This window comes from Dreissena polymorpha, chromosome 6 (genome assembly GCF_020536995.1).
Source record: "Dreissena polymorpha isolate Duluth1 chromosome 6, UMN_Dpol_1.0, whole genome shotgun sequence".
Classification (NCBI taxonomy): Eukaryota; Metazoa; Mollusca; class Bivalvia; order Myida; family Dreissenidae; genus Dreissena; species Dreissena polymorpha.
The window spans coordinates 11,055,664-11,127,752 of NC_068360.1; the positions used below are offsets into that span (position 1 = coordinate 11,055,664).

Here is a 72,089-nt window from a genome sequence, read left to right on the forward strand (position 1 = left end):
ATAATACAATCATCACTCATCATAAATCAATTGATATGAACATCATAATAATATGTCAAGATAATGCAATTACATATTCTAAAAATGCAATGCATATGACCATTATAGTAAGTCTGCTAAAGCCATAACAATCAACATTCGAAAATTACAAGATAGTTGTTAATCATTTTTCCCAGGTCACAGAGAGAGCCTTGCTTGACAAGGAAGCTGTGATGCAGAGACGGGCCGCAAGCCGAGCTGCGAATGCCAGTCCAAAGATAGATGAGGACGGTAAATTTTAGTGATCTGGTTGCCTTAGTAATATCATATGAAATGTGATTCCTGTTCTAGCGAGCCTGTTGTCATAGTGATATCATTTTAAATGTGAGTCTTCTAGTGACATTCTCGCATATTGATTTCATTAGAAAAATGATCAGGCTTAAGTGACCTTGTTGTCATAGTGATGTCATTAAGACTGGGTCTGGCTTTAATCACATCGTTACCATAGTGATATTTTAGGAACATTATTTCCACGTCAATGTCATCGAGATGGTGATTTAGGTATTGGACATTGTTTGCATTGCGATTTAATTTTGACTATGATTTCGGATTAAGGAACCTTGTTTCCACTTAAAAGATATTGCGACTTTCGTTTAGTTTTAAAGGACCTTGTTTCAATAGTGATTACATCGAGTCTGTGATTCAGTTTTTATGACATTGTCTGCATGGCAATTACATGGAGACCTTGTTTCAGAGTTTTACGGTCTGTATTGCGAGCGTCGATTGTAATGGGCCTGTTATAAAGTGCAAAGACAATTGAGGAGAGATGATTCTTTGTATTGTGCTGTGTTAAAGGACAAAAAAACAATATTTTGTAAAATCTGGTGCGTCTATGTCGTATTAAGCAAAACAGCTTAATCTGTTTATGATCTTTTGTTGTATTGATTTTATATTGTCATGGGTACTACGAAACAAAAGTATACTGTTCTTTTATTTGAGTTGATTGATTTAATTGCTTTCAATAATGTGGAAATGCTTAACAATAAATGAACAATGTTCATTAACGTGATACCAACGTTTGTTGTGCTTTGTTAAATAATATTATTTCGTCGTTCTTTCATAAAAAACAAAATGTAAAACCAACGGTTGCACATAGATCTATTACAGTCTATGATAACAGAACCCGCCAATCATAATATTGTGTAATAATACATTATTATATATCTGAGCGGTGTTCTGTGAAAATGCATATGCATTTTTGCACAGCCTTATCAGGGACGACACTTTCCGCCTAAACTTGAATTTTGCTAAGAAGAGATTGTATTTTAACGAACAATATCATAAAAGCGGAAAGGGTCGTCCCTGATTAGCCTGTGCGGACTGCACCAGCTTATTTGGGACGACACTTTACGCACATGCAACAAACCCTTTTCACAGAGCACGAACTATTTGCTTTAAAGCATGGTGGAATATAATTTCTTGAAACGACATGTAAACAAAGGAGCAATGCCCATTGATATAATTTGAACTATTTATTACTTTCTGATAGCCCTGATTTAGACGAATCTCAAAAATAATATTCATAATTTTGTAATAAGATCACATCACATGAATTTGTTATGTTTGAAAATGAACTAAATTTAACAAGGAAGAACAAACATGAAATATAAAATGGACAAACATCGTTTTGTAGTTTCGATTTTGATATATAAGAGTAATACCATAAGCTCAAATATTACGCAACTGTCATGCAAGACGACACTGTAAAATATTAGATAATACTGTACAATATTTATTAGACATTTCAAATGATTTCCCTATTGTTTGAAGTGGTGCATGGAATATGAATAAGTTTTCATATTGGACACCCAAACATAGCACATAAAATGCATAGTGTGTTGAGTAATACTTGAAAAAGTACGGTATTCATTTAATTTATCAAGCTAAGTACAATGAAAAGTTGATATCTAATGAAATGGGTTTTTTACTATGACCGTGATTTATGATCAGTTAATCTAAACGAGCTCTGTTTTCAAAGGGTAACGCCGTTTAAGTGAATTATTGTAGCTTGGTCAATACGTATGTTAGTTATTGAAATTTGGTTTGCAATACACATACCTAGTATCCCGTTTAGTGTCAAAACCGTTCGTGTCCGCTATGTATAAAGCAAAGTAGCACATATAGAATGACGTATTTGAAAGAACCCAGATTAGACATGCACACAAATATTTGTGTTAATAGAACATATACGCGTACATGCAGTACCACGGTGTTACTACGTTATGGGGCAAAACACCGATTTAATTAAACATTTGAGTTATATCCATGACTTAATACTATGCATATGATTTAAATAAATAAATAAATAAATAAAGTGGAAATATTTTTATATTTAAGTAAGTAAAATATCGGAATTCAGTTGTAGTTGCGATAAAGATATACCTTTGGTACCTAATAAATAATAGATAATCATTATCTATAGAATCATTTAATATTATACCTTAATTTTGCCTGACGTCTAGCTGATGATTGTAAAATTGTTGAAATGTTAAAAAAATGTGCGAGCAAACAGCATCATTCAAATCAGCAATTCAGCACAATGTGTGCATTTATACATGATATTTAAATATTATATTGTATAACTGGCACATAATTCTAAAAAACAATTATATGTGCACATTCATATTGTTCACGGCACTATTATGCATTATACTATCAGTATTACTATAACCGGTATTAGTACAACCTTATTAAAATCATTTACATCAATTTATTTGTATACGTCCTTTGATCAAACACATACTTCAGCAAAACCGCCAATTGCTGATCAATGATGCAGTTCGATGACCACATAGATAGCAGCTGAACTGTAATAACATTCTAGTTATTGAGGGTGAGTAATATTTTATATAGCTGAAGTTAAGTGGCACCTTTCGCGCAGTTTGTCACCGCCAGCCTGGTCCCATCCTTAGACACACATAACTGCATATCCACGAAGTATGTACCCAGGAAGTCACCATCTACAGTCAGGTGCACAACGGAGTTCATATTTTCACTGCCCACCATGACCGTATCACCTGGTCCGACACAGACGCCTCGTGGTGCCTGTATGTACTCATTAGTGACTGCGGTAGAAGTGAGCTTCACGGTGTCGTACATGTACACTGTGTGAGCGAACTTGTCAGTCATTACTAACGTGTCCTTAGATTGGACATATGTGCACATAACTCTCACCTAGTTTATACGCCTTCTTTGGAAACTCCACGTGCTGAAAGTCGGTCTCAACTCCGTCCACAGATATCATTCTAACAATACGGGGATCATCGATCGTACTCACGACCATTTGTGTTGGCGTCATGCAGCATATAGAGAAGAAATTCGACAATGTTTCAAATTGCTTAGTCAGACTGATGACATTGTCTGAACTCACTGATAGAAAAAATAAAAAACTGACACCTGTCAATACTATTTCACTATAAGACAAAACTGCTACGTTTTTGGGAGATGATGACTTTACCGTGTATGGTGTTCCGAGTCTCCACAGCCCTTCATTCAGTAGCATACATTTATTGTTCAAGTTATCCACAGCTACCAGTCTTACGTCCGGCAGGAAGTCTAGTCCAGTGATCAAAGGTTCACGCTCATTCTCTTCAGACTTTGGTAGATTCAAGGACACGATCAGCTTCAGGGTGACTGCTCTGGGCTGGGCTAGTGAACTGATGGAACTGGGATTTCCTGAATACAAAGAACAATATTGAATCACTTTCTATTTCAATTTCAATTATATAATTAATACGTGGGGTAAATCTACGCTTTACTTTGATTAGCTAAAACAATATTTGTATAAATAATGAATGTGGATTTGAAGGGATGTAGCTAAAATTTCAATTGATTAGTTGTCGCATGTTAATCAACCGGTATTGTGATGATGTATGTGAAGTTATATTCGATACTTAGTGCATAGGTTGAAATTTCAAATGCAACTCACACAATACCATTATGATCAGTGCAATTCTTAGTTTTTAAAAAAGTACATTCTTATTATACTCGTAAATCGAAGCACTATTTTAAAGCTTTACTATATGATGTACATGTTGCTTCGTTAATAAGATATTATACATATAAATCGTGTATCACTAAATTTTCACGTTGTATATACAAACAGTTCGCTTGCTCGTCTCAGGGAACTGTATGGTTAAAGTATTTAATAATGCCATTCAATAATTCATTTATATGCAAGATGTAGTTTGTGTTCATACTTAGAAGACAATGTACTCCAAAGACTAATGCGGCAGGTGCTGAAATCCGATAATTTAGCGTTTGCATCAAGACTATCAGCTAAGTGTTGAATGTATAGGAGGTTATTCTGCGAGCAATCGGCCAATGGAAACGGGATTCTTGGCATATATGTACATTAAGATAACTTTTAATGCTTTATGAACTGGATCTAGTTAACCTAAAAATCTGAGAAATGTGCCTGGAAAAAAAGTTAGTTGGCAATTTTTAGGCATAGCTTTTTTATGTTTTTAGTATCTACATACACTCTGCTGAAAATCTCGAGGGGATGTCACCTTCTCAGGTGCTTGACATTCTTTTAATTAGGTCAAAGGTCAATGGGTACAGTTTTCAGTTATTTAGGAGATGAAATACATGTCATGGTGATTTATAACCAAAATTGAAAAGTTTAAGGTAGTAATATTGTCTGCAAATGAACCTGCTTGGATCTTTTTAAAATTATATATCTTATACTGCTGATCTACTCCCTGTTGACTTCATGCTCGTACCGAAAACCCAATACAGAAAATAGCCAAGCTTTGTAACTGAAAGTTAATGAAGAGTAAGTGCCCCTGAAAAGGAAAACGCCATTTGTATCAAGCAAAAAGTAAGACTCATTTGGAGCAATTGAAAGTGATTTATGCAGCATTAAAGGTATATATTATTCAGGATTTGTTATCCCTTCCAGTCAAGTAGATGCTAATGAGTTGTCACATATTGCACTTTGCCCGTTTATTTGAGTGTTTTGTTTTTAAATATATGCCACTGTGTGATCTCATATTGTATTATGTACTGGGAATGTCTCATTTTGATCATGACTTTCCTGGCATAGTCATACAAGATCCATAAGGAATAACACTTTTACACTGATTGGACTATTGAAATGACAACCTGGTTTTTGGTACAAAACCTGTGATGTGCATGAGACCAATTTACCATTTATATTCGTTAGAAAAAAAGCGCGGAAGAGTACAACACAATCTTAACTATCATAAATAGATGTGAAGGAATAAGTAGGCATGTTGGACAGAAAACACTGTTATAACTGCTGCCGAGCCATTATACAGCAAAGGCAAAGAAATATTATGGGCAACTAAAGAACATTACAGGAATGTTATTTTCATGATGGGAGAACTTCATGTATGCTTCAAATGCTGTAACTAAGGTTATGGATGGAAAGGCATATTATTATGCGGTTGGGGGCTCTATGCTTGTATATGGGGCGATTTGGAGGTTAAAGTTGAGATATTTTTGTCAGTGGTTAGACTCTTAGGAAGAAGAAATCCCAGAATTTGAACATGACGTAAGAGAGTAAGAGGTTGCTTTTGAAATGAAAAGTCTTTTGAACCAAGATGAAATACGTGAAGCAAATGATAATCTTCTTGAAGCAGTCAAGGATAAAAAGATAGGCGAATAACTAGATAAATTCGACAAAGATAAATTGAAGTGAAGATTTTTTCTATCTGGAATTCCTACCTACATTTGGATGACATCCTTATGAAGTTCATCAAAGCCCAAAGAATAGGCGATTGGCTGTTGCATATTGAAGCCTTTTCCGAGATGCTACCGTGGCTAATGCTGTACGACCACACAAACCATGCCCGTTGGGGTCCTGTTTATCTAGCAGACATAAAAGCATTAGAATATGCAGCACCTGAAGTGTTCAAAAAGTTTAGTGAAGGTTACTTTGTAGTCAGGCTGAAGGAAAAAGCATTCAACAGAGTACCTGTCGACCAAGCTACTGAGTGGATAAACAGAATGTGTAAAACGACAGGGGTATTATTGAAATAACACAACAGGACCAGGCAAGAGATAGGTTTTGTATTACGTAGTCAGTAAGATCTGAGATTTCCAATAATTCCATGAAATTGTTCAATCAACATGACGATGAAGAAGATATTGTAATATTCAAGAATAGAGCAGATGGGACTCGTTCGGGAGTTTCTTCAGAGGAAGAGTGCATAAAGAAAATGATGCAGCTCTTTGGTTCATATGATATATTCGGAGTGCATGAAGTGGTAAACAGACTGTTATCAACAGCATCTAAGAACGTTGCAACTAATGATATCAGAGATGATTTATTAACCTGTGAAAGTCGACCAAAAACATTACTCAAGAAATTTGCAGAGAAGAATGTTTAATTTTTGTGCTCCTATTCAAAAGGTTCAGTCTAAAACATTTGTATATCTCTACAAGGAGACAGTCAGTGAAAAGCAGAAAGTGACAAAGATTTTAAAGGCTGACAGAAAGCTAATGCAGACACTTTTCAACTCAGCTAATTCAGGGAGAGCTGTAGAAACATCATCGGTACTAGAACATGAACTTTCTGGTGTGCCATTGTCATTTGCAAAGGCTAGTGGGAAAATGCATGAAACCCAGAAATTAAACATACTCCAAGTGCTTACAAAGGACAATGATATAGTGACGCCTCAAGTTGTTCCGACAGCGACTGAGGCAACATGTGCAATAAGTGATGGGCTCGAGCTAATACAGAGTTTAGGTAAACCTAAGGACTGTCAAACATTTGGCCAATATGCAGCTGTTTTTGTAACATCTGTTTTAACTTTTAAGGCATTTCAGCGCAAACACTACCCGAGTTAATGTGAATTTCGATCGATACTTTTGAAGTAAATCTATCAAAGAAGAAACGAGGAAAAGAAAGAGTCCACCTATTAGGAATCTCATAACAAGTCCAAAGGTTCCTCTTCCGCAAATATAGGAACAGTATATCACACACGATGACAATAAAGCAGAGTTGGCTGAATTTCTCTCAAACGAATTGCTAAAACAATCAGAAAATCTTCCAACAGGATAAACTATAGTTGTAGGAGGTGGATTTCCAGTCGATGTTGATTCAAAGTCGAGTACTTTTGATGCAAAATCATATGTGTAAATCATGAGGAGGCAGATACACGGATGATATTGCACTCAAGGGCCGCTATTGATAGAGGCTACAAGCGTTTATAAGTATATTGTAGAGACACTGACGTTCTGCTCTTGTTAATATACCACATTGGAGCTGACGCCGAGGTATATATGATATCTGGTACAGGAAAACAAAGAAAATGTTATCCTGTGCACACAATATCTGAAAAACTAGGTAACAATGTCAGATGGAACATTTTCGGGTTTCACGCATTGACAGGATGCGATACACGTCTGTTCTAAATGTAATAAGTAAGAAAACCGCATAGGTAAATTATATTGCACAACCTGATACATTGGCGGGTGTTGGTAGAAATGGTGATGCTCTAGCAGTTTCTAAATTTCTGTGTGTGCTGTATGGCTGCTGTCAGGACCACCCACCAAACATTGACACATGTAGGTATCGGATATTTTTGAAAGCCAGGAAGAGTTGGATTTGTTAGCCCCTACAAATGATGCGCTTGAACTATACATTAAAAGGGAAAAATACCAGGCAAAGATATGGCTAAATGCCGCAAATAAGGATTTCAGCCTGATGATCTCTTGATACTGGCACATGAAAACTTGAAGAAAATTCATCAATGAAACCGTTATGGATGAGGAAACCAACGTTCCCTGCAGCATGTGTCCAGTTAGTATCATGTGGCTGTCAAACCATGTGTAGTACAGCACGATGCAAGTGCTATCGATCTGACCAAGGATGCTTGTTTGAAAGCGCATGTGAGGCAAAAGGCTGTTTTAACCCTAGATAAGTATTGTCAACGATAAAAGATAAGGAGATACATATACTACCATAGTAATTCGTGTTTTGGAACAAAACTGTGAACTTCTGTAACGTATGTTAAATACATTATCACACAAGACCGACATTATCTTCAGCATGATGATACAGTAGGTCAAAAAAGTACATTGAAGTCAGATGAACATTTGTTTTATTTTATAAACGGTAATTCAAGATTTTTAAATATATTACTAAATAGATCACTGTTTTTGGTAAAATATTTTCTGTTTTACATTATTCATATCTATTACAATTAATACTAATTTGGTGAAGTAAAAATAACTTACCTTGCATGAATATGACATTCTAGAACGTACAGTATAAAGAACTTCATTAGAGTATACTATTTGAGCTAAAATCTTTTATTTAAAATAGTATTTAGCATAATATGCATATAAAACAACTTGTATATTTAGACTGTAACGTAGATCACACATGTTTACTTGTAACTATACTTTCATAGTTTAAAGTCTCGTAATTGTAGTGATAGGATAATGCATAAATGTGGTTCTTTTTATAAAAAGTTGTTATATTATTAAACGCAAGAAGTATTAAAAGTCTAAAAATGAACATTGTTTTCTTTTAATTTAGGTAACGTAATTTACAAAGTTAGGAACATTCACTTAAGATACAACAGGGAAATACTCTTTTCATCATCAAAGTATCCATCTCTCATTGAAAAGTTACTTACAAATGTATAATACATGGATCTTCGGTTGGTTTCAACATACACTGCAATTTACGTTATATACGGGTTATAAAAGTGCACTTTATGACCATTGACATACTTATGAAACGCCGAAATCAGCTTTAAAATGGGATAAGCCTTCAAGTATCAAATGTAAGTCAGTTCAGAAGTAAAATCAGTAATAGTATATGATATTTCACAATTTTACCTCAATGTTTAAAGCAAAATGCACTCATTGACCTTTTGACCTAATTACGGGGTCGTCAAGCATCCAAGAGGGTGACATCCCCTCCAGATTGTTTTAATGTATTTGCAATCATTATAACATAAAAGGAGGCCATGCCTAAGAAATGCAATCAGATGTCAGATTTCAGGACATTTTAGACCAACTAATCAGTTCTTAACAAATTAACAGTTTACGCTTGATGAAATGTATACTTGAGTTAATGGTGTTTATACTTTATAATTAATATGCATGCGCTCAAATAGGAGTTTTACTATTCATTTATTTATATTAATTCGTTAATGGTCTACCATAATGCCTACCATCTGCACTGAACACGTCGTAAAAGACGACAGATTCTCGGCGAAGGTTCCGATGCTCATCCAAGATGACGAGTGTAATAAGCTTGTTATAATTAAATAATACATTTATTTGCAAGAAAATACGTTTTTATATAACAATGCAATCTTCAAGAAATATTCGAAGCTACATGACATTATACTTTCCCAGAGAATGCGAATAAAACTCGAAACGTGTATGTGTGAGGTAGTTTTTGAAAGTTTAGGTTGCATTCTCAAAACAATAAAACCATTTCTATAGAATCAACCATTTTTAAGAAGTTTGTAATTGTTTTATTACAGCGCAATACACTGATGTGATTGGGGGTAGATATATTGCATGCATCGTTCCACGCGATTTCAGTTGTTTACCGACGCCGCCGTATTACCATAATTTGTAAAAGTTGCAAAATAATAAGATCATACTGATTCACTCACGGCACACATATATTGCTAGTCAGATTCAAATACATAGCAAAATGCATTCATCCACAAAAACACACGAAATTTACGTGCATATTGTTTGCATACATTACTTTCCGTGTCCTGTTTAAACGGGTTTTAGAAATTACCGGATGAGACATGGAAATAAAAACATAAACAGTTTGTTAAGAGTCAATGCATGTTGAGCTTAATGTACTTACGCGTTTACTTGCAAATCAGTGGTCAGCCGCGCAGATTTTATTAAATATAATACACAGTATATTGTAATACTCGACGGAGGGATCATGCAACATCAAAATGGTCCTTATAAAAACTAAAAAAACTACTATTTAATGTTAATATGTTAAGATTTTAACTTCGTCGTCACTATGCCTTACAAAAACCAGCCTGTGTATTACATAGTTTTACATAATTAAAATTACGTATACTAAGTATTAATTTTAAAATAAATACCTCTTCGTTCCGTTCCAAATTCACTTTCATGAAGTTGTTTCCCATTTCAAGAATCGACGACAGCTTTCCCGTATACGCCAATGTCACTTTTGATGAAATTTGCGTCATTCGTTGTTCGTTTAGTTTAGATTCGATATTTTTTTTCTCCTCAACCTGTTTGGATAATATAAACATTTGCTGAGGTGTTCCGTGGTCTGCAATAGAAGAGCAGATTGATTGATTTCTTCAATAACTGTTGTAGAGACAGATTGCATTATACTAAGTCTCTTCACCTCTTCACTCTTTAAAGCGTTTGCTTCGGTAAGCAAGTCTTGTTTCGCGGCGTCAAAGAGTTTTATCATACGCTCTTTCATTTCATCGACATCTTTCGATACGTCCGCAACTGATGCATTCAAATCTTTTTCTGACTGCTTTCATTCGGCAACAGTAGCGTCAGCATCGGATTTCAATTTTAAGAAAGACTGTTTCAATCTATGGAGCTGTGCTCCTTTCTGTCCGGAAATGCTGGCTATTTCATCCAATGTTTCACACTTTCGGTGTTCGATAACACATGTAGTGCAGCAGAGCTTACAATGATCTTCACAGAAAAACTAGAATCCCTTATCATGTTCCGAACACTTGTCCATTATTTTCATGTATATAACCGCTGTGTCCTGCATACTGACCATATCATGATTTCCTGGTTTATAAAAGATGTGTGGATTTCTGCACGTTTCACACAAAAACTCGTTACAGTCCTTGCAGAAAACATAAGCTGCTTTTGCAATGTTGGTTTTCACACATGGTTCGCAAGACCGCGTTACAAACCACTCTCCAATAAAGTCGCTTGCGTTGCCCCTGTTTGAATTCTCCAGACCGCCTGTCGCCATGGTGAATTGTTTGTTTTAAGCTATGTCTACTTTGGATTTTAAAATACAAGATTTATCAATACTTCAGATACTTATACTGTATGCAAAGTCACAAATTTACGCAGATATTGTTCCCACCGATTGACAATACATAATACTAGATCTTAACTTGTGTTAATAACCAAACACTTTGCGAGTCAAATGTTCGTTTTAACCACTCCGTGCGCACTCTGAAGTCGATATCAACATATCTTCAATCCCGAATGTATCATCATAAACACATTTGTAGTTTGTCGAGTAATTTCAAAATACACGTTATGGTACATTAACCGTTTGAAGGAGCACTCGTCTTCTCGTTTTACATGTAATTTTTTAAAGGGTTAAACTTCATGAATATGGTCCGTGTTTTGGCTGTCATATTGGTTCACTGAATTCATTGCACAACGAACTTTCTATATAAGATAATACATATATTTTAACGATAAATTAAAATGAACTTCGTTATGTCGATATTGCTAAATTCGAAGTTGACATTTGTTACCTAATTTGTCCCATATTCTCTTATAAGAAATAAATACAGTAATCACGAGGTTTTAACTCGTTTTGATTACGGAAGTTTTGCTGATCATAAAGGAGCTACTAAGTATCTGCCCCATCACGTGTTTTTAAAATGTAGCTATCTCACGGTGTAAACTCATATCGGCTGAACATTTTGCCGATCACTTACTGAATAAAATTAACAAAATTCGATATGCCTTTGCAAGCTTCGAAAAATTCACACCCGATCACGAGGAAGTACCGTGTTTCGGTTTGTTCGAGGAGCTCACCCAAGATGATGTCACGTAATCGTTCATAGTTCATGGACGACACACAGTTTCTCGTAATGTTCATTACTCTTAAATTACTGGTGTGTAGCCTATTCTTTGATATCTCGTCATGCGCGTATTGCCGTGATGACGAGATTTGCATTAACTTCCATTTTCTCGTGTCACGCATGGGACAAGTCCGTCCCTCTCTATTAATATTAATTTCTCTGCATAATGTAGGATAAAATATTCAACAACACCATATATCAGTTTCTAGTCCAATTTAATGTCTGACTTAACTAATATTTCAGTTATACAAATACGTTGTGATTGCTACATGATTGTGTCTTTTTCCATCTGTACACCTCTAGGTATAAACGCTAACTGTCTTATTTCCCTCTAACATTTGCCCCGTGAAACTCAGTTATGAATCCCATTGGTCAGTCTTCTAAATAAGCTGATTGACTAAATTACTAAGAATCCCATTGGTCAGTCTATGCGTTGCTTGACCAATACAAACATACCCGGCCTTGTGTCAACTATACTATTCTTTAATCTCTCCCTCATCGATAAGCTTATTTGATCATATGTGCACTTTGTGACTGTCATGTTTACTGGCCCTTTTGATAAAATTTTCAATATTTCTTACATGAGGTAAACCCACATATTCCACCTACAATTTCTAACCATAATGTGACACAACCGCACCATTTAACGTCCTGTGTCACGTAATCGTTCATAGTTCATGGACGACACACAGTTTCTCGTTATGTTCATTACTCTTAAATTACTGGTGTGTAGCCTATTATTCGATATCTTGTCGTGCGCGTATTGCCATGATGACGAGATTTGCATTAACTACCATTTTCTCGTGTCACGCATGGGACAAGTCCGTTCCTCTCTATTAATATTTATTTCTCTGCATAATGTAGGATAAAATATTCAACAACACCATATATCAGTTTCTAGTCAAATTTAATGTCTGACTTAACTAATATTTCAGTTATACAAATACGTTGTGATTGCTACATGATTGTGTCTTTTTCCATCTGCACACCTCTAGGTCTAAACGCTAACTGTCTTATTTCTCTCTAACATTTGCACTGTGAAACTCAGTTATGAATCCCATTGGTCAGTCTTCTAAATAAGCTGATTTTTACAATTTCTAACCATAATGTGACAATGAAGTGAAAAAGATTATCAATAATCTGCAAACAAAATCATGCGATCTATAGATGCATTGCCAACAAAAGTACTAAACTCATTTATTAACGAGTTACTACCGTCGTGACAAAATTGGTTAATCTCTCTCTGAGTGGAGTTTTTCCATCAAAATTTAAGCAGGCAATAGTTAGACCACTTCTGAAGAAAATTGGACTAGATCTGATTTGTGATAACTATAGACCAGTGAGCAACATATCATTTCTATCGAAAGTGATCGAAAATGCTGCTCTGTTTAGACTCAACATATATATAAATGAAAACAATCTCCTTCCAAAAAATCTGTCAGCCTACAGACAAGTCCATTCTTGTGAATCTGCTTTACTTAGACTGGCCAATGATAGACGCGAAGGTAAGGAGGAACAAGAGGTTACAGTACTTATCGCCATTGATCTGAGTACTGCCTTCGATACAGTCGATCATGACATTCTACTAGACGTTTTTCAAAAACATACGGTGTATGTGGTACGGCACTTAACTGGATAGACTCTTATCTTCGTCCACGACGCTGTCGTATAAGAGTTAATTCAGCTTTATCGTCAGCACATTCTTTGGAGTGTAGTGTTCCCAAGTATAGTTGTCTTGGTCCATGGCTCTACCTGACGTACGCTGAAACACTGTTTGATGTCGTTCCTACGTCCATCACAGTCTACGGTTTTGCAAAAGACCACATCGCAAACAAGCGATTCAAACCTACATCTTTTTCTGTTGAAAGATCTGCCATTCATGAATTTGAACGTTGCGCACTCGTTTTTAACAACTGGATGAACGAGAATAAACTGAAAATGAACGCATCAAAAACTGAATTCATCATGTTCGGTAGTAGACCCCAATTAAATAAATGTCAATCTAAAGAAATAGATATTGCTGGTAAAACTGTTAAAGCAGCAAAATGCATTCGGTATTTGGGTACATATTTAGACGAAACACTGAATTTTAAAGAACACATCAATATTAAGTGCCTTACAGCCATGTACAACTGCCTTAGAATAAAACACATAAGGAAACACTTAACAAAAGAAGCAATACTCGTTTTGTTTTGGGTAATATAACATCTGGATTTTTGTAATCTCATCTTGTATGGAACAGCTCAAGGGGAAATAAAAAAAATGCAACGTACCCAAAACATGTGTGCCAAATAAGTACTCGGTCGACAGAAATATGACAGTTCAAAAGGTGCTTTGTATGAACTACAATGGCTACCAATACAGGCAAGGATAACATTCAAATTACTGACCTTCATGTATAATTGTTCTGTGTGTCACGCGCCAAAATACCTTACAGAACTTTTAACAGAAAAACTACCAGCATGTAACCTACGATCTACAGTCTCGTATGACGGAATGTGTGATGGTAAACGCACAAAGAGAAAAACTTTCATGGACAGGAGTTTCGGAGTTGTTGGTCCTAAAGTGTGGAATGACCTACCATGAAGCATCCGGACTTGTGTCTTAATAGACAATTTCAAAAGGAATTTGAAAACATTTTACTTAAGAGACTTTTACAACCTATTTTAATTTGAATACAGTACCTGTGATTTTAAAAATAATCGAGACTCAACGTTATTTATTTATTATAATTTATGATAATTTACGAGTGCGACGGTTGTCCTGACGGGGTTTGATTTTTCCAGTCTTTTCCACTCACATGATTGTAGTATAAGCAATGTGTTTTAGTCAGCTTATCCCCTCATGATGTGTCTTATAGTCACAATGTGATTTTAACCTTCAAGTTGTGTCTTGTAGTCACACTTGGGCAGTCTATTTGTGACGTGTAGTCACAATAGTTCAAATAAGGTTAAAACCCAAAAGAAGCGTCCGTGAGGGTGACAGGTGACCGGTAGCTGCGGAATCCGACAGCCAGAGTGCTGACACATCCTTACACGTATCCTTTCAGTTAATGAAAAATCAATTTATTACATAATATTTTACTTGTACTGTGTTTCGATATTGTAGCCGGCATTGTTGTTTTACTTAAGTTTCTTACAGCATTTTTATTTATATCACACAATTTTTTATTATTAATCCTTTATTTTATGCATCTTAATAGTATCAATCACTATTATTTTTTATCAATTTTTTGAAAATATATAAATAGGCGTTACATCAAATTAGCAAGTTTCAAGTTTCAGTTTCATCGGCCCCCCTCTCGGATGAAACGCTATATCGGTATCCCTCTCGGAAGCGGTACCGGTCATTCTTGGATAAAAACATGATTCTGTGATGAAGAGAGGTCACCAAAAGAGTGCTTTTGACCTTGAAGGAAACGAAGTACGTCAAAAGTAAGTATTGCACGGAACATTACAATAAATTAACTTATGTTTGTATGCACTTCGTTTTTAATTTTCCGTTAACTGGAGTTTAGATATAAGTCACACAGTTTTACGTTGCACTGTTGACTATCGCATTGTAGTGTTGTTAATGTGACTTTCTATTCGCAACAATACACTTGGGCCTAAAATGTATATCAGAGGCTAATCGGTGATAACTAAAGAATATTTATCCCCCATAATTATAAATAGAACGTATGTAAAATATTCTGAAAATTGTCACTTTTTGGTTTGCATGAAGCACAGGTATCCCTCTCTTTGATGGAATTTCAGCGCACAGGCAACCTCTCGGATTCGATTCACTAACAGCAGTTCTTTTATTCACATGAACTGGAATATTTATCAGCTAAATTACACAATGTGGAAATTATTTTATAGTTTTTAATAGGGATGGGACCGAATATCCAAATATTCGAATATTCAAAAATCTGTCGAATATTTGATTCCAAAATTCATATTCGAATATTCTATTTTTATGCAAAGATACTACCAAAAATGTTATAAGTACATGAACAAAGTCGCAGTTTTGGTTTCCATTATAAGTCATTGCTTTGAAAACAGCTTCCATCAATGAACGAGATGATAATAGGCCGACGGGATGGTACAAAGAGAGGGACCAATCGTCGATTCACTATCAATTCATAGTCATGCAATATGTTCAAACTATTTTCTGAAAATCAGTCGAAAATGACAGTAAATTTATGTAAATCATTTACGTATTATGATAAACATTAAAAAATGTGTTTTGACAGGTTTTTAAACCTCAGCGGTCAATTGTATAAACAGTGGTTAATATTAACTTCAGTAACTTTATTAACGCAGTTATTTACATGGGTATGCTACCGCGAGATAATTGTATTTGTATAAACGATGGTTTCTTCGTTGAAACCTTACCATTGAAATTTGTTAACTTACCACAGTAAAATTACCAACAATGCATCCCTGAAAATGACGTCGTTTTCGCGAACTTTGTCAGACGAATATTGCTTTGAAAAAGAAAAAGATTTAACAAGAAATATTATTACCAGACCACATCAGGCGTTGAAATTATGTCTATAATATACGGATCACTAATTTTGTATGGGTTAACTTTATTTTACGAAATAATTAACGAAATATTCGTTAATTTTGAGCGTTAATGGGGCTTTAAAAGGATCTGTCTGTTTATGATGTCCACGCATTGAATCGCAAAACTCATTAATTTTTCGGGATGATATAACTATTGTGGTTAGTCTACATTAGCGACACGGTAATCACATGGACCAAAGTAGGATGCAACGAAGCAATACAACGAAACGAACACATAATTTTTATATTTTGTCACAAGATTATTTATCGAATCCCGGGTGAATACAGTTTCATTCTTGTGTACATAATTTCACGAAATTTATGATCGAATCCCGGCTGTATAAAGTTTGAAGCAATAAAAGTGTGCGTTTTGCAACACTGCGTTTTGCAAGATAGATGGACAAATTGTCTCATATCTGGACGCCGGAACAATCACCAAACTGGCGGGACTGTCCCGTCGAGATCTGGCATGTATGTTTAATTACGTTATTCATATATCAAATATATGATTATCTAATCAGAATTTAGTTTCTCAAATCTAAACCAATTAAATCGTTCTTAAATTGTTTTTTATTCCAGAAAAATAGCGGAACCAAATGCATTAATATTATCGATGGAAAGTAATCAAGATCAATTATGAGTATTAAAATAAATTAGAATTACGGTAATGTGTTTTCCTGAAATATCTTACAGTATTTATTTAAAAAAGAGCATACTAATCAATGATCTTAAACATTTTTATAACTCTATCCTGTTTTTCAAAGCAGCGATATGATACGATTTATAGTGGCATTTGTGGCAATCAGGAATAGTAATTTGCTCCGGACGGTAATAAATTCGGACATTTTAATATAAGGTTTAAAAATCTAATATTCGAATATATTCGAATAATGACAAACGAATATTCGAATATCGTTTCCAGTATTCGTTCCCAACCCTAATATTGAATGAAAACATTTTATGAATTCTGATAAATAATCGTTTTTTAATATGGGAATTGTTTGTTAAGTCCGTTTTATGTTTAAATTTGGACATCTGAATCGTGATTATTCTATAAATCAATCGGTTGGACAGGGTTTCCATAAAGATGCGTTGATATCAACCTTGGTTACTCGTAAGAATAACGGAAAAGACGTATGCATATTTGTCTCCAAATACTTCGTTCTGAGCATAGCCATTGAAGAGTGACCACCGCATGTCAAATAAAATGGGTTAAGCAAATGATTAAATTGGAAACGTCAAACCAATAAACAAAAATAAATAATATGTTTAAAGTTTATTTTTTACAATATGTACATTTTCATTCAGGTTTCGGGATCACATATGTTTTAAAGTAAAAGTGCTTTATTATTATGTCATTTTGTACAAAAGTAGTGCATAGGATATATCCATTGCCGAAGACAATTTCGTTGTTCATTGATATAATAAATACATTTTAATGCAAACGAATTTACAGCGTTAGTCACGCAAACTATAAAAAGTAAAAACTCATAACGCATTCGTTTGAAGCTTTTAAAGCGTTTCGCATAATTATTCATCTTGAAAAGTATATACCATACACTTCATCGTTTTTAACATAAATGTGGATCATCACTTGCATCGTATTTTCAGTCATGTGTGCGCCTAAGTTTAAAATTGATATACTACCAGAATATGGCCTGATCTAAGCAACAATGAGATCATAATAGGAGTAAGACCTTTGAATTATGTTCATTATAATGATGCAGATAACTTTGCAATAAACGAATCCCTTGACAAATAGCAATACTTTATTCAAAAATGTGTTTGTCAATTTTTTTTAAATGTCCACAGTAGCAGTTTAAAGCATACAATATAAAATGTATGCATAGAAAACAAAACGAAATAAAAAGTTTATGATCAAATAATGATTACACGAATTATTAATCGAACAAACATTTGAAGCTATCATAATAACAAATAAACATTATAAATGATAAAAAGTGTGTTTGTAAAATAAATGCACGCACACATATTTGATTTAGTTAAATACCAAATTAATATATTAATTACAAAACAACATTACTTGTGTCTAAACTTAAGAAATAATATAGCGAAATAGCCACATACAATATGTACTATTCTCGAGACTCGTACATCCATACCGTAACTATCAGGAGTAACAACAGACATTGTATGGTTTATGTTCATGCCTGAACAAGCAAACACCGCATCATGTTCGTCAATAATTATATCTTGACCGGAACTAGCAGACGGTACATGACTTCTGACAGGAGCGCAGCATGTAGCCGCTGTTGCGTTGACACTGGCCGCCACGTGCCCACACTCCGCACAACTGGTGCTTATCCTTGCACTCTGGACATGGAAATTATTGTATAAAAATTGTTGCAATAAGGTTATGGTACATATTTCTATTTTACATTTTTTTCAGAGGTTATAATGAACAAAAAAGAGCGTTATCACCCTGTGTGAAAAATAATACAGTAAAAAAGAAAACAGTCATTTGAACTTAAATTTCATACTGCGTCTCATAATCTAGCAGTTGAAATAAATCCTCTAGATGCAACTGCTAGACGCATTGCTGTTAACCTACCGTTGGTCTCGACGGTGCAAGCATTGCATGACTTCTTGCAGATCCTCAGTGCCGTGTTGGGATTGTCCTCACAGAAACCATGGCGCGCCCATGCAGCACAGTGCTTCTCCTGGTCCGCGCACCCACCAGTGTTGCCTAGATAACCGATATACAGTGGATAAATAAACATAACTGAATGTTCGGCCACAACTCGAAAGACTTAACATTTCGATCGCAAGTTTGTTTATTATTAAGACACTATGTACTAACATTGTTTTAACTGAACATTGAAACATTTTCTTACTCAGAAATAACGTCGGTGAAAAAGAGTTGAGACATTAAACATTTCACACGTTATTATATAAATTGAATATTTTTTTATCACGAGAGTAATATTGAAGTGTCAAGTGGGCTATTGGTGCATTAACACTGAAGGAGTTTAATGATAACACAACACATACCCATCTAGTACAAGTGATCATGTGTTACACTTGACTAATGAAAGATTGTACACGAAAACTGTTTTAATACCATAATTTACTAAACGAGTTCAGCATTGTTTATCATGAGACCTTTTGTCAAGCTTTCAAAACACATCACCTTAACGAATTATTTTAGGTGTTGTATTTACTCAAATCATGAGCAGCATATTTGATTTTTGACCTGAAAACTATTAAACGTATATAGGAACTAAAGCTGAAAATAATAACAGTGTATGTGAATCTAAAATCATGATGTTATACTGTAATATATGCCATATCGGTGTTCGTGAAGGGGAGTCACTATCACCATTTGCTTTTGAATGTACGCAAATGGTATAGCAGAATTATATATCTTGCACGGTGGTTATTGTGTTAACTAAGGCATTTTCGAACCTTTTTTGTAATTGAATACTGATGATATTTGCGGAAACTTGATAAAAAATAGCGTTTTGTGTTGAGTAAACTGTTGTTGTAAAAAAGATATTAAGTGTTAAATGACTAAACAAAGCTAATAATTATAACAAAAATTGAATACTTAGAAATAATATCTGTTTACCTCGGAAAATGGTTGCTACTTATTCAGACTTTTGTTAAGAATACAGTGAAATTATTAAATACAGTAACATACATTTAAAGGTATGTATACATTAATGTGTTGTAAAATATCAAGATATATAATTAAAATTGTCGCAATAATAAAGTTATTTCATTCATTTTGCAATTCGAACTATATATAGTTGATAACCTATACATTATATATCTATGATTATTCCTTTATTGAAAGTCGTTAGGCATTCTTCATTATATTGGTATTAATAGTAATTACCTAAAATACTTACCTTCTTCATTACATACATACAAATCATTTTAGGTATTCAGTAAATGTTATTCCTTTATTATAATTTGCAATTCAACGCAACTTTTTGTATCAAAATAGTGTATAATAGTGTGTGGTCTTCTCGGTGTATTGGTATTGTTTATTTCAATCAAATTGCATATTCTTGTTTCATGAAAGTCAGGTATTTTACATATTACTTTATGCCTTTATTGAATCGGTGTTCATTTTAAAGACTATATGCTTCTTAATAAAACTGATTTAAGAATACAGAGGAATAACTCAATTTGCATTATCATTGATGCATAGCATTTTACCCACTTAATTTTGATTTTTTTTGTGCAAAAGTGTTTATGTCAGGCATTTCGATTGCTCCAACTGGTTAATATAACCAATTAAGTATTTCTTTATTCAGCACAAACGTTAACCTCATAGCAATGAGTTCATGTTAGATATGCTTTGAAAACAATGTTGACTTTAAAAGATATTCAAATGTTGGAAGAAATATTGCTTGATTTCGGTTACCATTCCATAAATGTAAGATGTCCATTATTCCCGGAATAAGTTGTTGTTTTTTTATTCGACGCCATTTTTTCATTCGAATCAAAAATGCGTTCAATCGACCAGAATTCCTTCCAAGGAAGGTACATGAGGCTTTTTAGATTGGCTTAAATTTTATGTCGTTAATTATACATTCGTACATTCGTTTTCGCGTTTTGACTTTTCAAGTAGTATACCTTCAGTTTTGTGTTTAGTTAACCGGCTATTAACCCGAATTTATCGATTTTATTGACAATTGGTAACTCTATTGTGATCATCAGCAAGTTTCAATCCGATCTATTAAGTTTCATTTTATTGTTATACATTCATATTGATTGCAAGAACGACGATGCGTTACTTATAAAATATTTAAAATATTTAAAAAAGCTGAAATAGGATATTCGTGTCGTATTCCTCTACTTTTTTTAAGATATTTAAAAGCCTTCATTTATTTTTTGCATATGGGCATTAGTCAATGTTAAATGATTTTATAGTATTTATAAGTCGCTATGGAAACCGAATTTTATTAAGACGTTAAACATCATGTTCTATTTTATCAAAATATTTCATAAAATAAAGAAATACGAGTGCGTCATCTACTTTTAGCAGCTCTGAATAAACGATTTTATCCTGCATTTGTCAAATATTGCAACCAATAAATAACTTTTCAGTAAATTCCAGCTAGTCAAGGCCGACGATGTTTGGTTAAACAATTTCTAAACGTTTAGCTAAAACTTTTTGCTTAAATTGTGTAATCGTTATTTTAAATGATATTGGTGTCCAGTTTTCTATATTTTCCTAACACGTTTTTATAGGGCAATCCAAAAATATATTGTTTTCGGGGAATGCGTTGATTCTCAATTTAAAAAATCTTTAGAAAAAAATAGCAGTAAAATAATAATATATCTCTTAGCTTTTTTGTTTATAGAATTCGACAGTTAACCCGTCAAGCTCAGAACATTTTTTTGTATTTCGTTGATGCGTATACATTCGACAGTAATTGTATTGAAACATGCACTTCGCATGAATATGCATCTTTTTCAATGTCATATGCTGTAAATGTAAACCTCTATAAAGAAGCTAATTAAATAAAATATGAAACCAAGTTTTGTTTTATATCTTGCCAATAAAAACCCGACACTGGCAATTATGCATACATATTAAAGTACCAGTGTGCGTGCTAAATACGTTATTGTTTGATGTGGAAACGGGTTAAATATACGAAATTATGTTCCCTAATGTTGCAATAGTATTATGCAACATGTTCTCTAACAAACCCAAGTGATCTCTTCAATCACCACATAATAGAAACGCAATCCCACACGTGACTCGGTTATGATAACTTTCAGAACGCATTACAACTCGTCCGATTTATCGCCTTATCTAAGGTACATAGTTGTTGATCATATATTCGACTTTACTTCCCCCCCCCCCCAATAAAAATAAATAGAACTACCTGAATCATATACATTTGTAATCATATTTACCACGTGACGTTCGTTTGAACAGCGTTTTAAAGTACGTCATAGTAATCGCATCATTTATAAAAAGGTAAACAAAAAGGCGAAACATACCTCCGTTGTCCGTTTTATCAGGCTTTGATGTTGTTGTCGTCTTCTCTTGAGACTTGCAGGAGCCACACGCGGCCGCACAGTGGACTTTCATCCATTCGTTTAAGTCACAGTGACCATACTTGGCCCACGTATCACACTCCTTGTCGCTACGATGATCGTTTTTGCAAGCACCTTATAACAAATGAATATACAGTGGGGTTAGTGATTTTGTTCCGGGATTAATCTCTTTAAAATCCCTAAAAAATACCCTCATTCAGCCGATTTTTTTGGATTAATCCGTTTTCACCCCGTTTCATCCGAATTCATCTGTATTAAACCTTTTCCAGTGGTTTTTAGGGATAAACTGCGATGAATTAAGCTCTATTGGGGATGAATTCATCGCAAGAGATGAATTAAGCCCTATAAGGGATGAATTCATCGCAATTCAGCGCAAGGGATAGATTCGTCTCTTGAAGGGATATATTAATCTCTACGCATGCGCAGTCGATGTCAGCGGGGAATACGGATGAAAAGGCGGAGTTAATCACTGCCGTAAACGAGTAGGCGGGGCGTAGACAACTATTTTTAGATGAGGATTTAATTTTGTCAGTTTTTTGCACAATACAATTTATTAATTATAAACCAGTGCGCATTAAGGTCTCATTGGCAATCACGCACTTGTATATTTGAATCAAAATTATTTTTTGGCGTACACCCGGGTAGCCGAGGTAAATTAGACCTACTTCAGTTCGAAATTAAATAGTTTCCCATGAAAGAGCACATTATGTAGTCGTGAAGACCAAAGACCTATCTATAGGTCTTTGTGAAGACTCAGCGACGACCTGTTAATAATTTCTGAATTACAAACACACACATATACTACAATGTATAAGCTGCATACAGCATAGTATTTCATAGCCTAAAATACAAGTCATTTGTAAACTTAACAAAGAATTTGTTTGTTTTAACACCGAAGAATCGAAAACGAAACTGTGTGTTTTTTACACGGTACAAATTATACGCAGTGCTGCAACAAATATTCGTGTCATTGCGGCAACCGATATTTCAGTCAAGCGATAAAGATGACGCATCTTATCACTATAATCTTATCTACACATCTGCCGGCATGTGGTGGCACAGGCATACCAGTAAACGCTTAATTAAAAATGGGGACATCCACCTTGCAGAGAATGCTTGTGCGTCTCTATCGCAGATTTAAATTCAAAATGTTTATTGTCTTTCTAATATTATGTGTCCGTAATAAGTAAAAGCAAAATGTGTTTTCTGTTTACAGTTTAATCCAAAAACTATATATTTTATTTGGAAAATTTGATTAAGAAATAGATCAGTTTAGGAATATAGAGAACATCGCCGGGACAGTTAAATAGCAATAAATCATTTTTTGTTCAATATTTAATTTTTTATATTAGTTTCAAATTGATACTCGATTAGGAAACATAATTACAATTTCAGTTTATGGCAAAGGCAGATATGAACTGTTCAATAAAAAGTGTACCACGGCCTGAAATTTTTCAAAGTTTATCTCAATTTAAATGAAGAAGTTCAGCAGATATTCAGTAGAGAAACCTGCATCGGTCTCTTTGTGTTTGAGACTAACAAAGAATGTACAACATAATTATTATTCTCATAAATGCATTGGTATCAACGAGCATTGTATAAAATTATCAAGCAAACCACATTACATTGAAAATTGAATTTCATTTATTTTCGTTGTATATGTAATTAATTTCCATGTATTAACCGTATCGGGTAATTAATACACGCCCCGCCTACCCGTCCCCCGCCCCACCAATATTTTTCCAACGTTCTTGTCAAACAACGTAGTCTGGCATTTTAAAAATACATCTACTGCAATGCATGAGTCGTAATCTGACGTATTTTTTTCTTAAGTTTAATGAGTCAATACTTTCCCATTGTTTGCATTAATTCCGGTTTAATTTTTCAGTATAACATACACTGATTTGCGCTACTTTATTTAATTACAGCACATGATCTTTTGCAAAGAATAAGGTCGACACGTCATAAAATACATTTAATTAATTAAAATATCACTGAAAGGGCTGATACACATTCTATTATCTCGTACATCAGCCACCCCACAACCCATCTTCTTTAAAATCGGTGAATTGATTCAATTGGTCGGCAGGGTTTTTTTACAGCAGTTTTATAATTATACAATTAAATGATTAAGACAACACTTATATTGCACCACATAAAATGCTATAAAACTTTAATATTGAGGTACACATATAAACGTTATTATAGATGGGTAGGTATTTCGTGTCAATCTCTTTCAAGTATGAAAGAGCTGCTGGAAATTTTGAAGTCATGCTATGCTGCTTAAAGTACATTAGATGCATAACTTAATGAAGATTAAGCGAAATAAAACACTGGGTATTTGCCAAGATCCATAAGAGTCAAATATATACGAGACGTAAGAGCGTAATCGTGCGCAGCGAGACTTGCTCATATAGAATTGAACCTCTTATTGCTTTCTTTCGAAACAATTTCATGTCTCCGAACTAATATGCAATATGCCCGGTGTTTTTTTGTGTATGCGGATTAATACTCCGTTTGAGATCCATAATTAATGCACGCGTCAATATTTTCAAAAATTAACACCGGATTAATGCTCACCGACATTTTTCATATAGATTTAATATAAATATTATAGAGCTGAACAAAAAATACATTAAGCCCTGTTTTCCCGGCACACGCGCTGGACATATACCTTTAAAAAACGCTATACCTGTTCCAGTACTTGTGCACTTAATTGATTGTAAACAATGACGGTTGAAATCCGTGCGTGGGAATTTTTCCGGTAACCTAGAGCGACGTCAACGTTCATAACCTGGGACATGATGAAATAAACTTGTACTGAAATGAAATTGCTACTGCGTAAAATTGTTAAAGTTTATTGTTTTCACAATTTACTCGCCATAAATAATCACAGGAGGGAATCCCGTATTATATTGTGTGTTTTTATAGATCCATGGTACTGATGATAACTTTTCCTGATAATATTTTATTAGCTTTCTAAAACAACCGGTGTGTAGTTGATTCGTTAAAAAAATGTTCGAGTTACATGGTTTACAGTAAACGTGTAGTTTTACCGCAAATGAAGTTGCACTCCTTGTTTCTATTATATATATAAGTAAATATATAAATACATATATATATATATATATATATATATATATATATATATATATATATATATATATATATATATATATATCATACGGGATTCTCTCCTGTGTAAGTAATAAATTGCTCACCATTTGCATTTAAATGAAAAATTATTCTCGGTTTGATAAATACGGTTAAAGCCTAGTGTGGTTTTATACATGTTATTTAGAAGAGAGATAATGGTAATAGTTTAGCGCGAGTAATGCACGGGTTTTGTGTTAAAGATTTTGCGCGAAAGCGCACGAGGTTTTCGTTTTGGGGTATATGATTTGCAAATATATTGATTCGCCATTCGATCGTGTATTTCACAGGCATAAGTAGTGGAACAGGAAAACGACAGGGTGATAACCCCGCCTGCCCGCCCTTAATGAACATATACATGTCACAATTATCGGTTACATTACTTTTACGTTTATAATTTTGCAATTATAAAGTCGATATTAAAGCGAGATTATACGATTTTGTCAAATTTTTATGAATTTAAATAAACTGTGTAAAAAAACTTATTATACATATATTTCAATATAAATTAAAATACAAGTTAAGAAGAACATGTGTCGAAAAATGCGAAATAAGCCGGATGTTTAAATCTGAAATCGAAAATGTCTTTACAGTCGAATTCGCCAGCATGTATATCAGGCATGTACGATGTAAATCTAAATTCAGTTTAACTGTTCATTTTAAATTCCTGCAACGATATCTATTCAAACGACACACGAACACTTACACTGATCCAAATAAAAAGACGAATGCTTCGTTTATTGTAGGAAAATATTTACGAAATATCTTCGTCACAATCGGCTCGGGGCGCTAATTTGTCTTTGCTGCATTTAATGAATTTCATCTTCAATGTATAATTTCTCTTGCCTATTATGTGTTAGTTTAACATATTTTTATCAATAAATTACAATTTAACGCATATAAAAATCCTGTAATCTCGCTTTAAGTTTATTTTCAGTTCGGTTGTTTAGTCCATGTAAGATGGGATCTAAACACGAACCGATTTCTTTACTGAGAAGGTCGATGAGTGTATTTTCATTTAAGTCTGAAGCAGCTAAGTTTTCTTGATTATTTTGATTAATCTTTTACTTAATGTTGTGTTTTGATGTGGATTTTTAAGTTTATGTGTTTCATGTTTGAGACTCACACTTCCTGGACATAACTTCCAGCATATTTTTTGAAATCTTGGTAAGTGTAAATGTCAGTGTTATAATTCTTTTGTTTTCTTACGTAATAAACGTTAAACTTAAAAAGATATTCGCTCGGCGACGAGATTTCAATCATCTTATCGTGATACTCTTATCAACAGATGCGTAGACATGAGGTGTCACAGACATAAACACACTTAATCCACATTGAGTACATGGTCTCTCTTTAAGAGTAGTGTATTCAAAATGTTTATTGTCTTGCTTATATTATTTGTACGTAATAAACGAAATTAAAATCAATATATTTGTTTCCTGTTTTTAGAGTTTATTCTAAAATAAACACTTTATTTGGAAAATTTAATAAAGAAATATCACAGTTTAGGAAATAGAGAGAACATCACCAGAACAGTTTAATATAAATTAGTTTATTTTCGGCCATAGCTTTTTATATTACCTCTAAATGTTCCAACATGAAATGATAATTTAGAAATAGTGAAGTTTAAGGCAAAGGCGGATATGTACTTTCAATGAGAAAAATATGCATCGGTAATGAATATCTCCGAGACTGTTCACGTTAAAATAAAAATAAAAATCTTAGTATTGTACATTTTATATTACCTTAAAAATGATAGGTACATCAGAAGTAATTATATGCTTTTAAATAGTCTAACTCGGCCGATAATCTCTCAAAGTATAATACCCGCAAAAATATTAAAATTAAAGTTATAGACTGTATATTTATAATACCCGCAAAAATATTAAAATTAAAGTTATAGACTGTATATTTTGAAATCACTTTTATACTTATGCTTAGTTCATTATTTCCAGACAGAAATAATTAAGTTTACAGCATTGAAAGGTGTACTGTTAAAAATGATTACTCGGCATAAAATAACATTTTGACGTTTCATTACTTATTATTGGTTCAAAGACTCATATGTCTTTCAATCTATTATGTTTTATTTTAAAATCACGTTTAATTTGTCAACGCTGCTATGAATATCAAAACTTTTTCAATTTTAAAATGTTTTCAGTTATATTGACCTTATCGCAACATCCGGGCACTTGCGTCAGTTAGAGTGACATGCCCCTTGACGACGGTGAAAACAAAAGCGCTGTCGCCATTTTATTTGCATTGAAATAGTTAACACTGCTCGCAATTTTCTTAAGTTAAAGCACATCTTCGCGACCATTTTTTAGAATAAAAATACCCAGAAATAGAAATTCTTTCATAATTAATTTAATTTAATGAACGAACACAAATAAGGATGAAAACAAACAACCAATAAATGTTAAATATATGCACCATATAGTATAGCTGATTTGAACCTCTATATTTGTTACCTTATTACCTTGTTACGTATTAAATAAATTCTCATGATAAATGTTATTGTTTTTATTTAATTTCACACCAATTTCAACACTTTGTTTCCGCATGTTAGGCATTTGAATGCCCCTTTCTTCATCACAAACCGATTATCTTGTTATGATCGGATACTGTCCAGACAAAGAAAACACGGTGTCATAAAGCCAGCTGGGGACCTATACTTGGGGCTCTGCATAAACCACATGTGGTCATTAAACATAATTTATGATACCTCTATGTCATCTCTTATTATACTGAGCAGTCATTTAAGCCAAATTTTTAATGCCGAAATAATTGAATATACAGTTGCTTTATAAAACACGTCGACACCTTAAATAAACATTTTATTAAATTAAATGCAATATTTTTCATTTGATTCTTTGCATCAGTCTTAAAATCGTGTAAGCTTTTGTATTCTGGTGTTTAATTGCCCCTTTGTTTTGCATAATCCGATTATCTCGTTTTGATCAAATATTGTCCAAACTTAACTGACAAGAAGGTGTCATAAACCACACTGGGTGGTCCAGACAGTGTCATTTAACACGATAGATGCCACCATGTCTCCTCTTTCTGGTAGTATTAAGCAGTCATTTGGATGAATAATTAACGCCGATGTACTTAACAGTTGCTTAAATTAGATATGTGACATATGGTCAAATATAAAATCATGTCCAATTTGAAATTTACACCCTAAAGATACAAGCCCGATTAATTTATTAAAGTATTTAATAATTATAAAACTTACGTAAAAAAAAGTAATGTATTTAGCGTGTATCAGTTAATTAAAAAGACGTCATTCCGTATTAAGATTTAATGTTACGACAATAAACGATCGACATCATAAAAAAGAAATTACGTTTGACAGCAACGGGGGTAAATAATGTTTGAAAAACAAATATTTATACAGATATATGTGTGTTAATTTTAATATTTGTCACTCGTACTCATTACAATGAACACAACTAAGGCTTTCAGTAAGTCATGTACCAGATGTCCCTACGTATTTTACAGCTTCACATTAGCATGATAAATTGACATAGTAGAAATATAATTATAATGTTCGAAGATGAATGAACCTTGAAAAGAACGACAATACTCATTACATCAACATCTACAAGGATACTCCCATTATTACAGAATAAACGAATTTACCCGGTGTCTCAGTGAGAAAGTTAATCATGAATGTCGCCGTACTCGATCGTCGCCCACTTGGTCGGGTCATTTTTCGAACATCCAGCTTGCAATTTGTACGGACATTCATTAAGTCCAATTAGTTTTATTTTCTGATCATATCGGGCTTTCGAAGTGCAATCTAACCCTTCATAATAGTCAAAAGACATTTTAAACACCAATTACAGGACATTTAATTACCTATCGACTTCCCAATAGGAATGCAATTGACGAAATATCAGCAGAGGTGCTCAATCAGCGTAGTAAATCGACCGTATCTAGGGCATTGTTTTCACCGTCGCTAAGGGACTGCCCCTTTTGTGACGTCATCGCGATAAGGTCAATTATGCGAAGTGATGAAATTTTGTGTATTGGAATCAAACGGGCAGACACGCTGCAGTAGCGAGTGATAACGCCAGATAACAGAGTGAGACTTGCGGCTGCTCGATTGATGTCACGTGATATTGATCTCGATTTCGTTGCGAGAATTCCAGATACTTTCCAATGGTCCGAAAGTTACAGCTCGCGATAATAACTCTGCATTTTCAGCCCAACGCATGCGCAGTCCTAGCAAAAGCTCACATTCTAAACTCCGCCTTTTAACCCGTACGCATGCGCAGAGTGCTAGCATCACTATTCAGCCCTAACAATCCCAAATAATCCGTTTTCAACCAAAAAAATCCCTAAAAACTCCAGAAGGGATTGTTAGGGATTAATCCCTCAAAAAAGGGATTGTTAGAGATTAATCCCCAAAAATATTCATCCCTAAGCAACCCCTTATTTGCGGAACAAAATCCCTAACCCCACTGTATATGAACCGCATGCGGACACTTGTTTTGCAATATGCACGGGACATACATGTGTGTTGATTGTTACTAGATGAGAATGCGTTTAAAATGTCATGAAACGATATACACGTGTGTAACTACTTATAAATTATCCTGCGGTATTCTTACGCGATTCCCGAATTGTATTTGGATTATTTATTATGTCATATAATTTAACGCTTAAATGCAAATTTCGTAAACATTGAAATGTGGAAATTTGTGAAATATTATATATGTATTTAACAATGAAAGCTTATAATCAATTTATATTGTCCACCCCATTTACACTTTCTACATGTCCTACACCGTTTGGGGGTCAATGACTTTTAAACTAGGAACAAACAAAGCTATCGTTAATATTTATTATGCAAGCTTTTTTCTCAATAACGTACCTGGCGTTGTGATGCGCGGTTGTGTTGTTGTCTGCTCATTTTGTCTATCGGTAGTCGAGCCGTCTGGTGTGCATTTCGTGCAAGCCTTTTGGCAGTTCCGGTGCATCCAGACGCTGTTCTTCATGCACTCTTGGTCTCGCGCCCAACCCGTGCATTGAACGTCGTCCCACGTGTTCTTGCACTCTGATAAAAACACATCATGATCAATAACATTACAAGTATTGTGTAAGACTGTCGTCATTGTTACAAATGTATTCATGATGGTTTTGTCCTCTTTTGTTTTCGTATGCCTAGCTTCTTGATAAAATGTTTGCGTTCAACTTGTCCCGTGTGTTTGGAATATTAGTTGTGCGATATGTATAAGAAGTTTGTTTATTGATGAATTGACGGGCTCTAATTTCTTGGGGACATAATGAAAAAATATATTTACGTCATTCTTAAATTACCTATGCGATATACCAAAGAGGTTACATACACGTGACTTATCGTTGGCGGCCTATCTTGGCTGGTACGATAACACATTCAAGTATAGTATGGTATATGTTTAACACTTAGTAATGCTTAATTGAACATAATTGCCGATTGTTTTTTCCCAAATTTTCTGACTTTGCTGACTGTGGATGACATGTTAATAGCTGAATGTGATTGTAATTGTTTGATTTTATGAAAACAGTTATGTCTCTACAGAGCCAGTGGTACACCGTACATATTAATTGCAAAATCCACAGAGCATATACTGTAATTGGTTAACCGTCAATGACGCGTAACTGACGAAATAGTACATGTATAAAACATCTTAAAACGAAACATTATGTCAGTAAAACTAAAAGGCATACAAAAGAGATGAATTTGCTTTCGGTGTAACGCAGTAAAATAAAGTATAAGTAAGTGAAAAACTGAACCCCAGCACGCGTGCAAATATTTATGTTCTCATTTTACAGCAAAAAAATGTTTTGCGTAATGCCCCGAAAGCAAGCAAGTATGATTATTCTCTATATATCATCAATCCGCAGAATTGTATGAAAATAGATGTTCTTTCAGAATAAATATAAATCAAAAACACACTATGTCGTGGTTCTTTTAAAATATAACCACAAACAAACTAAGACATACAATACCTTGTGCTCCCCCACCGCCGTCATTTCCCTCGCACTTCTTACAGGACTTCCGGCAGTTAGGGATCATCCAATCAGGGTTCAGCGAGCACTCGTCGGTGCGCGCCCACTTGTCGCACTCAAGAGTGTTGTGGATGTTTTCACATTCGCCGTCTATCAACATATTTTTGAACGTGAAATATTGAGAGAAAAACGCGTGTTTATTACAAATCAAAATATACCCAGTGATGGACAGTGATTTCTTGTAAGGGTTATGAAACGAAAATAGTTCAATTCTAAAGTTGTGCATATGTTTTTTAAGCAATTGTTTCGATGTTAGCTTACTGCAAAAAATATGTGCATGTATCATTTACGTATAATCATTTATTTATATTCTAGTACATATCATATGTTTTTCGATACACTGTAACGTTTAACTTACTATGTTTCGTTCAATTGGACACAATACATTTATATTTAAAAAAAATTGATTCTTAAAACGACTTGCAAATACACAATGTATAAATTATGACTAAATTAAGGGGCGTTATGGATATAAACCAACGCTTTTTAACCTACTGTAATCAGGTTCGGGTGTGGTTGTGATGACGACGACGCTTTTACCGCACATGTGACAAGACTTCCGGCAGTTCTCGGGCATCCAGACTCGGTTTATCTGGCACTCCCCTTCCGCCGCCCATTTCTCGCACTCCTCCGCCTTTGGGTGCTTGTTTGAGCAGTTCACTGCAATAGATTAAGACTCAATCATAAAGTGTTCACTTAAGGTGCCGACAAGTCAGCTTAGATTTGTCCATTATTCTAACACGGCACGTGCAAAATTTCATATAAACAAAGAAGAAAATCGTCTGGGTTATTCTGCAATAATTATGGACGGAGCTTATACACTGAAAGCACGCGCTGTAACTAAACATAACATGCCGATACATTTTCTAACAGCATAATAATCCGGTATTTTATTACTGAAAGTCGGATCTGATCGACAGAACAGCCGAAAGTTATTTTTATGGGCGAAACTTCACATAAAATAGTACAGAAGAAAAATAAGATACATTTTATAAATCTTTGGTAAAAACCGTGTCAGAATCGAAATAATAAGTGTACGTTATAGTTTATTGTCGAATAACCCACGGCCGGAAGTTTATTCGGCAACAAACTATAACGGACACGAATTACTTCTGAAGTAACACACGCCGCCGAATCACATTTAAAGGTAGCAATGATATGCGGATACCAATTACGGAACGGTAATATGATTGCTCAGATATTTGGTCGTTCGGTCCACTAAAACTCAATCGAAAGGCGTGTTTTTCTTTTTTCAGTATTCAAGTCTTTCACTTCTTTCAAATTCCTATCCAGAATATTCTCTAGATTTTCAAATTCGTCCAGGATTAATTAATGTTTGTTTTTTAAATATCAAATTAACATCAAATATATTTTTTTTAAACTTTCGTGCTGTAAAAATCGTGCAATACCAGTGTGTAATATAAACGCCTTATTTAAAAAATCAAATCAAATCCATAAAAACAAGCAATACAAATGACTTATTGAGTAGTTAAGTATTCGGTAACCTACCATCCGGGTCCGGTCCCGAGTTTGCGCATGCGTTGCACGTCTTTTTGCAGTGCTTGTGCATCCATTCGCTGTTGACGATGCACTCACCGTGCTCCTTCCACACGTCGCACTTGGAGCTCTCGTAATTGTCTTTGCATGTCGCTGTTGGACAGATAGATGTATGAGGTCATTACCACAGACAGTATGTGCCGGGTATTAAAGTGTCACTGATACGCACAATACCGACCGATAAGACTGCGGTATTGATGTCAATTTAAAGATTTCATTTATTGCAATTATATTAATATGAAAGGTGAGCATAACTTAAAGTACAAATGTTCAATTCAATAGATGTAATGAAAACGAATTAATTATATAATGAAATAAAGATTCGTTCAATTCTGAAAATCAAAAGTTATTTAGTTATGCGCAGATCTGCTCCTTCCTTTTTAACGACTTCCAACGACAACGATTCTCAAACATAATATAACTTAAGGTGCAGGTATCGGTTTAATACTGGAATTGAATGTGACATTATCCAGAAGTTTACTTGCGAAAATATGATCCATATTGGTCTTCGTGTTTACTTTAGAATCTAAAGTAAACATGAAGGCCAATATGGACCATATTTTTGTAAGTTTAGATACTGTGATAGTTATTCATCACTTTTAAACACGTTCGATTTAACTTCTATATTTTATACAAGATGAAAACACAAATACATGTACCGTCTTTAATGGAATAAGTGTTCTCATATTTCGAATGGAAAGAAATAAAGTTTAGGTATAATAACACATCTTATCTATATTGTTTATCCGAAACATGCCAATTGCAATATAAATATTAGTAGCATAGCTGATGGTTAGTCTAGATCTAGTTTGGGAAAGCGCACTTAAACTTGGTTAGTTTAATAACATGAGATATTTGATACAATTGCAAAAAAACTGGGTTGATTCCATTCATAATCTTAAATACATCTGAATAGAAAGACTAACTGTTGCTATTGGAAGGATACGTTTTAGTAAAATCTTCATTAATGAGGAACCGATAAAAGCCCCAATGCGTTAACACAAGATTTATTAATGTCAGTTATATATTGCATTAGTGGTCTTGTTTTGTAGAAGAAGCGTGTGATTCTCCTTAAAATTACATAGCCGATGGAACAAACATTTTTATCAAGATAATGTTACTCGAGTTACAAATTTTTATATTGAACACCATTTTGAATTGCTCGAGTTTCACATCAGCTGCTGTGTGAACGAGTTTTAAATGAGTCGCGTTCTGAGAAAACTTGGCATAATGCAGGTGCGTAAAGTGTCGACCCAGATTAGCCTGTGCAGTCCGCACAGGCTAATCAGGGACGACACTTTCCGCCTATATAGGATTTTTGCGAAAAAGAGACTTCATGTAAACGAAAAATGTCATAAAAGCGGAAAGTATCGTCCCTGATTAGTTTGTGCGGACTGCACAGGCTAATCTGGGACGACACTTTACGCAGATGCATTATTCCCAGTTTTCTCAGAATGCGACTCACATGGTCAGCAGTATCGTATGTAACAACTTTCAACAGGTATATGTGAAATAATTTCTAAAGAATGCATCTACTGACTACAATGTTATATTTAAAGTAACTTAAGGTAATACATTCAATTATTTGAAATAAATTGAAAATGTTATATATTATTATCAATTTTAATGAGTGACGTGAAATAGGCTTGTCACTACATATTGCTGCCAGATGTAAGTAACGTAAACATTTAATATGAATCAGGGTGCAGGATCACGCGACTTTGTTGGGTTCTTAAGTAAACGTTAATGGATGTAAACACATCGGTAACTGGTGCTTTTTTTCAAATAACTTGTTAAATCAATTTCTCATAAGAATTTCAACTAGTGCTTAAAAAACAGATCTTTAGGCCGGTTATTGCAATGCAAAATACAATAGAATTACTGTATTTAATAAGCTTGTGTTCTTGTTCAAAAAATATATGTGTACTGCATTGTTCTGCTTCACGCAACGTGAAATTTTGTCACTGATTTCATACGTATTCAAGGATTCTTATACCTTTGGATATCGGAACAAATTGCAGGAAAAACTGTCTGTTATGCACTAAAGAATTTTTCAAATGTATTTTAATAACTTTAGATATTTAAAAAAATAATAAGCTTAACGATGTGTTTACATTCTGTCCAGCCCGTGTGTAAACCCTTGAAAACTTCGTTGATCCTACACCCTGGTATCGGGATTTTCTAAAGCTAAGTTAGGTGCAAGCATGTAAGCGGGCACTTTGAATGTAAACTAGGTCGCGTCTGAATAACATGGGTACAGTCACATATCATGTGAAAATAGAATTGGAAATTCTAAAGATGCCGACCGTGTGGGCATACTCACAATTATCTATACAGTAATATCCAGGGTTAGGGTGCTTATAAGGTGTGCTATGTTGGGAAAGCCTAAATCTACAGTGCATTTTTGACAAACATGAAGCATTTATTAGTAAAAAAACAACTTTTTTCAAAGTGCAACATTCGCTTTAAGTTGGTGATTAGTATCCTACACGGGATGTGGCGCATGTATTTCACATTCGCTTTAGTTGGTGATTAGTATTCTACATGGGATGTGGTGCATGTATTCACCTACTGTCCAGTTCTGTGGACATATGTTCGCAAATCTACATAACCACTGCCATGTCCAGAGGGCAATGTGTGGGCCTGAAAATCAGACGCGATGGCGTCATATTAGTGGTCAACCGAATCAGGAGGATCCTTTAACGCTCATACCAGTTAGGAAAGCGTTTGGTTTTAAAAGGTATCCTCTATATAATTCTATGTAAAACCGGTGCCGTTTCCAGTTTTACCCCAGTGGCATTCTTTGAAGGAACTTTGTTGAGTATGACTAGATGATGTAACACACCAATTATGAAAGCCTTTGGCATTGCGGTATCAGACAAGAAGATTGTGAACGTTTTTCCTAAGTCGATGCAAAACTGGTGACCCCAGAGCGGAGCAATTTTTAACCCAAGGGGCATACTTTTAACAAACTCTATAGAGGAACTCAATATTCTGCTACATGCCAAACATTAAACTTTTTGGTTGTAGACAATGTGATGTTTAAAGGTATTTATTTTATATTATTTAAATATATGGTCCCAGATGCCAATTTTTTAACCACAAGGGCATTATGTGAACAATCTTTATAAAGAACCTCTAGGATAGGCTACTTGTCAAATATGAATGCCTTGGGTTTTGATGTTTCACATAAAAAGATTTTTATGATTACTAAAACTGATGAACCCCGGGGCAGGGACAGTTTTGACTCCGTTGGCATAATTTTAGAGAGCCTTTAAATGATGTTTTATACCAAATACGTTAGCCTTTTGCTTCCCGGTTTCAGACAAGAAGTTTTTAAACTGTATAGCTTACATGAGTATATGCAAAACTGGAGACCCTCGTCGCGGAGCAAGTTTTGATCATAAGGCAAATATTTGAACAAACCATCTAGAAGACCAAAAAACGACGCTTCTAATCAAGTATGTAATGTGGGCGTTGAGCTTTCAGAGGAGACCTCGTTTTAATGTTTTCTTTAAAAAAACTTGTAGGGCCCTGTAGCTTAATTTATCAACAGACCGGAATGAATTAAGTCGTGTTCTGAGAAAACTGGGCATAATGCATGTGCGTAAAGTGTCGTCCTAGATTAGCCTGTGCAGTCCGCACATGCTAATAAGGGACGACACTTTCCGCTTTTATTGTATTTTTAGTTTCAAGGAAGTCCCTCCTTACCGAAAATCAAGTTTAGGCGGAAAGTGTCGTCCCTGATTAGCCTGTGCGGACTGCACAGGCTAACCTGGGATAACAGTTTACGCCCATGTATTAAGCCCAGTTTTCTCAGAACAAGGCTCAATTAAACCATTTTCATAGAGGACCAGTTAATGTCAACTACAGAGATGTTTCGTCAAAGCCTGCCCAGCGGTTTAGGAGGAGATATTGTTTGAAGGAAATGCTGACGGACGCACGCGCTCGTGCATGCATGGCCGTTATAAGGGACGACGTCCATCACGGTTTCTTAATAGCTCACCATTAGAACGTTGTGTTCGGGTGAGCTTACGAGAAAAAATGCCTATTCGGAAATAAAACGACAAAATTGCGTGATAATACTGGTTGAATATCAAAAACACAAATACAAATGTGAGCCTGCAAATTTAACTAAATGACATCATAATCATAGTTATAAATAAACCAACAACAATATGTAGGCCTGAAAATGAGACAACATCATGTCAGCGTTGTGGAAATGCAATAATTTAGCATGAGTATGTGTACGCGACAAATATTCAAGGTTTTTCAAACCATTAGAAAAAGCTGGGGCTGAAAATTACGGAAGCGTATATGGTAGACCCCAATAATATGGTAATGCCGGATTTATTTATATCGACTTACTGTGAAATAACATGATATTTCGACATAGTATTGCAGCTTTTTCCCACTTAATTGTACTCGCCATAACGACATTAAGTTAAAGTCTCGACGTAAATGTTTCCGGCTTTTTCCGAAAAAATATTCGGTCTACATGATCTAAGTCGACACATCAACATAATTGTTGGCGTCATGCTCTTGTGAAAATGACTTGCCATTATAATTTTAGTCGACACGATGAGTTATTTTTTACGTCATGACACCTTTTTCATATCATGCCGTCATAAAATGTTGCCATTATCACAGCATCAGGGTGTACCATATATGCTTCCATAGAAAATGAAATAAAATGACGTCGTCGTAAAGAACCATAGGCTTACATAATCAGTGTTTCCATGTGGGACACGCTGATAACCTATTTGTTGGTCTGATTAAAAGGAAAAGTTGTGGCTTATACGTCGGTATAGGGTAAGATTAAATATTTAATGAGACGCATCAAACGAATAAAATATTTAAACGGACTTAGTCAATGGACAAAATTAGCAATATTATTTAATATAAATTAATATTGCATATAATAGAGATAACAAAACGTAAACTATTCGCGAAAGCCTTCTTAATAACTATAACACAATCATTACCGTTGTCAGGTTTCTCGTTGCCACATAGCCTACACGCCTTCTTGCAGCTCTCCAGCATGAACCGGGGGTTCCGCTGGCACTCGCCCTGGTTCGCCCACACGGCACATTGCCAACTCTCATGGGCGTTAAAGCACTCGCCTAGAGAACGAGAACAATGCCATTGTCTCTTATAGGAATTCTTTAGAATTGAAGTACTCGCCTAAAACCATGAGATCAATTTGTGAAATGTTATGTACTTGCTTTGCGGATAAACGTCTTTTGCTCTCCATTGGTATAGTGTTTTACCTATAACATTATAATTCATTAAGAATGATTGAACCGGGTTCAAGAAATAACTTAAATTACATTCCAAGTATAGATTGCACATGCAAACGTGATTAAGTACATAATAATGAAACATATGTCGATACAGGTTGCAGGACTCGTACCATCTTTGTCGTCTTGTTTGGCCTTGGAGCAGGAGTCGGAGCCATCGGGACAGATGCACTTGCAATTCTGGTCCACGTAGCCACCGTTGTTACAGACAATGGAGCTGTCACATTGTTCTGGAGTGAGAGTGGTTAATATGTAGGCATTGAGTGAGAGTGGTTAATATGTAGGCATTGAGTGAGAGTGGTTAATATGTAGGCATTCTGATTGCGGCCGCTTGGAGTGAGAGTGGTTAATATGTAGGCATTGAGTGAGAGTGGTTAATATGTAGGCATTGAGTGAGAGTGGTTAATATGTAGGCATTAAGTGAGAGTGGTTAATATGTAGGCATTCTGATTGCGGCCACTTGGAGTGAGAGTGGTTATTATGTAGGCATTGAGTGAAAGTGGTTAATATGTAGGCATTGAGTGAGAGTGGTTAATATGTAGGCATTCTGATTGCGGCCACTTGGAGTGAGAGTGGTTATTATGTAGGTATTGAGTGAGAGTGGTTAATATGTAGGCATTGAGTGAGAGTGGTTAATATGTAGGCATTGAGTGAGAGTGGTTAATATTTAGGCCTTCTGATTGCGGCCACTTGGAGTGAGAGTGGTTAATATGTAGGCATTGAGTGAGAGTGGTTAATATGTAGGCATTGAGTGAGAGTATTTTATATGTAGGCATTCTGATTGCGGCCACTTGGAGTGAGAGTGGTTAATATGTAGGCATTCTGATTGCGGCCACTTTAACGTTTAGGGAAAATTAGTCAAGTTAGTAGTACTTGTCGACCCCAGGCTAAGGTTACGCAAAAGCGGATTTTTTGTTGTAATGTGCTGACTAAATAATAAATTAAAAAAATCACATTCTATGTAATCCGTGATCGACCACAAAGAATATTTAATAAATTTTGGGTTTACATTTCCGTTCGAATATTATTGTTAAGTTTTAAAATGCTGCTATCCACTATATTTTTATTTATCAATATGCCAGTGTTCCTATCCCGTTGTATTAAGTCGCCTATATATTTCGTTTACACAGTGAGCAATCTTCACAAAAAAGTTCCATAAAACGACTGACGCATATTAAATCAATTTTACACTTAGAACGGAAAATATGTAATAAACATCAAACCAATTTTATTTTCTCGCGGATTCTTAAAACAAAAATATCGTTGAACATAACTTACTTGCGCATTGATACATGAGGTTGACTATCTTGACGTCAGTAAAAGATAGTTCCTTCCGGTACACGCGACCAATGGAGCTTTCCTTATCGGGGTGCAGAGCTTTAATAGTTTGCGATTTACCATCCGATGAAAACGCCTGCAGCAATACAAAAATATCTTACAAAGTAACATGCGAAAAATTCAATACAAGCTATTGAAACACTAGAAACCCGGTTAGTATTATTTGTATTAGCTCAATTTATGGTTGCTTCGAAAAGAACAATATCGCATGAAATACAGTTTTTAGTGCATATACGACTTAAATTGCGGAGATGAAGATTCTGATATTATTTTCAAAAACTGTATACAACTATAAAACTATAAACATGTTTTGTCGATGGAAGATTAATTGTAAAGCTTCGAGCAGATATTAATCTAAAAATAACCCTCACAGTTATCCCATAATGCATCACAGATGAATATTCATAGTCCACTTTCAGCTGGTCCACTTCCTGTGCGGAATATTTATTGAACCAGATGCGCATGCTCGGCTGCACGTTCTGGTAGAGGATCTCGATGTACTGGTCCCTGTTGGGGAGCTGGTGCTCGTGCACGAGACCAATGGCGTGCCCTATCTCGTGCAAGTACAGTCCTTTCTGAAATGCAGCGGACGAGTGAAGTGTCTTATTTGAATACGGATATTTCATTCTTTCTGAGAGTCTCTCATACAAATTCAGCTTCCGCAGAGTGACAATTTTTCAAACTTTCAAACACAATCTCGAAACGTTGCCAACATTTTTTTGCCATATTCTGTTTTAGCATTATTTCCTTAATCTAAAATGATAATGAAATCTATCAGTATCCGTTTAACAGGGTATGGACAATTTTTAAATTAAAATATTCAGGTAAATAAAGTCGATTAAACGTTGATAAATAGAGACTTACAGGCGTCTACTCTATCGTTGTGAAGATATCAAGGTAGGCTTAGAATGTCAAAAACAACAGCCTTCAAAATGATCCAAACGCTATAGTCTACTTTTGATTTCAACCTCCAATATCGTTGGAAAAATGCACCAAAAACGCATAAAAAGAAGTTTTCCAGTTATACGCGACACATGCACAAAAAGGATATTTAAATCGTTTCATATGCCACATGGACACATCGTTCACCCATAAACAAAATTCCATGTGTCCATTTCGGCGTTCCATTTTGCTTTCAGTATACCTTATTTACAAGTACAAAATGTTAATAAACATTTTGCGGGCTGGCTATTTCCGTTGGTAATGCGTTGAGCTACAAATCCGACGATTGCAGGTTCGATAACTGGCCCAGACACATAACTTGTGCGGGGATTGGTAATGAAATGTGTCTTGTTCTGTGAAAATTTCGCAAAATGCATGTGCGTAAAGTGTCGTCTCAGATTACCGTAGCCTGTGCAGTCCGCACAGGCTAATCAGGGACGACTCTTTTCGCTTTAATGGTATTTTTCGTTTAAAGGAAGTCACTTTTTACCGAAAATCTAGTTTTACGCGAAAAGTGTCGTCCCTGATTAGCCTGTGCGGACTGCACAGGCTAATCTGCGACGACACTTTACGCACATTCATTATGCCCTGTTTTCTCAGAACGCGACTCAAATAATTTCTTAGACCATTTTCCCCTCACTCTGAGTATAGTATGGTTGTTATCCGCTACTCGCTAAAGTGTGCTATCCCTGAGTCGGTAGACTGACAGCCGTGATTTCAAATGAATGCAGTTGACAACTATAAAAACAAGAGCTGTAAGAAGACAGCACGCTCGACTTTTCGAGTGCTTAACAGTATAAAGGGGAAATTGTTCATATTCAATAAGGTCAAGGTAATATAGTCATATTCTAACTGGAATAGGGCCATAATTGAAACATATTAATCGCTTATGTTTTAAAGAAGTGGTACATTTTAGACAATTCTGAGTTCAAGTATATTTTCCACAATCTATTGAACATTTGTAAAGACATAAAACAAACTAATAAGATTATATTTCAAGTTTGAAAGCAATAGCTTGGGTGTGATGGTTGGACGGTCTTTTTTATCCATGAGATACACATCCATGCTAAATCTCAAGTTGCTATCTTCAATATTGCAAAAGTTATGACCAATGTTTAAGTTTTCGGACGGACGGACGGACGGACAGACGCCATATATTTGACCTTTGACCTTGAAGTATGACTTTGACCTTAACCTTTCACCACTCAAAATGTGCAGCTGTATCACATACACATGCATGCCAAATATCAAGTTGCAATTTTCAATATTGCCAAAATTGACCTTTGACATTGAAGGATGACCATGACCTTATACCACTCAAAATGTGCAGCTCCATGAGATACGCAAGCATGCCAAATATCCAGTTGATATCTTCAATTTTAAAGGTTTCGGACGGACGGACAGACGCCATTTATTTGACCTTTGACCTTGAAGGACGACCTTGACCTTCCACCCCTCAAAATGTGCAGCTCCATGAGATACACATCCATGCCAAATATCAAGTTGCTATCTTCAATATTGCAAAAGTTATGGCCAATGTTAAAGTTTTCGGATGGATGCACAGCCTGACGGACAGTTCAACTGCTACCGGGGGCATAAAAAAATGAAAAAAAATTAAAACGAATGGGGGGGATTCTGGGGTGGGGCCTCGGGGTGGTTTGGGTGGAGTCCATTGTGATATGTTAGGTAAGCGTTGTTTTGTCAAAGTATGAATCAAATCTGATCCTAAATAAAGAAGTTATGGCAATTTAAGTAAAATTTATTTATTTGACATTGAAATTCAAGGTCATTTGAAGGTCAAGGTCAAATTCAACTTGCCAGGTAAAGTACCCTCATGATAGTAAGAAAGTATTTGCAGTTTGAAAGCAATAGCCTTGATACTTAAGAAGTAAAGTGCATCTAAACACAAAATTTAACAAAATATTCAAAGTAACTAAGTCAAAAAAGGGCCATAATTGCGTCAAAATGTCAACCAGAGTTATGCAACTTGTCCTGTACAGTCCCCTCATAATAGTGAGCGAGTGTTCCAAATCTGAAAGCAATAGCTATGATACTTTAGGAGTAAAATGGACCAAAACACAAAACTTAACAAAATTTTCAATTTTTTAAGTATAAAAGGGGCCATAATTCTGTCAAAATGCCAGTCAGAGTTACATAACTTTGCCTGCACAGGGCAAGTATAAAAGCAATAGAATAAAGTGGACCTAAACAAAAAACTAAACCAATTTTTCAATTTTCTAAGTATAAAAAGTGGCATAACTCTAAAAGATAATGCTGACAGAGTTATGCAACTTGACATACATAATTGTCTTGTTGCCATAAAGAAGTATTCCAAAATTGAGTTAATTATTTTTGATAGTGTTAAAGTTATTTGACTTTATAAAAAACTTAAACCAACGGCGACGCCTACGCCAGGGCGAGTAGTATAGCTCTCATTTTTCTTCGAAAAATCGAGTTAAAAATGAAAAAAAAAAAAAAAAATGAAGTTTCATTGACTTTTAGCTTTTGTGAAAGTTTGGCCAATTAGTACAAATGCCCTATAATGTTGACAACGTTTTATTGAAACTATATTATTACATTTCGAAGGTTTACAAGGTTAAGTGCCACTTACAAATCTGCAGCCGTTCTTCTCCAAATTCAGTGGCTGCTCGCCACCCACCATACCAAGTTGAGAATTGCAACTAGAAATTTAAAAAAGGTAAAAGTAGAAGTAAAAACCCTTAACATTAGGATTCATATTATTTGATTGCAATGTCAAATCCAATCACAAAATAATTTTAAAAAATCAGCATATGACAATAGCCAAATGCGAATAACTTCAAACAGACATTATACTTAAATATTGACTACTTATCAACAATTATATCTATCGTTCAATTAAACATGTTCAATGTATCGTAAATTATATAGTTCAGAAGCGCAAGAATTCAACCGCCTTTCAAAATCATTATTTACAACTGAATTTAGTCGAATAAGCATAATTAACTGTTAACACTATATGCTTAAAAGGATTAGAAAGGCCCTACAGCTTCAGACTTTTCTCGGTATATTGTTTATTAGTGCAGATGTATTGCCTTTCAACGCACTGTCAAGAGTGACAAAATTCAACAACGTGTCATCTTTCGTTTTTTACAGGTTTACAACTTCTGACAATCGCATTTAAAATTAATATAACAAAAACATAATTGAATCGATCATTCCCTGGTAAGATCGGGCAGATGATTCGTTCCGGTTTATACGTACCCCATGCCGTTCTGAAAGCGCACGACATTCCGGTCGCTCTTGATTGCGGGCCGGAAACGAAGACACGTGTACTTCTCCCATTCCGTCATGGCGGTGCGAATCATGTACTCCTCTTTTTCGGCTGCAAACAAACAACGGGGTTGATAATGAAAATTCTCTTCGGAGAGGAATGTTAGCTTATAAATATGAAATTCAAATAGAACTTTCGATTGAAACTTCTCTACGACATCTACTGCTCCAAGCAATACTTGTCCTTTTTGAAAATGTCAAAGAAATGCATATAAACAGACATTCCAGGAACAACATATAGGACAAAGTCCGAAGACATTTACAGGAAAGAAATTCTTGTTCACCTCTACTTGTGTTTTATTTAGGCATGAGTTCGTTACTGCGTCCCTATTTTGGTAATAAAAAACATTCCTGGTATGGTCATTTCAGCAGTAAAAAGTTGTGCATGATTTTCTTGTAATGCATTGATGAATAGTAGCTTGCAAATCATACAAACAACCTTGGGAAAATAATGTTTTAACCCATTTATGCCTAGTGGACTCTCCCATCCTTCTAAATTGGATCAATTTATTTCCAAAATTAGGAATGTCTAGTGTATTTATTTCTATATTTGGAATATTTGTTACAGAAATTCCTTTAAGCAAACAGCGCAGACCCTGATGAGACGCCGCATCATGCGGCGTCTCATCTGGGTCTACGCTGTTTGCCAAGGCCTTTTTTCTAGACGCTAGGCATAAATGGGTTAAATCAGTTAAATACCACTCTTGCAGACAATTCATTTTGAAGCCTGGTTTAAGGAAAGTATGAAAACAAACAATATCCAAGAGTTCTCTCAAAACTGTGTATTATTTTAGCAGTTTAAATCAGCCGAATACTTTATATTGATGCATTGGATACAAAAAAGTTGTTGTTAAATGTGGTAACAAATGACGTCATAATCGTCGTATTTATTGCAAAACAATTCAAAATCGATCATTATTTTTAACGTTAAGGTTTACATACCATAATCGAGAAATCGCTTAGGATTAGGTACGAAGTTGTAGAAGCGAACCATAGGAACTACTTCCCCTTGATTATAATTGCTCAATATTCAAACCTTAGACTGTTTAGTCAGTAACCCATTTATGCATAGTGGACTCTCCCATCCTTCTAAAGTGGATCAATTTATTTCCAAAATTAGGGATGTCTAGTATATTTATTTCTATATTTATAATATTTCTTACAGAAATTTCTTTAAGCAAACAGCGTAGATCCAGATGAGACGCCGCACGCATCATGTGGCGTCTCATCTGGGTCTACGCTGTTTGCCAAGGCCTTTTTTCTAGACTCTAGGCATAAATGGGTTAATAACGATGATATCTAAAACAAATCGATGACCAAAAATGTTTGCCTCTGTAAGGCTCTTACTAAAATGTTCAGTTATGAATCTGTACGGGACAACGCCCTCGGGCCATCGCAGAATGACGTCACGAATGGCCTTTCTCTTCGACCTCTCCAATTTCCGGCCAGTTTTTGACCTCTTGCGTCTCGGCAATGTATCACTGTGTTTGGTAAAATGGCAATTAGAAATACTGCATAAAAGCTGCTAACTTTGAAAAATAAGGTCTAAACGAACACAGTTGACACAGGATTAGTTCCCGTGGCCATTTAAGTTAAATTATGTAATATTGCAAAAAGGAATTATGTAGTGATGTATTATACACATAGTTATAATTCTTAAGTGCACGCTATTTATGTGTATGTTATCAATGATCATTTAGGAAAGTAGTTTAACCCATTTATGCCTAGTGGACTCTCCCATCCTTCTAAATTGGATCAATTCATTTCCAACATTAGGGATGTCTGGTTAATTATTTCTATATTAAGAATATTTCTTACAGAAATTCCTTTAAGCAAACAGCGCCGACCCTGGTGAGACGCCGCATCATGCGGTGTCTCATCTTGGTCTGCGCTGTTTGCCAAGGCCTTTTTTCTAGACGCTAGGCATAAATGGGTTAAGAATTGGACAATTTTCAGAAAACCTAAGGTCCATTGCCACGAGACCGGTGTGCACACACGATGTACCTACTTGTAATTGACCGGGTTTTCGTACAGGTTATAGAACTGCTCGTGCGTGAGGCGCATGTCAAGCTCGGCCAGCACCGTGCCGTCGTCGGTGAGCATCAGGTTCTGAGCCACTGAAGCGAAAGTACTCCTGCACTTAAAAGGGATCACCATTGTTTATATATTGAAGACTCGTTCTCGAAAAACAGGGCTTAATGCACGTGCTGAACGTATTGTCCTAGATTAGTATATGCAGTCCGCACATTCTAATCTTGGAAGACACTTTCCGCTGTTAAGGAAGTATTTTCTAAACGAACATCGAAATTAAAAGGAGAGTGGCGTCCCTCAATAGCATGTGCGCATTGCACCGGCTAATCTGGGACAACACTTTACGCACTGGCATTAAATCCCGTTTTCCCCATAACGCGACTCATTTAATTCCTTAATAAAGTATGAGTCCAAGCAGAAATAGACGTACACCTTGGTGAAATTTACGTAGAGGGAGGTAAAATGAATAGGATTCACAGAAAGCAATCGCTCGTGTATATATCCAAGTTTGCGGGCTAATAAAATTTCAAATTATAAAATATTATGTTCATGTATGCACATTGTATTCAGAATTATTTGACATATACCATTACCAAACGTATCTTTAGGTGCAACTGTCAATTATCGCATAGATAAGCCGGAAACATACACTATCAAAACCGCTTGTATATACCAATTTTATTGTACTGGAACGGTAACAATATTACCACGGGAATCTGGGTATAACAACAAAATTAAAACAAGACTACACCAACCTAAAAGTAACACAATACACTTTAAGCATTACCTTTAAAATTTGCAAATAAAGAAAGAAAATGGTAGTATTCTATATTTGCAGTTGCTTAATATGATATGTGCCTTTACCTTGCAAAACAAAAGAACCCACATCATACGTGCAGGGGTCTTTTTTTCCAACGTGATAGCAAAGGAATGGTTGGGAGATATTACAATAAACAAAAAATGTTATAGATTCATAACATATTCAACAAGAAAAATCGCACTCTTCATTAATAAAAATGAGAAAATCGTATTTTCTTTAATTCATAATTGTAATCAAAATGGGGAAAAAAAGGTGTTTGTAACGCTTTTTAACGATAATATAGCAAAAATGTGTATTATCACGATAGCGTTTAGACTATATTTCGAATTCGACGTGCGATAGTGATAGAGCGTAAGCATCTGTTTCTTAAGGACCCGTGTTCGCACCCTAGGGCATGTCTTTTATCTTTCTAATTGTTATTATTAGTGTAAATATTATTCCTACATATTTCAATTTTGCTTGTAAATTTGTTCAATGATAATTTTATTACGAACATCTATAAAAAAGTAATTTTAAGCCTAAACATGAGCAAAACCCACGCTAACTTATATCAAATGACCTTACTTTCGATGCCTCCGCTGGCCCGGGAGATGATCTGGTCTATGGTTAGCTCCGTGTAGGGCTCCGTGCCGTTCATGTTCATCGGCTCAATCTTCAGCTGCTGCAACTCCTCCAGTAGCAACTGCGCCGTTGCTAGGCGACACGTGACAATCATCTGAACATTGAAACAGAAATTTGAAAATTATCTGAAACCAAATTTGTTGAAAATTTAGTTTTTCAACAGAAATGTTGTTTTTTAATAAAGATGACCGGCTTGACCACACGCAACTCATATGCACTCCAAGTTTTCCTTATTTGAAATAATTTAAATTTGTTATTTCATGTACAGGTCTCGGATAGTTAGCAAATCTTATAAGTACACCACACTACTCATAAGCACTCAAATTAAAGACTTTAAAATAAGGTATATGTGAATGAAATTTTATTTCAATATCCGAAATCGTCATTTAGCCGGAACCCATGTTTTTCTTATAAAACGAGTTATCTCGACCTTGACCACAACATCCCTGACCAATCAAAAGCGACGTTTTAAAATACCATAGATCTTCAGAAACATATCTATATGAAATAGATTGAGATCTATTCAGCTGAAAATCTAAGTTTTCTCTTGGACGCCCAAACAAAACCCAAACTCCCGTATAAGACATGAAATGCGCAAAAAATATTGGTGTATAACAGGATGTATTATGACAAAAACTTTAAGCTGAAACTTCAACAGCGATCCTTAACATTAAATATTTTCCGCTGACGTCGAAAATGAAAAAAAGCTGACAAAACACAGACTAATTTCAAAACAATGAAGACGTTGATCTCTTTGAAATTCATGTTTGATTATTCAGTATAAAAAGTCTTTGGTGAAAAGAACAACTTTGCTCAGAATACAAGCACAGAACTAAACGTTCCATGTAAATGTACTCTTAAAACAGCTGAGAAATAAAATGGCAACGCAAACAAAAGCAAAAATGCCAGGTGTGCAATAATTCTCCGTATTTTACATTTCTCCCACTCTGCTCTGTTTTTCCCGTTCCGCAAGAACACCGAGCACGTTACGGCCGTTGAAAACGCACATTAAAATGTGATTTGTTATCATGGAGAGTTCTTCTAGTTCCCACGACCAAGCTGTGGTTTGCAATTGTACCTATTACACTTTTTGCTATACAAGTATTAGTATGTATTGTCTTCGAATTGCCTTCACGTTTTCGCTTGTTTGCCAAATGAATCGCGTTCTGAGAAAACTGGACATAATGCATGTGCGTAAAGTGCGGACTGCACAGGCTAATCTGGGACGACACTTTACGCCTTAACAAGATTTTCGGTAAGAAGGGACTTCCTTTAAACGAAATGTACCATAAAAGCGGAAAGTGTCGACCCTGATTAGCCTGTGCGGACTGCACAGGCTAATCTGGGACCACACTTTACGCACATGCATTATGCCCAGTTTTCTCAGAACACGGCAAAAATGTATTGCATGGGGTCTTCGTACAAAGCAGACCGTTCTCAGCAGATGAACTGCTGGTCTGGTAAAAAATACACGAGACGCTCCGTAACAGAAGCAGCGTTCATGGCTTTTGTTATCGGGGATTACATGCAGCATCAAATGTATTATAGTCTGCGTGATTTCAGCCGTGTTTTTTTTAGAATGTAAATCAGGCCAGTAAGGTAAGGAAAGATTAAAATTACAAGGGCAACAACTCTGTTAGTAATATTTTACCATAACAAATGAAAAGTGCAAACTTTCTTCATTTTATACCTGAACAAAGCGATAAAACGCGCCTGTTCCGTTATACAGAATATACAACGATAACCTTTTTTCATAAATGCACACGGATGTTAAATAAAATCGTTAGTGTAAAGATGAAAAGATGTAATGAGAAACAAGCATTCAAAAAGTAATAATTGCGCCGTGAACATAATTGTGTATTCCGCATTAAAACTCGGTTTCTTCATGTGTTTTGTAACTCTGTTAAAGTCGCAATCACATGTTGTTGTTTTTTGTTTGTTTCCACACGTCAATAAATTAATTTAACTTGTAGGTTTTGGCATTGCGCTTAGCATGCACGTGTTCATAAAAAGAAGACTATATATAATAACATGTGTGTTTATTTTTTACTTTCGATCACTTTGGTCAAAGTTTTCTTTGCGCATTAGACCTTCTTATTTTTATCAAAACTCTCATTTACAGGGAGTCCTATTTTCTATTAAACCTTTGCATGCTGGGAAATATGTCGTCTGCTAAAATGATGTCTGCTAAATTTCTAAAATTAGCATTTTCTTTGATTTTTTTTTTCAAAAAATACTATCAGAATAGCAAACAGTTTGGATCCTGATGAGACGCCACGTTTTGTGGCGTCTCATCTGGATCCAAACTGTTCGCAAAGGCCTTCAAATTCCGGTTCCAGCGCTCAAAGGGTTAATGCGCGCATGCGTTCAACCGTCTTCTAACGCGCCATTATCTGCAAATAGTGCCAGTAGGTTACCATTCTTTGCTACACAATTATTTGTTTTCATCAGCATTACGATAAGATTTATGAGTTATCTCGGTAGGTTTTCCTAAACCTGGAAGGCGGAGGTCCGCCATTTCTTTGCGATCTTCTGTCAAACACTGTTCACTTATTTGATGATATAATATAAGATATTTTGCATGTATCTCTAAATAAATTACAATAAGTCTAAAATGCGGTCACAAAAAGGACCCATTTAAAAACTTTAACAGAATACTATATCGACCGTTATTATTTAAATTAACATATCATTAAAAAGCAAAGTGTTTGTTGAAGGAAGGAATTTTATCCAAAGTGTAGCGCAAATTTGTGATAGGTCTATTATCACAACTGTACCATGCGTTTTGTGGAACGTGATTTGTTTCTACAAGTCAAGCTTTTTTTTGACGAAAAATCTTAAAGGTATTGCGAATTCCTTTCTTGCAATGATCGCAAGGAGGATTTGCGCGTATAGGTTTTTAAACTCATGTAAACTTTTTACGTTTTTGCTATAAAATTACAGTAATACAAAGGACCATCTATTGGATGAATGCGGACTTTATTTTCACATAATATGGAATTTAAATAAATCTTTACACAAACTGAAAACATATGAATAAAAGGACTCGTAATCAACCAATTGTATTCGTATGATTTTTACCATATGTGATTAAAATAATTGGCCCCTGTGTCAACTGTGGCGTGTTTAATTTCGTAAAATAAGGACTGCTTATAATGGCTTTCTTATCAGATTGAAAACAATAGCAAAACCCACTTGACATATGCTATGCGTTTTCGGAAACGCTAATGTATGACACTTGGCGATAAAAAACTGTATTGTAACAATTAAATGCTTACTTCAACAAAAACCGGTTATCGAGACTAAAATTGTGTCGGACCTCATTAAACGTGAAAGTGTTTTGTACAACGAATGACACAGCATCCTAATTTATATGAACATGATGAAGTATTACACGATATGTTTAACCTGACCTTCGCAGATTGATATTCAGTTTGATTCCGTTTATAACCGTAGTCGGCTCTATATTTATTAGTTATCATATTGTTACATTATTATAAGGAAATTGAAAGAGACCAGAAAAAGCGTAGCTTTAGACCAGTCCGTTCAGGAGCGAGCCTGTCCCCTATTAAGTCACGCAAGCACGTGTTTGCGGTGTCATTAGCGGAAAGCATAGCTCCTGACTCTGGATTTTGTGTAACTTAAGAACACCTGTTTTGTTGATTTTTGACTAGCAAAACGATGGTGACAGTGTCAAAACTTTTTCCGTAACGAACTGCATTATATTCAAATGTTTATCAAAGGATTTTACGCTATCACCATACCCACGACTCAAAAAGAACCCACGACTCAAAAAGAACATATCATATTTTATATGAACCACTGCATTCAAAATAGAGAAACTCCTATACACGTATTCACTAACTGAATACCGCGAAAAGTAGAAATGTAGAGACATTTGAAAGTTATTGAAACAGATAAAGGAGTTATAGCTAACCGAAATGAGTTTTTTTTAATCAATTAAATTTCACTGCGATGCATGTGAAGCGCTAAGAATATATGGTTATTGTATAATTTAAATAAACAGTATACATAATTTGTGTACATGTTTTCGTGTTATTGTTTGTTATCAACTTGTTTAAGAAATTGTCAATTCGAGCATTCGTGAAAGGCAATCGGATGATGTTAATATGTAAAATATTATAACGAAAAAACGTGAAAAGAGTGTTAGAATCATTTCGCGGAATATAATGTACCACTGAGTGCTTTTTTTTAATAATGCCCAATACAAATCTGGTATTAAACATGATTCATTATGTAAAAAAAACTGCTAATACTTCGTCTGTACCTTTTTGAACCATAGAGCTATACGCTGTGTAAAATACAATGTGAATCGAATTTACGAATAACTGACCTATAGTTTCACGACTCCTTTTGTACGTGTTTTCAATATGGTGTTCGATAATTGTTGCCTTTATAATATTTATACATATATGTGTCGTGTTCTGAGAAAACTGTGCATAATGCATATGCGTAAAGTGTCATCCCAGATTAGCCGGAGCAGTCCGCACAGGCTAATCAGGGACGACACTTTCCGCCTTAACTGGATTTTAGTGTGGAAGAGACTTTCTTTAAACGAAAAATACCATAAAAGCGGAAAGTGTCGTCCCTGATTAGCCTGTGTGGACTAGACAGGCTAATCTGGGACGACACTTTACGCACAAGCATTAAGCCCAGTTTTCTCAGAACGCGTCTCATATAAACATTAATATTATTCAATTGCAGTATGACGAATGTCTCAGTTGACAATTACTTAAGAAACGTGCATTCACATTCAATTCAGCGAAAAAGAAGCTAACACTCGTTCCTTGAGAAAAAAAACACATCATTATTAAAATAATTATAGTCCGCAAAAAGCACTTACCCATAATATAATCCCTAGGCATGTTCGTATAACTTCTTCCATGCTTATAATAGAAGCCCGTACTCCCTCGCGTTAACAATAATTGAAGGCTGCCTGGCGAAGCACATAAACGTTAGGTAATAGTTCGAACAATTTATTTTATCACAGAAAATTTCACGCCACTGTCTGTTTTATACATCCATTATCTTAAGTGGTGGCTGACTTCAGCATGATGTTTAAGTACGGAACCAGACCTGTATGTAAACACTTCAAAGGCGTAGCACCAATATCCATAGAAATAATGACTGCGGTGATTGATATACGTATCCACTTATTGATAATTGTGAGATCAGGACAGTTCTACATATATTGTTCATATTGATGAGTCCGTTATGAGGAAGCTGATGACGACACAAATGGTGCTGCTGCTGCTGCTGCTACTTCCGATGATAATACTCACTATACTGATGAAAAGGACATTATGGTTATGAAGAACATCATTATGATTTCATGGTGTGTGATGATTATGTTGATAATGATGATGATGATGATGATTATTACGATGATGATGATGATGATGTTTGTGTTGTTGTTGTAGTTGTTGTTGTTGTTGTTTATGATGATGATGATGATGATGATGATAATGATGGTGATGATGATGATGATGATGATGATGATGATGATGATGATGATGATGATGATGATGATGATGATGATGATGATGATGATGATGATGATGATGATGATGATGATGATGATGATGATGATGATGATGATGATGATGATGATGATGATGCTGATGATGATGATGCTGATGATGACGATGATGATGGCGATGATGACGATGATGATGCGATGATGACAATGATGACGATGATGACAATGATGACGATGATGACGATGATGATGATGATGATGATGATGATGATGATCATGATGATGATCATGATGATGATCATGATCTTGATCATGATGATCATGATGATCATGATGATCATGATGATCATGATTATGATGATGATGATGATGATGATGATGATGATGATGATGATGATGATGATGATCATGATCATGATGATGATCATGATCATGAGGAGGAGGAAGAGGAGGAATTTAGAAGCAAGGACAGCTATATGTATGTTGATAATGTCAATACATTTAATGAAAGCTCGAGCTACGGACGTGTAGTATAACAAACTATCCCGTTTACAAAATGATGCTTTTTAAGACGATGATAGGATTGGTTTATATAATTGGTTTGTCTCTTTCACCGAACATGTTAGTCACTTTCATTTGGTTATAACCTGGCTCGATCGTATGCGAGATTGGAATCGAAGTAATTAAACGGGCGCGCCGTATTTCTGTTTATTGCATTTCTATTGCAACCACAGTGCATTGAGAAAACAAAAGCTTTCATAACCCGACATACATTGGTAATTACGCCGCAATGAATATTAATGTTATGAATAATAGCGAATCTGCGTTCTTTAAACATTAACTTTGCGTAAATACGTAGTACGATAATAATATATTAATTTCATCAAAGCACTGAGTGGAAATAAAACAGTCAAGTGTTTGGGGAAAATTCACACTGGTGCAGTTAATGTGTGCGGTATAATTATTCTTATTATATGTATTATAACAACAAATAAAATAAATGGAATATCAATAATGTGACACATGCAGTATAACGGTAAGGTAATTAACAATTTTTATACCGCGTGAAACTGAAAAAATGTGTAATTTACCATATAATAGCCGTTTAAAATCATACCCTCTTAAGTTTTAATCAATCACAATAGTAAGTGATCCGAACCATTTTTATGAAGTGTACTATCACGTCTCCAAGTGCTCGAGCCTCTCCAGTTATACTGGTCATTTTGCAAGAATTGGGTGCATTCTACTTTATCTCTTAAACAAATCAATTATAAGCGGTCGTCTTGTTATTCCTGTGACGTCATCGTTGTCTGAACTACGTCTTTACGACCACGAGCTTTGGAAAACAAATGTTGCGAACGAGTGAACGAATTAATGAGTCAACTAAGGAAATGGTATATCCTTATAAACATGTTGCCTTGAATTAATGTGTTAACTACTTGAATTAAAAAAAGGAAAAAATATATAGTGCCCCTAACACATTATGCAAATTACAAACAGTTTAAAACTCTAATACAATGCAAAGAGAGTATCATGTGTTTCAAAAATGCCACAACATCATCGGATAGTATGAATACAAATAGGTGTATTTGTCTTAAAGAACAGAACAGAGCAGAATGGTTTATTTTGACTTCAGCATATATACAGCTCATCGTCATAAACATACATATAAAATAACAGCATGCGTTTCAATTAAATACAAAACATACATCATTTTGAAGAAAGATCGATTCACAAAGGAATGATATACAACATGTTTAAGTGAGAATGTCACGTGGAAGAGGTTTATACTTAGTGACCACATAAGGTAAAAACGTTGTTCAATGATTGCAACAAGTATTACATTATTATTAGCTTATTGGCTTTATGAAAAATATATAATGCATACTACATATATAAGACATTTCCTCGAATTTCAAAGCCTTTTAAACAAAACATGGTTAGTTTTCGTAACACTTTTTTCTTTGAACTATTAAGTATCTCGATAAACTTAAACATATTTGGGCGAAATCTATATATGTATATGTCTTAAAATATATTGGACTGATCAGATATCGTAGCCATCTTTAAGTGAAAAATTCAATAAAACACAATACAACAGAACATTCTGTGACAAATTTCAAAAGCTCACAAAAACTGTCTACTTAAATGGTATATCGACAGACACAACATACCAGTAGGTTTTGCAAGTGGGCAACGTATAAATGAATAAAATTGCATTGTGTGTGTGTTTGCAAGTTCCGCCCAAAATGTTTGAGTTAGTAGCGTTTCGCTACTTGTCCAGTACTTACATGTGCTGAATTTACTTTCAGAATAGTAGATCATATACAATTGATGAAGAAGTTCAAACCAACATCTGATCCTGTTTTCTAATTTAATGATTAATTGAAAGCATAAAACGATGCGCACCCCTAAAATCAAACACCAAACAACACTACGTAATACTGGGGTTAACGCACTGGAACGGTTACTTTTAGAGCAACACTGCGTAATACTGATGGTAAGTGTATGTACTTTTGATATAAAGTACACAATTGTTTGATGGAATCATAAAGAAATTATAGAAATGATGCGCAGTATCCCACCACAGGAACAAGACAGTAAGTTGAGTGAGGATCCTGGGATTGTCGGTCGGATATAAACATCACAACCCATCGACCAAGACATTGTGAACTAATGGCAAATAATCAAAAGGAGAAGCTCATACGCAATATAATGATATTTAAAAAAATGTATCTCATTCTTTAATATGTACTTTGCGATAGTAATTAATTTCCACAAACAACACTCAGTGGCGTTCGTAATATTACTTTTTATTCATACCCTGTTAATGCGTTTGTGTTTCAAAAAAAACTCATTATAAATATATATACCCTGCTTTGTATGTATGGCATGAATTATTTGAACTTATCAAGTTTCACATCATAATCATTATAATTATTGCTTAAGCCATGAAATTAAAAGCGCTTTTGCGTAGATAATGCGTGCGGAATTTAATTTGTTAGCCGATCACAACAAGAACAAATCGTCTGGTAAGGGTGTCTTTGAATCTTCCGAAGATAAACCTTTGTTTTTACCAAAAATTAAAACAAAGTATTTATTTGAGCAGTGTCTGATCTGATTCATATGTAACGAGCAGTATTACATTTTATGTTAAAAACATGAATGACATTATTAAGTTACATTTAGAAGATATGTTTTCGCACAAGAAATAAACATATTCTGCTCAAAGCGGGTCGTGTATTATTTATTTAGAACAAGAGGTCAAGTTGAGTGTTTTCTTCATGCTGCAAACAATTTTTGGGGATATTATGTCATTTAAATACTACATTATAAAGATTTACCTTCATTGTCGAACATATTGGTATGAGTTAGTTTATATAAAAATGAATGTGTGTATATTGCCATGGCTATCTATTTGTAATGGTAGTACATGCTGATGGAAATTGTATGACATCAACATATACGGAACTTGATTAATTATTATCCCTATAGCATAATAAGTGAACTATTTGTCTATATGAAACGTATTAACTTTATTTCATGCAAAGTTCCTTGTTTATCATGCATGCGTTTAATTGTTTCTTTCCCTATAATGATGCATTTGAAGTCATTTTTTGATAAGCGCATCCTTGTTTATTGATACATGTATTCATGCCCACGTAGTGCACCGATATATTAAATTATAGATGATAATTGACCCGTGGTAAAACCTTTGATTGTAAGATATGTCAGCATGGCACCGAAATGAAGCCAATAATAGTAAATTCATACAGAATGGAGAAGATTTTAACGATGTTATCAAGTTCACAAAAAGTCAAACAAAGAACATAATTTAAACATGCATAACACTCATAAACAATATACATTAATTATATGTTCATGTTGTCCTAAATGAATGTCATTTCTTCAAAAGTTTGTTCTAAAGTATTAAACGTCAACGTAAACATGTTTGACAAAATCGAAGCAATGCGATTCGACGGTCTAACAGCCAATGGAAATGCAAAAAAGTGCAACGGACGCATGTCTAAATAACCAATATTCGTAACGGTTGTTCATCAACTGCATGAAGGTCTCGAATATTATATCAACGGCGGTTTATTTGCATATTAACAAATACATCACACTCAATTTTCAAAAGATATGTTTGCCTGTCATCTAAACTGCGTCGTCATGTATGCGTCGCAAACACATATTTTATTAAATCTTTAGAAATGACACGTTTTGTCTCATCTTATGAAACTTTGTAATATTATAGTTCCCAGTGACATATCGCCTGAAAAAAATGGGTAATGCTTTGAAAAACATTGCGTCACTATGGCACATGGAAAGAAAACAGCATGTGAACACTCAGGAGCAAAGCCAATTGACTTCAAACTCCGCAAGCGTACTATTTCCAGTATTTTTCACAAAGACACTGTCCGTACAGACATACTCTGGAACCTCATTTAAGAAAATCGACTAATGAAAAAAACGCAATACAGAATAACATCCATCACGTAAAATAAAAGCCTGAAAATACGGTGTAAAATTAAATGCAGTGCATTGCAGCATCAAATACAAGGCAACGCACTTGAATAAATTAAAAGAAATGTATACAACAATGCGCAATACATTGAACCCGTAACAAGACCAGATGTACCTGGTATTACCTCTTTAAACATGTTAAAACAATTAGAAATATCCCTACGGCATGGCAATTGTGAATTTATTGCAACATTTAGTGCAAGAACATTATCTTTATCATAAGATATCATAAATAAACATATTTCGTAAATAGTCGCATTATCAGAAAGAGGATATATAAACCAAAATGAAGTGCCAATATTTATGCACCAGTTAACGTGTAATAATAAATGTTTATTTATTTTGGTAGGATTCGTTTCCCCCATAACTACGTTGCAACTTCTGATTTATCTAGCAGTACAGTTGGTTATGCCTACTGGCCGTGCACGCTTTACTATACGCTATACACCATGGGTGGTGAAGTCGAGTGGTAACACTCTGGTCTACCATTCCAGAGGTCCCCGGTTCAATTCCTGGCCGGGACACTGGTTTCAGAAATGCTTCAAGTATTTCCCACCCAACTAGAGATGTACTGGTATAAAAACCCAGGTAATTCTCGCGTGTATCGTTGCTATACACTGAGCACGTAAAGAACCAGGGGATCTATTCGCAAAGAGGTAGGGTTTCGCACCCGGATTCATTGTATCTCAAAACTGTCTCTTCTGCTTGCTGTCTCTTCAGCAAAAACCAAAGGACCCCAATGAAAATAAGTGCTGGCACTTTCATGGGTTATCTTAGACTGCAAGGTCAAAATAAATACATACAATACATACATCTGTTACCGTACTGAACATATGGCTTTATTTGTCTATAAGATCAAGTCATAATACCGAACATACGCCACTTACACAATTTTACTATACTTATTCTTAAAGACATCATTTCAATAGCAAACTAGCAAAATTTTAGAAAATACTTATTTCAGAAAAAACAAACAAATCCATTTTGAATATAACAAACATTTATAAGATCTTAAAAAGTATGTCCGATGAAGATTAAAAATTAATACTATACATTTACTCGCTGTTCTTGTTGAATGTCCATATTTCAGCAAAAGCGTTTAAGTTTTTATTGTCATGAACAGGATACTTAACTGATCGTCATTAATTTTCTAAAATACAAGTTTTATATCACCAAAATTGTCACGTGCAATGTATTACTGAGTCGAACAACTAACTCACATGTCTTACCTCGCGAACCCGTTTTCCTTGCCCTTGCATTACGGAACCTTTAGTGAATTGATTTTAAACTCCAAAAATAAACCCCAATGAATTAAAATAGAATTTTTACTAAGTAATTAATGGTAGTAATTAGCCTAAGCTGTTTATGATTGGATGGTGCGCCAATATATTTATATAGATGTCAAATTTAATGAATGAATATTAGTAATATTTTGTTATAGTTCAGACCCATATGAAATAAATTGATGAACACGTGTACAAACAAGGTGAATGAAAACATGATATGAAATTAAGTACATACCAAGAGTATATCAAATCTTAAAAAAATATGTCGTGACAAAAATAAACAATGAGAAAGGTGTTTATGTATATTTACATTTATGCCAAATCCAGCAAATATGTTTGATCGATATTTTCAAGATATTTTTTTCGTAACATAACATAATATTAAATGATACAAATGCGTAGTATACGATCATTAGTTCTCTTTTAAGCACGGCTGAGTCATATTTACTGTCCAGGTAATTGAATCACACGAGACAACCCCATGTACGTCGATAATCATATCAGTTTGGATTTACCCATAAACTTTCATACCCGTCCTGCAAACACATTATTTTAACACACAACACACTAGGTGTTAAAAGTAAACTTTTAGAGGACATTCATGATATAATTTGGCATATCTCTGTTACAGTTTCGTTCGCTCTTTTGTCAATTAACTTGTAAATAATTAAACACATAGGTCGCATTTCATGAAAATAAGCAATTTCCGAAGACAAATGTATCGTTTTATACTAGAAAACTATTTAATCATTGCAAAACTCAAAACGCATGTGTGTGTCAGACATTCATTATCACATGTGTAGAACAATTACGTCCTTATAGTTACTTAATAAGCAGAAATGATAAAAAAATCTCCTACCTTTCAGTTTCAGTTTCATTTTTGTCCTCCATTTTTTTCTTCAGTTTGAATTATCCAACTAAGTTTGGATTATCGACGTACAGGGGGTGGAGACAGACATTAGTATTTATATTTGTTTTGGTATCTCTTTATAGTTTTTAATCGTGTTAAAATTTCAAATTGAATAGTGTTTTAAGTGTAAAAACGAACTTACTTTTTCTTTGTCATTGTCCGTTTCCATATTCGACGATATTAATTTATATTGTAACATTCTTATTGTATAGCTTAGCGCGATAATTTAAAAACCCTTCTAAAAGAATCGAATCATTCATAACAGAGCATCACATGTTGAATAAAACATAGTCTAAATTAAAAAATAATTAAGATTAAGAATCGCAACTAAAAAGTAATACAAGGGAGTATAAATTAGATTTAATTCCAGAATATTATTATTATTATAAATTAACTATTGCATCTATACAAATTTTAGAGGAATTGGAATACATTATATCTCTGATCGAGAACGCATATTTTGTATGGCGAACCATCACACAGACTTGAAAAAGACGGATTTGGTGCATTTGCATGCGTCGTTCTGGGACATTGACATAAATAACCATCAAGTGTTTCCTTGCAAACTATTTTTTCATCCTATCGATGCGTATTCGTGACATTACAACCGAACAACTGAAGCTACCATCAAAACACAATACATGTATTCAAATTATAATTTAAAAATTTGTGGTAAAACAAAGATACAAATGTCTGATGATTAATAAATTGAAGAAAAGCTTAAATGAGTCCGTCCAGTGTGGCCATTTGATTTGTGGACGTCTCTGAAAACGAACATTTCAAATGTCGCTTTAAATGTGGTATTCTTTCTATTATTTCTGTGTGTGCAGATTGGCACAAAGCCTGTATGACATCAATGCCTACAAGATGTAAACGCTACATGAAACTCCAATAGATGATATAAAGGATTATGCTATGTGCTATGTCGTGTTATGTGTGAAAAATATCACTTTCATGGTTATCTTTTCATGGGTTATAACAAAAAAGGAAATCATTTTTGCAATATGGTTATATAAATTCGAATATTTGTGTGATTTGTTTCTTTGATATTTATTGAGTCTGTGAATTCTGTTGATCGTCAACATCAATATGTCTCATGTAAAGGAACATCACGTTTTTCCTAATTTCTAATAATGGGTGCGTTTTGACGCATATAAACTGAAAAAAAGGATGAGTTTGTTTGTATATTTATATTAGATTATTTCACTATTTGTTATTTACAATGAGTAAACAGTGATGACTTACACAAAACTCGTGTCACGTTTGAAATATCAAACCTACAAAAAATATCCTGTTTTTATTGTCATATCCGAGTGTGTCATCAAGAAGCTATAAATGTTGATATATAAATGGTTTGGCGCAAGAAGAGATTTGTATTGATATCGGACGTTAAGCAATATGTTGATAGTGAAAACAATTAGATAAACTGTCATTGCACTTTAAAAACAATCATGACACTATGAACGGTAATATAAATACACATCGTGAATGTTAAAGATTTTAACTAAGCTTTGTGATAGCATAAAATAAAGATAAACATATCATAAAAACATTTAAACAATAAACAATTATATAAATCTATATAATCTCATCACAAATGTTTGAATTTGAACTTAATTCCGATGCATGACAGTGGTCAGTCAAAGTTATTATTGCATTCGACCAATGATGAATATTAGTAAAATAGGATAATGCAAACACAACTCAAAACCAGAAATTGCATTATCAATATTATCCGGTATTATGTGGTTATGCATCTCATTCAATAACGTAGTTATATACTTAACACTCCATACATACTGAAGAGGACCTAAGAGAGTCATTAGAAGCCATGCAATTGCTATTCATAGAAATATATGTGCTTGCAATAATAAAAAATGTAAATCGTATGGGGCAATGAACCGAGTTAATGAATAAAGATAGTTTCGGCATAAAGAAATTTCATATTTAATCCTTTCAATTAATATAAATACGGCTGAACAGTGAAACTCCAAGAATAATATCAGGAGTAAATTACTTGCAACATTCGATAATGCGTTTGTTTTAGGCAAGTTACCCTTTGCCTATACAATACACGACAGCGTATATGAAACAAGTCCAAAACCAAGAGCTGAGTTCGATTAGTGTGTGAGTCAGACCATATTCTATCAACTGGATAGTGTACAGTTCTTGAAACAATAAAGAAAACATATTAAACAATCGAAGACAATAACTATTTAATATATCACTTAAGTATAGCGATTGGGATTTAATTGGATCATATAACTTATTAAAGTGTACATTCTATGCGATTAAAAGAGACATTCTAGAAATACGCACATTTTGTTTGTAGTGATATATATACCAAATAATAGTCCAATATACATACCAGGTTAAAATGATAATTTGTGATATGTTTTATTAGCAAAATCACTCATTTTGCGCCTCTGATTTAAAACATGTGATACTTTAAGGCGTTGAATGTTTGTGGATAAAACACTTCTTCAGGTAATTGTCCTTTCATTTATGAAATGTGTTCCGTTCTTAAGATTGTCTCTTACTACTTCATCAGTTTTCTGAATTTACCACAATTACATAACGCTATCTACATTATTGGACATTCATTTTAAAAGCGGATAACGTAAACAAATAATTATTCCTGAAAATGAGCAAGTTGTATATAAGATATGTTGATAACAATTTATAAACATTTGCTCATTATGAAGAATAGATGAAATTGAATGTGTTGAACAATGTACAATCGCCAATGACAACTTATTACCTCAATACATTTTTAATGTACACACTTTTATAAAAAATAGCGTATGTGTTATCCCTTCAATCTCCTAATTGGATGATATCCATTCCCTACCCATTGCCTTGATTCGTGCATGAATGTTTTATACTTATTTTGATTATTATTTTAATTATAATTATAATAATAATACTAATAATAATAATAGTAATAATAATAATAATAATAATAATAATAAATAAAATAAATTATTATTATTAAATTAAATTATTATTATTATTATTAATTATTATTATCAATTTGTTATTTTGTTTACGAGTAAAATTTCGGTGTTAATTAAACGAACGTGTTCATTATCGTAATGTGCGCCGATGTAAGGACATGTTAGACCAATATATATATTATTGATTCTAGTGTTGTTCCAAACTGCACCCACATGAAAGAGCAGTCACATTAATATAACGTTCATGGCATACATACAATTCTGCTTAACACAAAACATTTAGCAACATGGATATGTTGATATCTTCTAATTTTGGTTATTTCTAAATTGATTATTTCTACAGCATATTTTCAAAAACAAAATATTGAAAAATAGTATGCATTAACACGTGATTGGTTCTAACACGCCATAGTTGTTTTAGCCCGGGTAAAATTTAATGGGTGGACGAGACAGATTGATTTCCCTATAGTTTGTGCAAACTTGTGCCGGCTACCGAATAGGTGTTTGTTTCTTAATTCTATTTTCAGCAATGATTTCCAAGACAACAAAAGCAATCAAATTCACGATGTTTGTAGTGTTTGAAATGTTAATAACCGGCATGCACATTTACAAACTGTATTACTTGTATGTTGTTAAATAAAAAATCTTTATTTCGACCAAAATATGTCGCAAGTTCTGACGCGCATGCTTATAATGTCTGAAACAAACAACGCCTTATAGATGTCCGGTGACGCTATCAGTACCGACTCTGTATGTTAATAATGTAGTTATGAGCGTACGTGATAACCACTTCAGCCATAGGCATAATAAGACTTTTTCAAGTACAAGTACATAGAAAAAAAAACAATCACGATAATGGCTTAGCCATTTTATTGAAGAAATATAAAGAATAATATACAGTGTGGAATTGCTATAACACGTCATAGCAATATAAGTACGTGCGTGGCAAGGTGTTGCGTCAGCTTAGCTGCTTTGAACAAAACATGAGACTGGAATAACAACGCTTAACGTCCCGGTCACACCGAGGTAACGGACGAGAAACGGACATAAAATCATTTTATCCGTTCGTGTCCGTTCTTATCCGTGTAATATCCGTTTCATATCCGGTGAATCCGCTCCTTGTTCGGCGATGTCCGGTGACATCCGTTCCGTCTGGTGGGAAGTTTTGAGCATGTTAAAAGTTTTCCACCGGATAAAACGGACAGAGATCTCCGTTTATTGTGCGGTCTTCATACGTTAGTTTACGGTTTGTTCGGAACTCGTGCGTTACTTCTCCTGTACGTATCCGGTTAATGTCCGTTAATGCCCGGTTGTACTGGTCCTAACGCATTTCAACAAATAATAACGGACAGCTAACGTATACAAATTGCATTGTGTATAGTTATTGGTATAGGAAAAAAGGCAAATATATGAGTGCGCGCACTACAACACTAACCTCCTAAATTATATATTACCATTAGTACTGTCTTGTGCGCATATCTTGAAATGCACATAGTTATATGCACCGTTTATCAAGTAGTATATTTTTACCTAATCATCCACTCGCAAAAAGTCATGGATTATCTACTGTGTCATACACTTATAGTCCACGCTAGCTTATCATACTGTTATCTTTTACACGTCAGATTTGTAGAGCAGTCATAGATGGGTATGCTGACGAGGTGATGCCGTTGCCAACAACAGCTGCCGATTGGACGCGGCGAATAGCTGACGGCTTCAGGGGCAGTCGGAATTTTCCCCATTCTATTGGTTCTATTGATGGCAAACATATTGCCTGCAAATGTCCACCAAGATCCGGGTCTACGTATTTTAACTACAAAAAGTACTTTTCCGTTGTCCTGCTAGCTCTGGTGGATTCTGACTATAAGTTCGCCTGGGCTGACATTGGAAGTCGTGGTGCTGCATCCGATGCACAGTTGTGGAACGAGTCAGACCTGAAGGCAGCAGCTGATAACGGAGACCTTGACCTGCCAGAAATTTCAGCTTTGCCACATGATACTGAGGATGTACCTACTTTTTCATAGGAAAGAAAATATAAAAGTGTTCGACCGGCCAAGATTTATTTTTGGCTTAAATGTGCCTAAACATTCATGATACAGAAACAAACAAGCAATTCCATTAAAAACAAAGCAAATAAAGTTATGATACTTTAAAATATAAATAAAGCATGCCATAATATGACCGTTTTTTGTACGTTGGTGTTCGGTATTTTTCCGTTTTACTCACGTTGGGAGGACGTTTTTTCCGGTACTAATGCGTTACCCTGCCGTTTTATCCGGTATAAGTCTGTTACTGGCACGGTAGTATCCGTTAGCAGACCGTTGATTATTCGGTATATATCCGTTAAACGTACGTTTTTTCCCGTTACATCACCGGTACTTGTGCGGTCGTTGTGTGTTTCATACGCTTCACACACCGATTGCGAGCGTCTTGAGCGGCACAGCAGGTAAATTGTATCACCGGATAACCAAAATCTGCATATTTTGTCCGTTTTCTCTCCGTTACATATTCGTTAGTCGGTCTGACCGGGCCTTAAGAAATTAAACACGCGTTGGGCTGACATCTTTCACTTTACGATCAATATAGAGTTACTTACATATATCATTCCGTATGGTGCAGCTTTCAGTCAATGTGTTTATTGCGTGAGGGCTATAAATGTTTACAGCACATCAAGAATGATCATGCAGACGTAAACTGTAATATATTTTTCTATTGGCAAAGTGGAAAGATATAACAACTTATGATGAAGATGTTTCTGTTTTGTTAAATCTGTCGATGATGATGGTGAAAAGCCATAGTTGCTGTTAAAAAGCTTGAGCTTATCAAGATAGAATCCTCTTCATTAAACAAATTTATATTTCTTTAAAAATTATACTTTACAACACACACTTAGTAGTACGATAAACATAATAACGACGTCATTTTACTGCACGTATTGACTGTATTCAAAAGGGTTTTAATACAGCTAAGTTTAGCTAGGTGTCATGTTGTTAATGTAGACTTGAAAAAATAATAAATACAGAAAACGTTTGAAGATGTAGCTTAATACGCAATGCGTCGACATCGGTCATTCCATACGCGATGCTCAGATTCGATCCCGGTATGAACGCCGCGTTTTATATTTTACCGTACCTTACCGTTGTAATACCGGTATAGTTTGCCTAAAGGTTTTGTTTCTAGGTACAGGGAGAGGGCAGAGGTATGTAAAATATATGTTGATCGTATCCAGTTCGCTTAGGTTCCGACGGTTTTGTTTTTAGATTGATGCTGATTTACACATACATGATAGAACTGAAAGGCAATATGGCACAGTGTTTTTCTACCTATATAACCATGGCATACATGTCTTAAAACGTAATGTTTTAATACAAATACTTGAAACCTCAGAATAAATATCAACATTGCAGCCAATCGCTTATTGGTGCTGTTCAACACACATTCAACTGCGTGGAACTCCTTTTCACATCTTTGTGTCCTCCTCGCCCATGGCGGTGTTTTTTCATTATTTAACATTCTGACGACAACTTAATTTGCATATCCTGATACATGTAGAGTATCTTTCACCGTGTTCGTAAATCACAAGTACGACTGATCAGAGCTGTATCCACCTGGAGAAAATAAAGATGAAATAAGTAATCTTATTCTAATTGAGTGGATTTCAACAACGTTTGTACGACTGTCTTTATCATTATCGGAATTACTAGTAAATGCACAGTACAACGCCACTGGTTCTTAGACGCAGGATCAGGTAGGGGATTGACGATCCGATTATCGGTTTAAGATTAATGCCCCATATAATTGGGACAAAAGAGTGCTGATTATCGTCTTTATATGTGTATGTTGCAGTGCCGGTTAGCACCAACCGTGAATGTCCATCCCAGTAAAACTGGTGGGGTCCAAGAGCCAATGCTGGCAAGAAACAAAAACGTGACAATTTCTTTTTATATGTATGAAATGTCATTTAAATACCGTAACCCCAGTCTGAAAATCATTATGAATATCTTGATAACGAAATCACCAGCAAAACAATGTTGTTTTGCAAATAGTTAATGATTGTTATTTGGTTGTCTTTAATCGGAACAAAACATTGATAAGAAATAAGGAAAATGATACAGCAACACAGAAAGATAGACATATCGTTAAACGAACACCAAACAATGCAATAAAAAACTGCGGCAGCTCATTCAAACAGTCAATTTAAAACCATATTACATTTAACGTTTACCTGTTCAGAACTAACGCAATCTATTTGACTAATTAATATTCATATAACTAAATGTTAAACAGTCAATTCAAAGCCATATTTCGTTTACTGTTTGAGAAATAACGCAACTCATTTGACTAATACAAATATAACTGAACGTTAAAATTCGCAATTCTCTGAAACAGCAACAAGACAGCATATGTACCCGGTATAACCCTAGTGATATCTGGAACAACATGGTAGAAATAATATACATATCCCTCCAGCGTATAAAAGTTAAAATACTTGCATCATATAACAAACGAGCATGGTCATAAATGCTCTTTTAAGCGATTGAAAATAGGTTCTTTTGAAGTTACATCTTCAGAAAGCATTAAACTAAGTCATGCGAAGACCAATAGGTGTAAGTCTGTTTGAATTGATTGCTTGATTATTTATTTGTGATTCATGAATTGTTTCGAGATCTTTGTTTTAGTTTGTTTTAGATATACCTAAAGGTTTGTAATGTATGAGCTCAACAAATTATGTAATTGGTGCACACTGGTCCTAGACATTATATAACTGCTACTGCACTGTCCGTATTGTTATAAATGTGAGATGTGAATAAAAATTTGATATCAACAAAAAGCGTTTGATGTTCTAAAGAATAGATCCAGATATAACTCATGTCGAGACCACGTTGTAATAGGTTGTCATATAGTAAATGAAACGTGTTGACTAGTGTACACATTTTAATACACAAATCAGAGTATGCAATACGTAATCTCATAACTGAGTGTACGTCATCCCTCTCCCACTAGGTTCCCTTGTTCGGGAAGATTTGCACTTGTTTTTCTTGATTTTTTATTCTGAAAGTTTATATAATCGTTTACGAAGAACATCACGATGTTTATTAATCACAAATATTAATGGTAGGATGGTGTGCCTCTTATTTATAGATTTTAAACATCATAAATTATAACTATTTTTGTTTTTAATTCTCCCAGCTTCCTCATTAAAGGAAGTTCAGTAACATAGTTTCAAAGTAGCGGATTAATATAATAAAAACAGTAAATACCACAATGTCTTGCGTAACAAACAAAGATAATCGTGTGTGCTTAACAAAGCTGATTTCTTTTGGCAAAAGTTTCGAGGAATCTGTTTGTTACCCTACTATAGAAACATAAATGCACAGTAACGCTAATGGTACCAAGACGCTCAATGTGTTAAATCACGATATTTCGAAGAAGAACGAGGCAGATCAATAGCTCATATAATTGGTGTAAACTAGTGCAGATTTTCGTGCTTGTTTTTGTTATTTACATCTTGTTTCAAAGAAATCAATGTCTGTGAATCTCGTTGTTAATATCAGTTTTAATTTTGTTAGAAATGGTATAAACTTATAAGTCTTTTGTTTACTGAACTTTGATGTGTGTCAAGAAAGTAAAGTCCAGTGTCATTTCCATTATTGTACGATTTATTTTCTATTGACTTGATAGTTCGATGGCTTTCGTCGTTTCGAAAGTTAAATATCTGATTTAAACTTGGAAAACATGCATTCAAAGAATCTTAATCTACACAATAACTTGTTCAAAGCACTTTCAGAACGGATTGCAAATTGAGACATTCAGGCCAATGTATGACAAAGACAGACTAGTACATAGCTGCCTATCGAATAGGCAACAATCTAACGGATGAATACCAGAAATACGTGTTAATAAAGTGGGTGACGTAATAAAGACGGCATAGTGTGTGCGTTTGTTTTTGCTGTTTAAAATTACATATTCCCTGCAGCTCTGACCCGTCTTTTTTCTCAATACTATGATATATTTGTTGAAAACTGGACTGGAGTTGCTTTACTTTGAGGAAATCATATCACAGTATAGACCACCACACTTAGTGACGTGGCAGGCAGACATATCAATTTATTCCACAAACATGTCGAACCCAAATCATGCTATTATTTCGACAGAACCCGCAATATTCATATTTTATATGTCGTATCCAGTAATTCAATCATGTACCCATTATTTTATCGTTAAATGGTTTTATAAGCGCTCAAAAAAGAATTAACAACATCCGCGGAGTCATTCCGTATGCCAGAACTACCGGTCATCACGTACAGGGTCTATAATAATTGGTCGGGGCGGCACATGTATTGACTATAATACAAATCAACAAGTAAGAACAATTTATATCAGGATGAGGTAATTCATTTCGCACAAGTGGCAAAGTGCGAAACAGTATAGAGCAGAGGCATGAAATACAGCACAAAAACGCGCCACAAACACAAACATGACGAAAACTACCGTCTACGGAACGGTCAATTTAAAACCATTATGGACTATAAGCACTTTTGACAAAACAGCGATACTAAAATAAGATGAGACAAGTACCTGTCCGGTCTGTTGCTATCGCGGATACAGAAGTAAGCTTTAAGAGTGAACCGTTTCAATAATTTTTAATAATCATTATAAGTCGTTTAGTGGGAAAACATATGAACATCATCATAACGTTTCCTCGTGCAATAAAATAAATGTCTTTCATTTACACATCACTTTTTCATGACATTCAAGTTATAAAATGGAGATAAAAAATAAATGTCATATTTATAGAGCAGCTCTAATAACGGTTTATTTGTACGTATATGCATGGAATGTTCAAACTTCAATAGCAGAGCTTCGTGATATTCATTAAAAAGTGGAGGACGCAGAGATCAATTTTAAAACACAAAATTAGCGAGACATCGCCATTAACTCGATCATTTGTAGAATATTCGTTCCAACCAAGCGTTACTTTTAGCGCGTATTCCTATAAAAAAAACTGGTTCATGTTATTACCTTAGGTAAGTTTAATGTACAATTCTCGCATATTGTATGGATTAGTCTGCCCAATGTGTAATGTCGCCTGTAAAACGTCAATTGCAGATTGCTTCTTTGCTTCATTACATTTTTCACATAGACCTCTATAAATCAGAGTCTTTTGAAGTGACGATGTGTGTGAAATCAGTCTGTTTTCAATGCTGACACGATGTAAACAAAACATAACGTACGGCTGTTTATCTGTTTCAATAACATTGTAGCCCGAAAAATTGACGGAATGCCTCGAACAGTCCGTTAGTAGGGCTAATGATTAATTGTTGAAATCGCATCAAACACTGACACATTCGGTACACATGGTTTTCGTATATTAAAGTAACAATCACGCTAAAAAATATCGAATATTTCGTTAAATAAAGCTAACCCATAAAAAAATCACTGTTCCTTTTAGCAAAATGCAAAGTTTCAACGTTAGATGTTGTCTGGTAGCATTGATTTAACGAGATACAAAATGCTCGTTTTTATTTTTTGTGGCCACAAATAATTCCATTTATATCTCCCGTGAAATATCCGAACATTTACGGGCGAACACGAGATTGGATACGGTACGCGTCGGAAGCATGACGTAGCTCTCATGAATAATCATTCTGTGAAATCAAAACGAATTCTGGGTAACTGGAACTTAGCGAATGCGAAAATGGCTTGTATAAATTGTAAAATTAACGCAACCCGAATGAATCCGATCCTGACTCGAAAGCGAAAGTAGATTACATCGTGGAACGATATTTAGATATTTAGATGCTTAAAACTTGCCGAATGCTTGTAATATAACGTTTTTACATCAATGTTACTTGTTTTTATGGTCTTCCTATTGTAATTAACCATCGTATGGTACTACTTGTTGTCGAATGTTTTTATATAGCATAATACAGTAGCCGTATGTTTTGGTGAGCGTGATAGTGACTTTAAAATGGGTTGATAATGTTTATATCCAAATATATTTAAACAATTAATGAAAAATAAATTTAATACTCAAGTGTTTAAAAAAGTGCATAAAATGCATGTTTTCGATAAAAATCCAGCATGCGTTTAAATGAATTTGTATTGCATGTTTCACTAAATTGAAAGTCTATACGAAACGTACATTTATAGTTTGGTATATCAAACAGGGTACATTATGTTTACGTTTGTTTGAACAAGCGTGACTCAGCAGTGTAACGGACCGAAGTGTGTTGACAAGATTTAATCTGAGTCCAATAAGTGCGAACAAGTTGAAACAAACAAAACATTTAGGATTTCGTTCTGCACCAAAGTATTTCTCCATATCACATTGACGCACTATTGAGAGGTCGTGATGACCACTTCAGGTATGTAAACAGCAGGACTTGTCTGTTTATTAAAGATTAGGTAATCGTGAAAGTGACTTTTGTGGTCATACACGTATTTCCGAACCAATCAAACAACCAATGATATGCGGAAAGGTTTTGCAAAAGTCGTAATAATTCAATTCTGTTTGTATTTAACTGGGTATTGTGGCACTTTTGCTTTCTGGGGACGTTTCGAGATTGCGCTCATAAGAAAAGTACGACTTGTAAACCGCTTGCAATTCTCTTGTCGTAAAACAAAAATCAATGGACCATGTTTACGAATCTTAAATCATTTACGAGTTTTTGTATCTCAAACATTTTCCATGAACGGAAGGTATGTTACTAAGGTCGGGCTACATCGCTTCTTTGGGTGGATTACTGCATTGGTTCCTTGTGTTAAGGATAAGATCCAAGCCCTCATTTTAACTGCTTAAACATAAAACAAGTTAAAGCGCAAAAAAAGCAAAGTTTACAAGGATACATTAAAGAAGATATTGTAGCATTTGCATTTTTCAAAGGTATTCATATATAATTTGACGATGCAAACGTAATGATTTTACTTTATTTGTATTTTGTTTATGGCTTCGTTTTTTTTCACGTACACACTTAAACAAATTGACTATGTTTACAATCTTAAATTTTGTATATGATCACTCATGAGTACCTATATTGCTGTCAATTAGTCACACAAATATGTTTTGACGAGATAATGATTCGCAAACGGACGTGTTTAACGTTCATACGTCACTAAAAAAGTACGTTTTTAGTATCCATTTCCTGTTGACAATTCACTGACGAATTATTGGTTGTTGACGTAATAAGTTAATTTCCCGACTTAGCATAGTGATATACAAACGATATGACATAGAGGATATTTGTTCATGTCAGTGTAAGATTGCTTGTTATTTCACTCGTGATCATAGAAAAAATTATTTTTCTATGATCACGAGTGAAATAGCAAACGACCTTACACTGACATGAACACATTT

The 72,089-nt window shown here is 34.7% G+C and overlaps 1 protein-coding gene across 2 annotated transcripts; it reads right to left on the minus strand.

Moving 5' to 3' along the window:
- Window positions 1-17,639: 17,639 nt before the first annotated feature.
- On the minus strand, window positions 17,640-52,625 carry LOC127836682 (zinc metalloproteinase nas-15-like). Of its 2 annotated transcripts, XM_052363375.1 has the most exons (18): window positions 52,416-52,625; window positions 47,495-47,645; window positions 46,088-46,196; window positions 45,427-45,560; window positions 44,011-44,131; window positions 43,379-43,448; window positions 40,197-40,400; window positions 39,766-39,901; window positions 38,601-38,717; window positions 38,173-38,310; window positions 35,756-35,830; window positions 33,140-33,280; window positions 32,126-32,290; window positions 31,571-31,720; window positions 30,453-30,635; window positions 22,361-22,531; window positions 18,951-19,085; window positions 17,640-18,712 (listed from the first exon to the last, which is right to left on the minus strand). In XM_052363375.1, exons 1-18 carry the CDS (start codon window positions 52,455-52,457, stop codon window positions 18,603-18,605), a joined length of 2,352 nt encoding a protein of 783 aa, XP_052219335.1. In that variant the 5' UTR covers window positions 52,458-52,625; the 3' UTR covers window positions 17,640-18,602. The 2 variants fall into 2 exon arrangements, with proteins under 2 accessions (XP_052219335.1, XP_052219336.1); XM_052363376.1 differs by lacking the exon at window positions 35,756-35,830.
- Window positions 52,626-72,089: the final 19,464 nt, after the last annotated feature.

Bases quoted from the DNA above. Each gene is read 5' to 3' on its own strand.
- LOC127836682 (XM_052363375.1), bottom strand. From the start codon at position 52,457: ATGGAAGAAGTTATACGAACATGCCTAGGGATTATATTATGG. The intron at 40,401-43,378 runs GTAAGTGGCACT...GCTGCATTTCAG, and splicing joins AGAAGAACGGCTGCAGATTT to AAAGGACTGTACTTGCACGA. The intron at 31,721-32,125 runs GTAGGTTAAAAA...ATATGTTGATAG, and splicing joins CACACCCGAACCTGATTACA to ACGGCGAATGTGAAAACATC.